The 69,423-nt window shown below is 51.8% G+C and overlaps 2 protein-coding genes across 4 annotated transcripts; both read right to left on the bottom strand.

Moving 5' to 3' along the window:
* Window positions 1–11,928: 11,928 nt before the first annotated feature.
* Window positions 11,929–29,150, bottom strand: SART1 (spliceosome associated factor 1, recruiter of U4/U6.U5 tri-snRNP). 2 transcript variants are annotated; one of them, XM_032153487.3, is made up of 20 exons: window positions 28,763–29,150; window positions 26,724–26,781; window positions 26,284–26,339; window positions 25,662–25,788; window positions 25,433–25,538; window positions 25,099–25,176; window positions 24,885–24,984; window positions 24,653–24,795; window positions 24,315–24,521; window positions 23,487–23,611; window positions 23,284–23,399; window positions 23,049–23,191; window positions 14,426–14,599; window positions 14,227–14,337; window positions 13,895–13,982; window positions 13,337–13,427; window positions 13,091–13,226; window positions 12,323–12,412; window positions 12,100–12,221; window positions 11,929–12,012 (listed from the first exon to the last, which is right to left on the bottom strand). In XM_032153487.3, the coding sequence occupies exons 1-20, from the start codon at window positions 29,073–29,075 to the stop codon at window positions 11,994–11,996; spliced, it is 2,403 nt and encodes an 800-aa protein (XP_032009378.1). In that variant the 5' UTR covers window positions 29,076–29,150; the 3' UTR covers window positions 11,929–11,993. The 2 variants fall into 2 exon arrangements, with proteins under 2 accessions (XP_032009378.1, XP_032009380.1); XM_032153489.3 differs by lacking the exons at window positions 26,724–26,781; window positions 28,763–29,150 and having other exon boundaries at window positions 25,662–25,829; window positions 26,284–26,311.
* A 1,459-nt stretch (window positions 29,151–30,609) lies between these two features.
* TSGA10IP (testis specific 10 interacting protein) lies at window positions 30,610–45,597 on the bottom strand. 2 transcript variants are annotated; one of them, XM_032151869.2, is made up of 8 exons: window positions 45,256–45,597; window positions 44,061–44,197; window positions 43,249–43,967; window positions 42,930–43,077; window positions 37,138–37,308; window positions 31,863–31,962; window positions 31,531–31,655; window positions 30,610–31,024 (listed from the first exon to the last, which is right to left on the bottom strand). In XM_032151869.2, exons 1-8 carry the CDS (start codon window positions 45,409–45,411, stop codon window positions 30,901–30,903), a joined length of 1,680 nt encoding a protein of 559 aa, XP_032007760.1. In that variant the 5' UTR covers window positions 45,412–45,597; the 3' UTR covers window positions 30,610–30,900. The 2 variants fall into 2 exon arrangements, with proteins under 2 accessions (XP_032007760.1, XP_058294932.1); XM_058438949.1 differs by lacking the exons at window positions 43,249–43,967; window positions 45,256–45,597 and having other exon boundaries at window positions 44,061–44,178.
* Between the last annotated feature and the right edge of the window lie 23,826 nt (window positions 45,598–69,423).

The raw sequence follows: 69,423 nt of genomic DNA, 5'->3' as shown, positions 1-69,423 counted from the left end.
TTTCACTATGTTGGCCAAGCTGGTTTCAAACTCTTGACCTCATGATCCGCCTGCTTTGGCCTCTCAAAGTGCTGGGATTACAGGCATGAGCCACTGCGCCCAGCCAATTTTTGTATTTTTAGTAGAGACAGGGTATCACCTGTTGGCTAGGCTGGTGGTCTTGAACTCCTGAATTCAGGTGATCCACCAGCCTTGGCCTCCCAAAGTGCTGGGATTACAGGCGCGAGCCACCGCGCCCGGCCTCCTTTCTTTTTAAGGCTGAATAAGTCATTGCACATATAGACCACATTTTGTTTATCCATTTATCCACTGATAGATGTTTGGGTGGCCTCCACCTTTTGGCTGTTGGGAATAATGCTGCTGTGAACATGGGTGTATAGATATCTCTGAGACCTCCAGTTCATGTGGGTATATATCCAGAAGTGGAATTGCTGGCTCATAGAGTAATTCTATTTTAGTTTTTTTTAGGAATCACCATTCTGTTTTCCATGACAGTTGCACCGCTTTACATTCCCACCAACAGCACACGAGGGTTCCAATTTCTCCCCATCCTTGCTAACACTTGCTGTTTTCTGTTTTTGTTTTGTTTTCATAGTAGCCATTCTGAAGTGTATGAAATATCTAGTATTTTAATTATAGCTTAGTTTTGAATATTTTCTAATTTCGATTATGGTTCCTGTTTTGGCCTATAAATTATTATATCTAAACTTTTTTTTTTTTTTGAGACAGAGTCTTGCTCTTGTTGCCCAGCTGGAGTGCAATGGTGTAATCTTGGCTCACTGCAAACTCTGCCTTACGGGTTCAAGCCATTCTTCTGCCTCAGCCTCCTGAGTAGCTGGGATTACAGGCGCCCACCACCATGCCTGGCTAATTTTTATATTTTAGTAGAGAGGGGGTTTCAGCATGTTGACCAGGCTGGTCTCGAACTCCTGACCTCAGGTGATCCACCCACCTCAGCCTCCCAAAGTGCTGGGATTACAGGTGTAAGCCACCGAGTCTGGCCTATATTTAAACATTTTGGCTGGGCATAGTGGCACATGCCTGTAATCCCAGCTACTTGAAAGGCTGAAGGGAAAGGATTGCTTAAGCCCTTGAGGAGTTTGAGGGCAGCCTGGGTGACATAATGAGACTCCATTTCAATAAAAAATTAAAAGTCAAGAATAATTAAATATTTAGTTGGTTATTTTTAATAATGTGAGCAGCTTCAAACCCACCACCACAAAATAAAAGCTAGGACTTTAACAATAACCCAAGTAACATACTCCACCTCCCATCCTACCCTGACCAGCCCATTCTCTGCTGTCCCACCCAAGGCAACCATTGTCCGAATTCCATGTGCACTTGTTTTCTTTTTACATGGTTTGCTTTATTTTTACTTTTCTTTATTTATTTATTAATTTATTTACTTTTCGAGATGGAGTCTCGCTCTTGTCACCCAGGCTGGAGTGCAATTGTGCGATCTCGGCTCACCGCAACCTCCGCATCCAGGGTTCAAGCGATTCTCCTGCCTCAGCCTCCTGAGTAGCTGGGATTACAGGCCTGCGCCACCACGCCCAGCTAATTTTTTTGTATTTTTAATAGAGACGGGATTTCACCACGTTGGCCAGGCTGGTCTTGACCTCCTGCCCTCAGGTGATCCACCTGCCTTGTCCTCCCACAGTGCTGGGATGACAGGTGTGAGTCGCCGTGCCCGGCCTGATGCTTCATCTTTAGTAGTTGCCCAGTTGTCCCCCAGGAAAGTGACTTGGGCCACAGAACCCTGGGTTTTGTCTTCATTCAAGGCCCAACCATCTCTACTGACCTGTGTCTGAGAAGCATGCAGAGAAGTGTTGGCGGTTTCCTCGGTGGGAACCGCTCTCAGAAAATCATTGATGAAATGAGAAGTCAGGACACCACGGACACCACCAGCGGTTCATGCTGCACGTGTGCTTGATCCACTGGTGACATTTGCAAGAGAATCCAAAAGTCCCTGTGGGAGGTGTGGAGGCATGCCGCATGCCTCACCTGGTGACACCGAGGAATGAAGAATTAGCAGTACAGGCTGGGTGCGGTGGCTCAACACCTGTAATCCCAGCACTTTGGGAGACCAAGGCAGGTGGATCACCTGAGGTCAGGAGTTTGAGACCAGCTGGCCAACTGGTGAAACCCCATCTCTACTAAAAATACAAAAAAATTAGCCGGGTGTGGTGGTGCACGCCTATAATCCCAGCTACTCAGGAGGCTGAGATAGGAGAATCGCTTGAACCCAGGAGGGGAGGCAGAGGTTGCAGTGAGCCGAGATGGTGCCACTGCACTCCAGCCTGGGCAAGAGCAAGACTCCAACCAAAAAAAAAAAAAAAAAAACTAGCAGTGCCCAGGGCTGTACACCAGGTGCCAGTACTGGCAGCAGTTCTTTCAGCTATTGCGATAGATTCTCATGACGCTAAAATACCCACTTTGTTATTTAACCCTTGCTAATCCACAGTGAATTGCCAAGTACCAGAATCCTTTGTTACTAACCAGACCAGGCTGTTCATTCTTGAACAGCATTGGGCATCACTTTGTTTTAATAATTCTTGTATGAGAAGAGCACTCTCTTTTCCTTCTGGTAGCGATGTGGCGCCAACTACTGGCTGATATAAGAAGGTACAGGCAGTTCCTGGCTGTGTATTCAGCCAACATTTAGAGAAGCCACCAGCAGAGGTCACCCTAAGCACGTAAAACCAGCAAGTCAGCACCTTGCCTTGGGCTACAGAACCCAAAAGCATCTAACCTAGTTACACAGTCTCATAAGGGAACTGAATTCTTGGACCAATCAAAGGGTCCACATGCCCCAACAGCAGTTAGGACGCTGGTAGACCACTGCGAACACAAGTTCCATGCTCCCAGAGATGGATTCACTCACCAAGGCATGATCAGAAGTGGCCTTCCTCCCCAGCAGCATTTACAAGCTGGAGTACAGTGCTTGGAGGGTGGTGAGGAACTGCCGTGGTTTGTTTTTTTGTTTTTTGGGGGGACCGAGTTTCACTTTGTTGCCCAGGCTGGAGTGCAGTGGCGCGATCTTGGCTCACCGCAACCTCCACCTACTGGATTCAAGCGATTCTCCTGCCTCAGCCTCCCGAGTAACTGGGATTACAGGCATGCGCCACCATGCCTGGCTAATTTTGTATTTTTAATAGAGATGGGGTTTCTCCATGTTGGTCAGGCTGGTCTTGAACTCCTGACCTCAGGTGATCCACCCGCGCCTCAGCCTCCCAAAGTGCTGGGATTACAGGCATGAGCCACTGCGCCCAGCCCACACATTCCTTTTTGCGGTGGGGAGCCACAGGGAGACCTGCCCGTCTGTCCTCCTGCTTCTTGCTTCTCCCTTTCATTTTGTCCAGGGCTGACAAACCAGCCGTTTCTGAGGACCCCTCCTGTCTGCCTCCTCCCCCAGGTGGAGTGTGCATTGGCACAGAAGGGCTGTTTTGCTTCTCTCACTCCCCTTGAACAGATGCCTGGGGAGGGAAAGGCCTGGGACCCAAGGCAGAGCAGGTGGCATGCTGTGTCTGTTGGGCAGGCGTGAGGTGGGGAGGACACTGGCAAGGCTCGTTAAGGCCGGGAGGTACGGGGCTCAGGGACTCGGAGAATCAGCATGCAGTGACAGCATTGGTGTGTCCGGGGCTCAGCAAGAGGGAAGTGGGACCCAGCCTGGCCTGAGTGGAGACCCTGAGTGGAGCCAACTCCATCTTCCCAGTGTGTTTGGGCTTTGGAGACATGCCCAAGGCAGGACAGCTTTGATTCTCACCATAGCCCTGGGGGCCAGGATGGCTGTCTCCTCCCTACACCATGGTGAAGACATTCAGACCAACAGAATATAGGAGTTTATCGCCAACAGACAGAAGGAACTTCTAGGAAACAAACTTCAGAAACAATGAGATTTGGCTATCAGTATTAAATTAATATCATAAAATATGTTAAGAGCGCTTACCATCTTTTTCTCTGATCTGGAGTAGCTTAAATAGCATTTGAATGATCTATTATCTAAAGGTAAAGCCTTTAGATAATAACCTTTTTTTTTTTTTTTTTTGATGGAGTCTCACTCTGTCACCCAGGCTGGAATGCAATGGCACGATCTCCGTTCACTGTAGCCTCTGCCTCCCAGGCCCCAAGCAATTCTCCTGCCTCAGCCTCCTGAGTAACTAGGATTACAGGTACCTGCCATATGCCCGGCTAATTTTTGTATTTTTAGTACAGACAGGGTTTCACCATGTTGGCCAGGCTGGTCTTGAACTCCTGACCTCAGGTGATCCGCCCACCTTGGCCTCCAAAAGTGCTGGGATTAAAGGTGTGAGCCACCGTGCCGGTCAATAAACTTTTGAAGCTTTAAAAACATCTAGGCTTAGTGCCTTTTTTTGATGTGTCAAAAAATAACCACAGCAAAGATTTACATTGTTTTTAGCTTTGGAAGCTCTTTATTAGAAGGCACCATAGTGGGAAGACAGCAAGTTACAGGCCTGGGAAATGAACCTCAGAGAAGAGAGAAAGGAGAAGGCAAAACCAGTGAGCTGGTTCCTTATGCCATATGTGAGTCACCATAGGAAGAGTTTATGAACTTTCACTCATTCTCATGCTGGCCTTTTTTTTTTTTCCTTTTTGAGATGGAGTCTCGCCCTGTTGCCCAGGCTGGAGTGCAGTGGTGCAATCTCGGTTTACTGCAAGCTCCACCTCCCGGGTTCACACCATTCTCCTGCCTCAGCCTCCCGAGTAGCTGGGACTACAGGCACCCGCCACCACACCTGGCTAATTTTTTGTAGTTTTAGTAGAGATGGGGTTTCACTGTGTTAGCCAGGATAGTCTCGATCTCCTGACCTCGTGATCCACCCGCCTCAGCCTCCCAAAGTGGTGGGATTACAGGCGTGAGCCACCGCACCCAGCCATGCTGGCCATTTTTTCGATTTATGTCATTATTTAAAACGATGCTTTTTTTTTTTTTTTTTTTTTGACAGAGCCTCACTCAGTCGCCCAGGCTGGAGTGCAATGGCACCATCTCAGCTCACTGCAACCTCCACCTCCCAGGTTAAAGTGATTCTTGCGCCTCAGCCTCCCGAGTAGCTGGGACTATTGCCACACACCACCATGCCCAGTTAATTTTTAAAACTTTTTTGTAGAGACAGGGCCTTGCTTTGTTACCCAGACTGCTCTAGAACTCCTGGCTTCAAGCAATCCTCCCACCTTGGCCTCCAAAAGTGTTGGAATTACAGGCATGAGTGACCGCACCCAGCCTTCTATACTGCTTCTAACAGAATAAAAGAATTTTTCCAGATTTTGTATTAAATGGAAGTAGACAGTATGTGTAATTTCATATCCGTGAGGTTCATCCATGTTACTCATTCGGTTATATGAATGTCTACCCTTTGTTGATTTTTTTTTTAGAGACAGAGTCTCACTCTGTCACCCAGGCTGGGGTGCAGTGGCCATTCACAAGTGTGAGGATAGCTGACTGTGGCCTCAAATTCCCAGGCTCAAGCCATCGTTTGCCTCAGCCTCCCGGGTAGCTGGGACTACAGCTACAGGCACGAGCCACCACACCCAGCTAAATTTAAAAAATATTTTTAGAGGTGGGTCTTGCTATGTTGCCAGGCTGGTCTTGAACTCCTGGCCTCAAGGGATCCTTAGCCTCCCAAGTAGCTGGGATTACAGGCACTAAGAACCACGCCCGGCTATTTATTCATTCTTCTGTTAACGGACATTTGGGTTGTTTCCAGTTTGGGGCTGTTATAAATAGTGCTGTTAAGAACATTCTTGTTCATGTCTTTGGCTGAACATATGTACACTTTTCTGTTGCTAAGCCAACATGTTCTTGCTCTCTCTTTTTAAACAAAGTTCTATAATGGAAATTTTCAAACATATACTCAAAAAAAAGTAGATAGAATGGAATAATGAACCCCATTGTACCTGTTACACAGCTTCAGTTGTCTTTTTTTGAGACGGAGTCTTGCTCTGTCGCCCAGGCTGGAGTGCAATGGTGCGATCTCGGCTCACTGCAACCTCCGCCTCCCAGGTTCATGCCATTCTCCTGCCTCAGCCTCCCGAGCAGTTGGGACCACAGGCGCCCGCCACCACGCCCAGCTACTTTTTTGTATTTTTAGTAAAGATGGGGTTTCACTGTGTTAGCCAGGATGGTCTCGATCTCCTGACCTCGTGATCCACCCGCCTCGGCCTCCCAAAGTGCTGGGATTACAGGCATGAGCCACCGCGCCCGGCCAGCTTCGGTTTTCTTTTCTTTGTATTTTTTGGGTTTTTTTTTGAGACAGGGTCTTGCTCTGTCGTCCAGCCTGGAGTGCAATGGCGTGATCCTAGAACACTGCAGTCTCCAACTCCTCCTGCCTCAACCTCCTGAGTAGCTGGGACTGCAGGTGCATGCCACCATGCCTGGCTGATTTTTAAATTTTTTGTAGAGATGGGGATCTTGCAGTGTTGCCCAGGCTGGTCTCCAACTCCTAGCCTCAAGCAATCCTCCTGCCTTGGCCTCCCAAAGTGCTGCAATTACATGCACGAGTCACCATGCCCAGCCAATATCATCATTATTATTATTACTAACAATAAGACTATTAAATGTTTAAGATTTCATTATGTTAATTTAAAAAAATTTTTAATAGATATCCTACTAGGGATGTGAGGTCAAAATATTCTGTCTTAAAATCTTTTGAAATAATTCTGGTTGGGTGTGGTGGCTCATGGCCAGAACTGCAATGGGTGCAGTTGCCTGAACTGAATCCTTTTGCTAAAACAGACTATTGGCTGGGTGTGGCTTGTACTGCAATCCCAGCACTTTGGGAAGCTGAGGGAGGAGAATTGCTTGAGCCCAGGAATTTGAGACCAGCCTGGGCAACATAGCAAGACCCTATCTTTGCAAAAAAATTAGCCAGACATGATAGCATGCAGCTGTGGACCCAGCTACTCAGGAAGCTGACGTGGGAGGATCACTTGAGCCAGGAGGTCAAGGCTGCAGCTAGCCATGTTCGTGCCACTGCACTCCAGCCTGGGCGACCTTGTCTTAAAAAAAGTAAAAAGGACATTACTAGGCTGGTGACCTGCTAGTGGTGGCCGCAGATGGAGAGGCTTCCCTCGGCAATGATTTAGTGGGGTGGGATGGGGGTGGGGCTGGGCCCAGAGGAGGTGACCCCCTTTGTACCATTGAGTGAAGCCAGTAAACCTGCCCCACCCCAGGCATACCCCCTTCTATGAGGTACACCCAGCCCCCTACTCACCCTGACCAGCCTGGGGAGAGTGCCCACTGCTCATCAAGGTGGAAGGCAGGGCTCATCAAGGTGGAAGGCAGGACTCATCAGCTTGTAGTCAATGCAGTGCCTGCAACAAAGCTGCTCCAATCCAGAACGCACCCGAGGGAGAAAGATGTCTGAAGTCCTCATAGCTGTCTCATCTGCAAAGTGACTTCCCGGCAGGTTACCTGCCCTCAGCCCTACTGCAAAGGAATCATCACTGTGGGGTCCAGAACCTCAGGTGGGTGTCAGGGCCATCCGTGGGCACTGCAGGAATACTCTTCCGTGGACAGAGTTCACATGTCACCCTCACTGTAGGAAAGTGTCATCTATGGGTGCAGATATCCGTGGAAGTGACATATCTGCTGCCTGCTTTGGCTCAGGGAAGCATGCAGGGCGACACTGCCTCCATGCAGCCTAGTGTCTGTCATCTTGCTGGCTGTGCTGTTTGGGCCAGGCCCTTTCGGGCCTGCCTGAAGGTCAGCCACCCTGTCCAGAGCTTCTCCTGAGCCCCACGAGGACTCACAGACTGTGCCTGGCCCCTTCAAGGGAGCTGGGAGCCAGCAGCTGCCGTCCTTTCTGGGTAGAGGTGGGAAGGAGCCGGGCTATGCTCGGGTCTGGGGTAGGCAGAGCCTCCGCTGGCCAGCCACTCCCTTAAGGCTGCTGTGTTTACGGAAAAGCAAACCAGGTGTTCTTCCTAAAACTGGGTCCCATAAGAAGACAGTTCTGGCCTCGTCCTTCCCATACACTCCCTGAGAGCCATTCCTGTCCCTTCCACGTTCCAGGGCACGACGGGTGGGCACCCCTGGGCCTGTCTCAGCTCCCTCAGGCTCTTCTCCCTACCTTCCACGTCCTGGTGTGGGGGTGGTGACAGCCATGGCTCTACAGATCACAGGATCTGGCCCATATGTGACCATTTAACAGAGTATGTGTCCCTAGTCCTGTATGTCCCTTAATTCCTCCCTCCAGCCCCCTAGCTCCCAACTGTAGTATTTAACTGGGCTGGGGCTGCGTAGGGTTGCTCTGTTCTGGGGATGGCCAGGGACTCATCCAGTGCTTGTAAATAAGACCACGACTCAAAGAAAAAAAAAATAGGCATTAGGACAGTTGGGGTCTAAAATGAGGTGGAAGTGACGCATCAACGGTACTTTTCTCGATGTCCTGGGTGGTGTTAGTTTATGTGGGAGAACACCCTTGTTTGCAGGAAACACACACTTAGTTGGGGCGGTACAGAATCCCCTTGTCCACGGATTGTCAAATGGTTCAAGAGGAAACACTTTGTATCGCTTGCAACTTTTCCTGTGGGTTCTAAACAGTATCACAGTTTCGGAAAATCTTTTTAGCAACCTCTGCATTGCCAGGGTCCTCAGCCCCACCCTGCTCTGCACTGTCCATGTGGCTGCTGGTGGGTCTCTCTATGAACTCCAGCCAATTAATCCTGCTCCTCCTCAGATCTTACTGCAGAATCCCCACTTTCCTGGGACCAGCCTGCCCCTCCTACCCATGGCACTGAAACACAGAGACCCGACACCAGCAGAGCCAGGTCCTCACCCTGGTTGTCACCTTCAGCCCACTGCCCAATGTACACCTGGGCTGAGCCCTTCTTGAGGATGCCAAGGGACAACGACAGGACCAGCTGGGGAAGGCAGGGCAGGGAACTAAAGCCCTGGGACAATCGTGGGTTTGGCACTGAGGGGTGCCAGGGACCATGCTGTAGGATGAATGGGGGCGAATCTGCCCACCAGGCCGTGCTCCTGAGGCCTGCGTCCACTGCCCAGAGGGGCACAGGGAGCCCGTGCTGGCAGGGCCTGCCTGGGCCCTCCAGAGCATCTCTGAATTGTGGAGGAAGAGGCAGGGCCCTGCCTGGGGCTGGGTGGGGCAGGTTTGGGGCCACAGGCTGAGGCTTGGAGGATCCTGGAGGACCTGGGCAGGGGGTGGGCACAGGAGGGGGCAAGGCCCCGAGACCAAGAGGAGGACCCTGTCCTGGCCTTGCTCTGAGCCAAGGCCACGCAGCACTGGACTGCTGGGCTGTGGGCTGTGGTTGGCATCACCACACCCGGAAGGCCCATCCCAAGGAGAGATGGGCCCTGGCGGGGCAGGAGCTGGGCCTCGTCCCATCCTTCACAACTGGCTGTGCCCTTGCGCAGTGGCTGTTTGCCCTTAGGACCCAAGCCCCACGGGCCTAGGCAGCCTGTCCGGCTTTGCTCTGGGTTCTTAGGCAGCGCTCGCCGACGCTCGGTACATTTTTGTTGAAGTTGTGGAAGGATCAGTCCTCAACTATGCAGTAGGGTGGCCCTAGAAGTCTGAGATCACGCCCCCCACCCACCCCACATTTTGTAGGTAAGACAGAGACTTGCCTGCCCCAGGTCAGGCAGCAGTGAAGGGAAACACAGAGGGCAAACATAAGCACCCTCTCCTCCCTGAGTGCCACCCGCCTGGCTGAGGCCCTGGCTGAGGGCTCACTGACCCTCAGGGCAGCCTTTGAGCCATCATTGCCCCTCAGGTACCTGAGGGCAGGGGAAGCACGGTTGGTGTTGTCTGGCTACCGAGCAGCAGAGGTGGGAAGCCTCCTTGGGTTGTCTGCTCCGGGGGCTCTGGCCTCCAGATATTTGGTCGTCCCCAGCCCCTCCCAGCTCTGGGCACATGGGCAGGACACAGCTGGGGAGCAGAGCAGACTAGGCCAGGGCAGAGAAGGGAAGTCTCTGGGCTGGGACGAAGAGCCAGAGATGCAGAGAGGAAGCAAGATGGCACGAACGAGGCGGCCCCTGGTTCACCACGTAGTCTGCCCAGTTACTAGGGCCAGAAAGTTAGTCGGCCTCAGAGCTGAAGCTGGTCTTTTCTACCCTGGCTCCACCTGGGCTCTAGCCCAGGCTGCAGTCATTTTCAGCTGTGACAGCAGCTTTGACAGCCTCCTAATGGGCCATTTCCTGCAGATGTCAAGATGTGACCTGGACACCAGGCCGGGGCCTGGCGTCCATGCCAGGGACACCTGACTGCCCGATCCCAACCCTGGAAGCACACTCCTAGTCTTCTTTTTGAAACAGGGTCTCACTCTGTTGCCCAGGCTGGAGTGCAGTGGCACCATCTCGGCTCACTGTAACCTCCACCTCCTGGGCTCCAGCAATTCTACTGAGTAGGTGGGATTACAGGCACTCACTATCATGCCATGTTAATTTTTGTTTGTATTTTTAGTCAAGACGGGGTTTTACCATGTTGGCCAGGCTGGTCTCGAACTCTTGGCCTCAAGAGATCCACCCACCTCAGCCTCCCAGAGTGCTGGGATTACAGGAGGCGTGTGCCACTGTTCCCAGCCTCCTCCTAGGCTTTTGAGAGAAAGACTGTGACTGCCCCAAGTCCTAGTCCCAGCCTAGACACCCCAGGACACCCTTCCTGAGGAAGCCAAGGAAGCAACCAAGGTGAAAATAGAATCAAGAGTCAGACGTCAAACTACAGAGAATACAGAGCTCAAGGAAGGGTACCCGAAGACTCAGCCCTGCAGCTCCGGACGCGCAGAAGTGATGGTGTCAGCACCAACCATGCATTTTCAGGTTAAGACAGCCCTGCAGCTTTAGCTGCACAAAAGCGATGGCATCAGGGCCAACCGTGCATTTTCAGGCTACTGGGTTTTGCACCTCGTCTACAGTTTTCTCACCCCAAGATTATTTTAAATTTTTTAACTTTTTTTTGAGACAGGGTCTGTCACCCAGGCTGCAGTGCAGTGGCTCAATCAGGGCCCACTGCAGCCTGTGTCTCCCGGGTTCAAGCAATCCTCCCACCTAAGCATCCCAAGTAGCTGGGACTACAGGCACTCACCACCACGCCTGGCTAATCTTCGTATTTTTGGTAGAGATGGGGTTTTGCCATGTTACTCAGGTTGGTCTCAAACTCCTGGGCTCAAACGATCCTCCTGCCTCAGCCTCCTAAAGTGCTGTGATTACAAGCGTGAGCCACTGCACCCAGCTGATTATTCTTTAAAGTTTACAGTTTTCCTCAATTTATTTTTTGGTTTCATTTTAAAAATCTTAAAATGTGGGAGCCATCTGGGAAGTATGTGGGTGTACGTGGGGCTGGGCACCAGTGTACTGGGCACCCAAGGTGGCCGTCTATGGATTTGAGGCTCACATGTCCCCCAGCAGCTCGGTCACGCTCTATCACAGAGTTCAGGCCAAGGAATTCCATCTTTCTGGGTCACTGCACATGGGGCAAGTCTCCCAGGAGGCACTGGGCTCAGCCCTCTCCAAACCGCGTGCACCAAATACTCCCAGCCCAACCCTGGGAGTTTCACTCCTCTAGACAGACCAGGGTGGCACAGGACAGCCAGGACAGAAGGTGGCACCTGTGCCCTACCCAAAGCCCAATCCCCAGCCCACCAGGATGGGCAGTCCTGGGCTCTCTGACCAGGAGAGATTACAGGACAGTGACCTGTCCAGCCCGAGGCCAGGAGAGAGCAGGGTGACGAGTTTCTAAAACCGCCTTCCACTTTCTGTTAGAGAACCGGCCCTGCAGAGGTGTAACCGACAGCCAGAGGAGAAGGAAGGAGCCTTAGAGGACCCGGGCTCGCTCTCTCTTCCGTCATTTAGTTGTGTGTGTCACTTGATGGCCGGGTCTCACCTAGCAGGAGCCAGACTCTGTGCCACACCCAACCAACGATCTAACCCTGGAATCCGTACCATGACCAGGGAGGAAAAAATAAGGAGGGAGCTTTATTTAATATGAAGGTTGAGGCAGGGCCGGGGAGAGAGGGCGCTGTCACTTGGTGATGGTGTTCCTGCAGAGAAGAACAGGGGAGTGAGGCTGCAGAGGCGGGCACAGGCCACGCCACCCCACCCTACCCTACCAGCCCCCAGCCACTCACGCATTCATGCTCTTGCCGCTGCCGCTGAGCACAATGTAGGGGGTCTTCTGAGCCTTCTGCTTCTCCTGGAGCAGGGCCACGGTACCCAGGGGCGTGTCGCTGGAGCTCATCTTCTTCAGGAGCTGCAGGGTCAGAGCCACTCAGCAAGGGCTGCAGCAGGCCCCACACACCAGCCACCCCTGCCAGGCAGGCGCAGGCCCCCCACATCCCCAAGGGCACCCACCGCCTCCTCGTCCAGCTTCTTCATCCGCCGCTCTGTCTTCATCTTGCCTGAGCCCTTGCCATGGAAGCGGTGGGACAGCTGCCGGAAAGCCTGGGGACGCAGGTTATGAGGGGAGCTGCAGGGCCCTGGGTGGGGCCGGAGCCACCTGTGCCCACAAGGTGTATAACAACAGGGCAGGTGTTGATTCACCCCAATGCCAGGCCTAGGGTGCAGTGGGAAGGGGATGGGAAAAGAGCACAGACCCTGGGACCCTGCAGGGCCCCAGCAGAGGCCGGGAGACCAGCTTGGCTAGTGGATGCGCTGCCATGGTGGCAGAGCATGGGGAACCTGGAGACCTGCCACGCAGGGGCTGGGCCTGGACGCTGGGGCTGGAGCTGGGACGAGACAAACCCCAGAGAGCATGGGGGCAGCTGAGTGGTGGGGCAGGAGGGTTGGGCAGCCTACGAGAGTGCTGGAAGGGCCTGGACGCCGGAATGGCCCTGCGGGCCAGGAAAGCCAGTGAAGAGCTCATGCGGGTGAGGACAGGAGGGCAGAGGTCCAGGGTACCTGTCTGACCCTCCTGCCAAGCCTGCGAAGGGACTGCTGTGCCCACTAGAGACAAACTGAGGCTCAGCCCTCCTCGGCCCTGAGGGCCCCCTCCCCATCTGTGGCACTTCACCAGGTCCCCAGCCAGAGGCTGGTGGAGCCAGGACCCTTGGGCATTGCATGGCCCTGGGCTTGGCCTCCCTGTGGCAGGCCAGGCCTCCGCCTGCAAAAGGCCCTGCTCACCTCCTTGGGTGTGAGTTTCCGGCCTGTCTCGTCCACGTATTCGATCTTAACGTCGGGTTTGTAGCCGTCCTTCTCCTTGAAGTCCTGTGTGAAGCCTCGGTACTCCTCCCTCCGGCTGTACTTGTCGTCGATGGCCCTGGCCCGAGACAGAGGGGGCCTTAGTGTGAGGAGTTGCCGCCTGCTGTGGTCCCGCAGCTCCGAGCTGGCACAGGCCCCTCAGCCCTGCACATGCCCCGCCACACTCACATCTTATCCTCGATGCAGTACACGGCTGAGGGCAGCGACTTGTTGGGGGCCTTCACCCGGGCCACCTTCTGCACTGTGGTCTCCAGCAGCCCTAGGGACGGAGGAGTTGTGAGACTCCCAACCCCTAGAGAGCCGCAGCTCCAGGGCTGCCTGAGAAGGCAGAGCAGGCACTGCGGGGGCATCTCTCTTTCCTTGCCTCTGGAAAGCCATCAGGCCGGTTCTACAGGCAAAGCAAAGATGCCCCTTGCCAAATGAGCCCCTTGCCAAGGGCCACTGGCCAGGGAAATGGCAGAGCTGGGGTCCTAACACCAGGGCTCTCCGTGCCACAGCTGGAACAGTTTCAACTCCTCTCTCCTTCCCGGAGCAGGTGTGAAGCCTCAAAGGCAGAACAGACGGACAGATGCCACGGTGGAGGGGAAGGAGTGGCTCTGGGCCTGGCAGCTGGCTCCAGCATTGAGACTGAGAAAAAGGGGCAGCAGAGGGGACCGGAGGGGGCCCTGCCTGCACCTGCCACAGCACCCAGGCCCACCCAAGTCATGGCTGCCCTGAGCTCCCTACCTTTGTTCTGACACAGGAGCAGGGCAGCTGCCAGCCCCCTATTCACGATCGGTTCCTCGTCCAGGATGGTGGTGGAGGAGGCAGAGAACTAGGGGACACATGGCGGGGGTGGTTAGCAGGCCATACCGGCTCCTCTCAGCCCCACCCACTGGTCACCACCCGCCAGGCACCAGGCCTCCACATTTAATTTCCTCATTTACTCCTCAGATCGCCCTGGGAGGTCTGCAGAGCCCACTCTGCATGAGGAGGCTGAGGCTCCAGACACTGAGCCCGGTGCTCACCTCCAGCTTGAGCACCCCCCGACGCCCACCCCCCAGCGGCGTGGCCCTCACATCCTGCTGCTGCTTCTCCTCGTCCAGGTTCACTGTGCTCCAGCCGATGTTCTCCTCCCCGTCAGATTCGGAGCCACCGTTGGCTGAGCGCTCCTCATCCCGTTCAAAGTCCTGGTGCACAAAAGACCAGGGTCGGCCCCAGCCCCCAGCCGGCCCACCCAGCCGAGAGAAGCAGAGGGCAGGGCCGCCCCAGACGCACCATGAGCTCCTCCTGTTCCTCGCGATTGCCAGCCAGCCCGTAGGTAGGGATCTCCCCCAAGGTGCGGCAGAACTCGGACGTGGCGTTGAACACAATGGCCCCCTTCCGCTCGGGATCTTCATCTTCCTCCCAGCCCCGCTGGCAAGACTCCAGCTTCTTCACAATCTCCACCACCTGGGGGAGGGAGCGGCTGTGGGCAAACCCAGCAGTTTCTGGGGTGATGCCATGGAGACCCAGGAACCCAAGGATCCTCCCTGGCAGCAGCAAGACAGGCCATGCCGACAGGCCACGCCCACAGCCCATGCAGGCCCAGCTGCTGTCTGCCTCCTGACTCCACTCTGCCTCCTGACTCCACTCTGCACCTCTTTCACTGGGGTCACTCTTCTGCTCCAAACCGGTCAATGGGTTTGGACGCCCTTTGAATGAACACCCAACATCCTACAGGGCCTTCCTGACCAGGCCTGTGCCAATCCCCCTCCAAAGCCCCTCGCACACTACCTCAGCATCAAACTCCTTCCTCCAGGGTCCCTCCTGCCACCCGCCCCTCCCCTGACAAACTCCAGTTTCAGGACTCTGTAGACAGCACTTCTAGAACCCACACAGTGGTGAGGTGGCCCACTCTTTTGACTTCCCATGGCCCAGCTTCTCGCTTCCTGCTTCACCAAGAAAGCAGGTTCCGTGACACGGGAAGAGAACTCACTCGTGCTGCCAGCACTGAATCCAGCGACCCCTACACGGGCACCAGCACCCTCTGCTTTCCCTCCTGTTGCAGATGTCCAGCCACACACAACGATTACCCACTATCTCCCCTCTTTAAAAAACTTCTCCCTCAACCCCGCAGCCCAGACAGCGAAGTCTTCACTCCTCAGTGAACGTTCAAGTCACTATGTCCACTTCTGCACCCCTCTTTCATTTTATATTATATTCATTTTTAAAAAAATTCTTCTGAGGCGGGTGGATTGCTTGAGTTCGGGAGATCGAGACCAGCTTGGGCAACATACCCAAATCCCATCTCTACAAAAAATATAAAAATTAGCCATTGTGGTCGCACACGCCCATAGTCCAGCTACTGGGGAGGCTGAGGTGGGAGGATTGCTTGAGCTCGGGAGATCAAGGCTGCCAAGATCACACCACTGCACTCAAAATAGTGGGCAACAGAGTGAAACCCTGTCTCAAAAAAAATAAATAAATAAATTCTTCCAGGGACCGGGTGGTTGCTCACATCTATAATCCTAGCACTTTGGGAGGCTGAGGCTGGAGGATCACTTGAGCCCAGGAGTTCGAGACCAGCCTGGGCAATAAGGTGAAGCACAGTCTCTACAAAAAATACAAAGATCAACCAGGCATGGTGGTGTATGCCTGTAGTCTCAGCTACTTGGGAGGCTGGGGTGGGAAGATCGCTTGAGCCTGGAGGTCGAGGCTATGGTGAGCTGTGATCTTGCCACTGCACTCAAGCCTGGGCAACAGAGCAATACTCTGTCTCAAAAAAAAAAAAAAAAAAAAAATCTTCCAGGACATCCAGGAACTTTTTTTTTCTTTTCTAATTTTTGTTTCTTTTTGAGACAGAGTCTCGCTTTGTCGCCCAGGCTGGAGTGCAGTGGCGTGATCTCCGCTCGCTGTAAGCTCCACCTCCCGGGTTCACGCCATTTTCCTGCCTCAGCCTCCCGAGTAGCTGGAACCACAGGCACCCGCCACCACGCCCGGCTAATTTTTTTGTGTTTTTTTTTTAGTACAGACGGGGTTTCACTGTACTAGCCAGGATGGTCTCCATCTCCTGACCTCGTGATCTGCCCACCTTGGCCTCCCAAAGTGCTGGGATTACAGACGTGTGCCACTGCGCCTGGCCGGGAACATTTATTTTTTAATGAACATTGTAAACATAAAAGGAGGTATATCTAATGCGTCATATGCTATTTATTTATTGAGACCATCTCACTCTGTCACCCATGCTGGAGTGCAATGGCATGATCTCGGCTCACTGCAACCTCCACCTCCCAGGTTCAAGTGATCCTCCTGCCTCAGCCCCCTAAGTAGCTGGGACTACAGGTGCACGCCTCCACAACTAGCTAATTTTTGTATTTTTAGTAGAGACAGGGTTTCACCATGTTTCCCAGGCCGGTCCCAAAACCAACTTCAAGTGATCCACTCACCTCGGCCTCCCAAAGTGCTGGGATTACAGGCGTGAACCACCACACCCAGTTGATATGTTTTTTTTTTTTGTTTTTTTTGAGACAGAGTCTCGCTGTTAGCCAGGCTGGAGTGAAGTGGCACGATCTTGGCTCACTGCAACCTCCGCCTCTTGGGTTCAAGTGATTCTCCTGCCTCAGCCTCCTGAGTAGCTGGGATTACAGGCATGCACCACCATGCTCAGCTAATTTTTTTTTTTTTTTTTTGTATTTTTAGTAGAGAGGGGGTTTCACCATGTTAGCCAGGATGGTCTCAATCTCCTCATCTTGTGATCCACCCGCCTCGGCCTCCCAAAGTGCTGGGATTACAGGCGTGAGCCACCGCACCCGGCCGCTGATAGTTTTTAAAACAGTTAACTAAACACTCACCCATGTCCCTCTGCCTGGGGCTGGGGCGGCATCACTAACACCCTGCCCAGACCTGAGTGTCCCCTCGCCATCCATGGTCATGACTCACCGGCTTGTCTTCATGGCTTTGGCACATAAGGACCTGCCCCTGAACAGTTATTTTGTTGTGTATTAATTATTCTATAACCTGAGTCACACTGTATGACTCTTCTATGATTTGTTTTGTAAAAAAATCTGTGCCTCGGAGAGTAACCCTGATGCACACAGCTGTAGCTCATCAGTTTCCACTATGGAATCACAGCCCGTGAGCTGGATGCTCCTTGATCTGGCTCTCTAGCCCACTGAGGATAGACTTTTTTTGTCAGAAGTACTGCGGCTGCAGGCCCACTGACAATGTCTCCTGGTGCACGTGGACACACTTGGGAGAGGTGTGGGGGTGGGCCCCAGGCACACACACATTCCCTCTCTTGTCTGATTAGACTCCTGCCCATGGCTGTGAGCAGCGTGGCCAAGGATTCTGGCCGCTCCATGTCCTTTACTCCTACTCGCTACTGTCAGGCTTGGACCTTTCTGCGGAATTGTTGGCGGGTGGCAGGTGCCTCACCATTTTGGCTCACCTTTCCGTGATCCCTCCTGAAGCTGGATTCACCGGGTATTTCCTGGTCAGTTTGGCTTTCTCTTCTGTGAACTGCCTGTCTTATCTACACCTTTTGCCTATTTTTCTGTTTTGTTGATTTGTGTTTGTATACTCTTGACACCAACCCATTCTTGGTTGTATATGTGGGCAAATATCTTCTTTTTGGTCTGCCTTTTTATATTCTTCATATGTTTTGTAAAAAAAAAAAAAAAAAAAAACAACTTTACATTCTCAATGTCTTTTTTTTTTTTTTTTTTTTTTTGAGACGGAGTCTCGCTCTGTAGCCCAGGCTGGAGTGCAGTGGCGCAATCTCAGCTCACTGCAAGCTCCGCCTCCTGGGTTCACACCATTCTCCTGCCTCAGCCTCCCGAGTAGCTGGGACTACAGGCGCCCGCCACCACGTCCGGCTAATTTTTTTTTGTATTTTTTTTTTTTAGTAGAGGCGGGGTTTCACTGTGTTAGCCAGGATGGTCTCATCTCCTGACCTTGTGATCCGCCTGCCTTGGCCTCCCAAAGTGCTGGGATTACAGGCGTGAGCCATCGCACCTGGCCATGTTCTCAATTTCTATGTAGTTACATGTTCACTTTTTTCTTCATGGTTTCTTGAAGAAACTCACCCATGGAACCTATGGGTTTCTTGATTTTTTTGACACAGGATCTTGTTCTATCACCCAGGCTGGAGTACAGTGGTCCAATCATAGCTGACTATAACCTCGAACTCCTAGATTCAAGCAATCCTCCTGCCTTAGCCTCCAGCGTAGCCGAGGCTTCAGACACATGCCACCATGCCCAGCTAATTAAAAAAACATTTTTAGAGATGGGGTTGGTGGGGTGGGGGGTCTTGCTATGTTGCCCAGGCTGGCCTCAAATTCCTGGCCTCAAGCAATTCTCCTGCCTTGGCTATGTTAACAACTTAAAAAATCTTTTCTACCAAAAAGTTATAAATGTAATTTCCTTAATTTGATTCCAAAATGTTAAGTTTTTACTTTGAAGTTCTTAATCTATCTGCAAGGTGTGAGGTACAAACCCAATTTCATTTTCTCCCCAGATAGATAACGGACTGGCCGGGCGTGGTGGCTCACGCTTGTAATCCCAGCACTTTGGGAGGCCGCGGCGGGCGAATCACGAGGTCAGGAGATCGAGACCACGGTGAAACCCCGTCTCTACTAAAAATACAAGAAAAATTAGCCGGGCGTGGTGGCGGGCGCCTGTAGTCCCAGCTACTCGGAGAGGCTGAGGCAGGAGAATGGCGTGAACCCGGGAGGCGGAGCTTGCAGTGAGCCGAGATTGCGCCACTGCACTCCAGCCTGGGCTACAGAGCGAGACTCCGTCTCAAAAAAAAAAAAAAAATAGATAACGGACTGTCCCACACCCACTCGCTGCACTGATGAGCGTCTCTTCCCACTGGGACACGATTCCGTCTCGGGGCCCCTCTGTCGGGTCTCTCTGTACTATTAGTATATCCTTATGCAATCCCACACTGCCACAATGCCCCTACTTTATCCAATTTCAGAATCAGTTTGCCAGCTTCCAAAACAATCCCTATTGGGATTTTTACTGGAATTGCATTTAACCCAGAAATGAACTACATGAGATGGACATCTTGATAATATATTGTCCTATCTAGGAATTGTGTACCCCCTAAATTCATATGGGGAAGCCCTAACCCCCAATGACTGTATGTGGACAGAGCACCTTTAGGGAGGTGGAGATTGCAGTGAGCCAAGATAGAGCCATTGCACCCCAGCCTGGGTGACAAAGTAAGACACTGTCACAAAACAAAACAACTCCTCAATTCCAAGGATCCTTTCTGTCCTCTCCATCCTTTCTTTCTAGCTCATTGACTGTATTAACTTCAACCCAGGCCAGGCGCAGTGGCTTATGCCTGTAATCCCAGCACTTTGGGAGGCCAAGGCAGGTGGATCACGAAGTCAGGAGATCGAGACCATCCTGGCTAACACAGTGAAACCCCGTCTCTACTAAAAAATACAAAAAATTAGCCAGGCGTGGTGGCGGGCGCCTGTAGTCCCAGCTACTTGGGAGGCTGAGGCAGGAGAATGGTGTGAACTCGGGAGGCAGAGCTTGCAGTGAACAGAGATCACGCCACTGCACTCCAGCCTGGGGAACAAAGCAAAACTCCACCTCAAAAAACAAACAAACAAACAAACAAACAAACACTAAAAATAACCACTTCAATCCAGTAATTCTTCAACCACATCACAACTCCAGGCCCTGTCCTCACACCCATCATTCTCTGTTATGTCCCTCATTACCCAGTTTAGACTCGGGGGAAATCAACAGAACCTCTCCTTTGTGAAACCCTTAACTGCCTTGTCCCTCCTCCCTAGAAAACCCAATCCTCAATCCCACAATCCACTGCTTCAGGGCATTAATCCCACCATCCCCTCCTCAGCTCATGAATCCCACCATCCCCCTCCTCAGCTCATGAATCCCACCATCCCCCTCCTCAGCAGTTCATTAATCCCACCATCCCCCTCCTCAGCTCATGAATCCCACCATCCACGCTGCCCGGCAGGCCTGCTCTTCTCCGTGGTGTATCTGCCCTCCACTCTCCAGAACAGCATCTCCTGTCTCTTCGCACCGCCACCCCTGCCACCTCTTCACTGGAAAACACCAGAACAATCGGGTATGGGCTGCCCTGACTTCCCCTAAACAAGGTCACCCACAGTTGCTGTGCCCTCCCCACCTTCCCTCCCGAAATAAATGATGACACGAGCTGGCTTCACTCAAGTCCACCCTCCACTTGTACTCTAGGCCCCACCACTGCCTGCCAAAATCTTTTTCTTCTTCCATCATAAATTTGTCTCTCCCACATACTCTAGAATCTCCATTAGTCAGAAAAGGCCCCTTTGCGGGTGGGAGACTTGATTGGATGCTGCTTACAACAAAAAATTAAAAAGACATTTTGGGGGATAACTGGAAAATCTAGGCATGCAAGCTGCTGTTTTATAGCATTTATGGGCTTGTTAGGGCAGTGTGGCTATGTGGGAGAAGGCCCTGATTTCGCCAGATGCCTGCTGAAGTCGTTAAGGATGCAATGTCATGATATCTGCAACTAGCAGTGGTCAGGAAAAAAAGAAGAGAAAGAAAAGAACTGTAACAATGTTCATAATTACTCACTCTAGAGGATAAAGGTGTTCACTGTGATAGGCTTTCCACTTTTTTGCCTGCACAGTGTGTGGGGTGTGGCTCATATGTTTAAAAAACCTTCTAGGTGGCCGGGTGTGGTGGTTCATGCCTATAATCCCAGCACTTTGGGAGGCTGAGGCGGGTGGATCACAAGGTGAGCAGTTTGAGACCAGCCTGACCAACATGGTGAAACCCTGTTTCTTCTAAAAAATGCAAAAATCGGCTGGGCGTGGTGGCACACACCTGTAGTTCCAGCTACTCAGGAGGCTGAGGCAGGAGAACTGCTTGAGCCCAGGAGGTGGAGGTTGCACTGAGCCAAGTTCGCGCCACTGCACTCCAGCCTGGTGACAGAGCGAGACTCCGTCTCAAACAACAAACAACAACAACAACAACAACAACAACAACAACTTTCTAGGCTAGACTGGGCCTGGTGGCTCATGCCTGTAACCCCAGCACTTTGGGAGGTGGAGGCGAGAGGATCGTTTGAGCTCAGGAATTTGAGATCAGCCTGGGCAACATACTGAGACCCACAGGCGCACGCCTGTGGTCTCAGCTACTTGAGAGCCTGAGGCAGGAGGATACCTTGAGCCCGGGAGTTCAAGGCTGCAGTGAACTATGATCGCACCACTGCAATCGACCTGGGCAACAGAGCGAAACCTGTTTCTTAAAACAACAACAAAAACGGCCTCCTAGGTGAGTCTAATGTGCAGGCAGGCTTAGATCCATGGGGCTAGAAACCCTTATGTTCATTTCAGTCATAAAACAGCCCTGTCAGCCTATCGCCCCATTTCTCTGTTCCTTTTCAGACCCAGGCCAGGCAAACTATGTCCCACCACCTGTTCTTAGAAATAAAATGTTACTGGGACCCAGCCATGCCCACTCACTTACAGACTGTCTTGGCTGTTTTCCCTATAACAGCAGAGCATCCAAGGTGCCTGACAGAGACCATATGCCCTTAAACCTCAAATACGTCCTCTCCAGCCCTTCAACAGTAAGCCTGGCCTCCGTTCCGGGTTCAGCCCTCACTTCCTCAAGTCCCGGGTCCTCCAGGTCCTGAATCCGCTGCAGCTGTCCCCACTTTGCCTCCCAGTAGTATCAGAAGCTTCCCTCCCTTCCTCCCTCTCCTGGACACCCTCTCTTGGCTTCTTCCTAGGTGAGAAGTGTGGGGTAGGGCTAAAAGTGTGGCCTCTGGAATGATGGAGGTGACAGAACCTTCCTCATAGGGTGTTGCTGGGAGAATGGAATGAATCAACAAACACAGAGCATGTGAGCAGTGCCCGGCCCACTGTGCCTGTGGGGCAGCGACGACCATGGGCTCAAGGCTCCCCGTGTTGGCCTCGACCTCTCCATCTCAGCTCACACCACCCCCTCACTCTCTGCTCTGCTCCAGCCTCCCTGGCCCTCAGGCACTCTAAGGTCGCTTCTCCTGAGACACCTGCTGGTTGGTCTACTGCCTAAACGCCAGCCTGAGGCTGCCACCCCTAACCCCCCGCAAGGCTGGCTCCTCTGTGTGACTCAAATCTCAGCTGAACTAGTACCTTGGAAAGGTCTTCCATGCAGTCTCTTGTCTAAGATCGCAACCCCCAGCACATTATCTTGGTTTACCGAGTGCCCAGCTCCCATCACCATCAGAAATTACCGTTCCTGCATTCACGAAATCACTGCTGCTCCCCACACTCTCCCCCACACACTCTAGACAGCCAGCTCCATGAGCGCAGGGCCCCATGGCTGTCCTGTTCACCAATGACCTTCTCGGACCGAGAACAATGCACTACTCACAGCAGACATTCAACAAACATGCACAGAAGAGAGAGGCGAGGAAAGGATCCCCTACTAAAGCAGGCATCTAAAAATTTTTGCAAAACATGACTTTAAACAGAAAAGAGGGCTGGGCGCGGTGGCACACACCTGTAATTTTAGCATTTTCGGAGGCAGAGGTAGGCAGATCATGAGGTCAGGAGTTGGAGACCAGCCTGGCCAACATGGTGAAACACCGTCTCTACTAAAAATACAAAAATTAGCAGGGTCTGGTGGCAGGCGCCTGTAATCCCAGCTACTCGGGAGGCTGAGGAATGAGAATCACTTGAACCTGGGAGGTGGAGGTTGCAGTGAGCCGAGGCCGCACCACTGCATTCCAGCCTGGGCGACAGCGCGAAACTCCGTCTCAAAAAAAAAAAACCAAAAACAAATGGAAAGGAGGCTTCAGACAGGAATGTGGCTATCGCCTATGACACAGGTGCTCGTGAGGACAGGTGACTGCCGACGCACTGGTAGCCCTAGGCCTGCCCGTGCCCAGCCTCACCTTCTCGCCACTGTCTCGTAGCTCCTGTAGCTGCTGTAACTGTCGCAGCCGGCGTCCCTTCTCCAGCTGCTTCTGCAGCTCCAGCTCTGCCTCGTCCTCCTCCAGCACCTGCGGGGACCCCGGGGGTGGAGCTCCACCTTCCTCTGGGGGAAACACAGGGGATGCCTGCTCAGACCATCTCTTCCAACCCAGGGCTCCTGTCCCTGCCCCTTCCCACCCCTGGCCAGGCCCTCACCCTCATCACTGATGTCCATGTTCTCCACTCGGGTGTCATCCGACGGCAGGGGCTGAAGCACAGGCTCCTTCTCCTCCTCCACCTCAGACACTCGGCGGCGACCCCGTCCCCGCAGTCTGAGGGAAAGAGGCCTCTCTGGTGAGCACCGGCCCCCAGGCCACCCCAGCCCAACCCTCTCGCCCCACCACTGTGTCCAAGCCCACCTGGAACCAAAGTCCCCATCCTGAGTCTGGTCCCCGAGAGGCAGCAAGTCATCCGCCCGCACTACTACCTCCTTCTCCTTCTTGCGGATTTTCTTCACCCTCCGCTTGGTCTTTTTAAAGGTCACCTGAGGGGAAGAAGGGCGAGACATGGGGCAGGGGCAACAGAAAGGCAGGCCGCCACAAGCCCTCGAGGGTGAATGCCTCTTTGGTGTTCCTCTGTGCTAGCCACTGTCCTGAGCGCTTCCCACATATGAGCAACACGTGGGGTGGTTACTATCTCCACTCCACTGGTGAGCTAGGGAAACCGGGGCACAGAGAGGTTAAGTATCTTCCCCAAGGTTGCCCAGCTCCTAGGTGGGAGAGCTGGGCAGTCTGGCTCCAGAATCCTGCTCTTACCCACTGAGCAAGACGCCTACCGCACCAGCTGTCTACCTCACGCTCACACAGTCACTCTGCGGACAGAATCCATGCACACCTTTCCAGTCACCCCTCACCCACGCTGTCACTCATCCTCACAGCAACCTTAGGAGGCGGCTCCTGTCACTGCCACTCCAGATGGGGCGCCCCAGGCTCACAGTTAAATGGCTTACCCAAGGCATGAGCTGGCAACATGGCAGAGCCGAAACAGACTGGGGCCCATCTGGCTCAGCAGCCCTGACCCGTCCACACCTGGTGCCTCCCCGGGTTGCCATTTACTGCTCGCCCATGAGGCCAAGCGCTTTGTGAACACAAATACTCGCCCTCTCTTCTCAGTGCCTGCAGGCAGCGCAGGAGCCCTGGCGGGGAGGGAAAATGGTGACCCCGAGTATAAGGCGCAAGAGGGCTCACCATCTCCTCAGGCGTGAGGTATTCGGAGGCCAGCCGGGGCCCCACCGTGCTCAGGGACTGAGCCTGCAGCCGCAGCTTGGCCCGGATCTCCTCCAGCTCCCGCTCCCGCAGGCCATCGGCCGTGCCGCCCTGCTCCAAGCGGAAGGAATGCGGCCGTTCCCCCTCAAGCTCTTCGTCATACTTGGACAAGATAGAGCGAGGTTTTTGCTGCAAGGCAAGAGGTACAGGTTGGGACCCAGACTGGCTCCTGAAAAGCCACTGAGCCACCACCTCCTCAGAGCCCCCATTCCCAACATTCTCTGCCCCAGCCCCCGCTGCCCAGCCTGCCCGGGCCGTGCCTGCGCCAGGTCGTCCACGCTCTCGTCCTCGGCATAGGGCAGGTAGTCAGGCTTCTTCTTCCGCAGCTCCACATTTTTCTCTGCCCGCTCCTTATCCACCAGGTTCACGTTCACCAGCACGTCCTCCTCCTCCTGCAGCACACCTGGGGGCAGCACAGAGCAGTGGCCATTCACACTTGTCCGCAACTCAGCAGAGGCTGTGCCCCCACCCAGGGCACCCAGCTCGCATCACCTTTGTCCTTGAGGGTGAGGATCATGGTCTCCCCTTCTCGGAAGGAATCAATGGCATGCTCCACGGTGAGGCCCTGCAGGTCCCGGGCACTGTACAGGTCCTAAGGGAAGAATCGGCAAGTCAGGAACCTCCCTCCACGCACCCAACCTCGGAATTCCAGTAGCAAGGTCACCAATGCCCCCTGCACCACCCGCCCTGGCTGCTGCAGCCTCACCTGCCGCCTCTGCCCGAACTCCTCTTCCACCAGAGTGCTGACACCAAACTCTTGGTCCATCTCCTCCAGTAACTTGGCCTATGGGACAGGGAGGGGTGACCTAGGACCTCAGGCCACTCAGCATCACCAGAAAACACTCAGGGCTCTACCAAGCGGAGTGCAAAAAGGGCAGGCCTTGCAGGAAAGCTGCTGAGAATCCAAAGTGGATGCTACCGACCACGGCCCTTCCCCTCTCCGAGCCCCGTCTCACCTCTCTGGGGTCGGCCCCTGCCTCAGTGCCCAGTCAGGCCACCAGAAGCACTAGGCAACCACCCCATGCTGCCCAGGTGCTCACCCTCTTCTCTGCCAGGTCCTTCTCCTTCTGCAGCTGCCGGCTCCTCTCGATCCAGGCTGCAGTGTCGTCCAGCCAGGGATCATCCTCTCCTAGGGTCTTTATCTTCCTGAAGAGGAGAGAAAGTGATGCTCAAGGAGCCCAGCTCCTGCTCCCCACCCCACTCAAGAGGCAGCCAAGGATGGTGGCCTCCCCAGCCCTTCCCTTGCCTGCCCTGGCCAGGACCCCTCACCCCAGCTTTTGGTTCAGCAGGCGCTTCTCCTTGGCAGCTGCCAGCTTCTCCCGCAGCTCCTCTCGCTGTCGCAAGGCCATAGGGTTGATGACATCAGCTGTCACGGGCTCCTCCTTGGTGCCCGCCTCTGGAAGGGGGGCCCAGACGTGAGGCTATGCCCGCCCATGGCTGGTGGGGAGAGGAGGGAGCCACTCACCCTGCCCCCTTCCAGCTCAGGGGGCCAGAAGGGCTCAGGACAGGAAGGAACAATCCTTCACCTCCCTGCTCCCACTTCGTCCCCACACTCCTGGCCAACCCATGCAGCACGACAGGACCCTCTGTGGCTTCCAAAGCCCCTCAAATCGTGCTTTAAAGAAAAACAACAAACCCACCCTGCACAGCCCAGTCTGCAGCAAGTGTGCACATCTTCCAGTCCATCTAACAACTCCTCACAGCCAGAGTGAGTATGCGACGGCCACGGCTCCAACTCAGAGAGCAGCAAGGAGGGACCTCGTGCCTTCCGGCAAATATGCACGTGTAAGACCACTAAATAGTGCTGAACCTGCCCTCTAACCCCACCTTCTTCAAAGACCCCTTCAGGTGGCCTCTTTCCCCCAAACCCTATCCTCAGCCCCATACTCACCCTTCTTGATGGCATTAACCTCCAAGGGTTTCAGCCCCAACTTTGCCCGGAGTTTACTGAGAACAAGACATACAAGTGTTAGGGGCTATCGAAGACACAGGGCGCCATGTGCATTTCCAGACAGACAGGAGGAGAAACAGGGTGGGAGTGAGTGGTCCCAAACACACAGTCTGCCCCAGGCAGCCTAGGACACTGGGAAGGGCCCTGGCCTCCAAAGCAGGAAACATGGGCGCCAGCCTGGTCTGCGTCTAACCAGTGAATGCCACCTTACTCTTAGGTTTTAGTTTTCTCTTCTATAACTCAACTGTTGGCTAAGATGATTTAAACAATCTTTCCAACTCCGATTAGCATAACTTTCATGTGAGAAAGCCTCCCCCGTGCTGGCCCCAGAGCCACCTCTCTTAGAAAAACAAAGTAGAAACAAGGCAGACAGTACTCACTTAGTCTCCTCGATGCTGAGTGAGGAGGCATCGCCTGAGCTAGTTTTGGAGCTGGCAGCTGGAACAAGAAGAAGCACGGCTCAGGAGCTGAACACAGGGCCAAGAATCCAGCATCGTTGGCTCCAGCTGCAGGATCAAAGATGAGGGCCCCGCACCAGCACCTGGGCCTGCTGAAACACCAGAAAACAGCAGCTTCCTCCATCCAAGCTCCCCAGGAGCTCCTCTGCCCGAGTCGTCTCAGAGCCCTGCCTCTTCTGCGCACCTTCCTTTCCTGACCCAAAACATCCAAACTGCTGCAGTCACCACTCTGCCCTCTACTTTTTTCTTTCATTTTTTTTTAAGAGACAAGGTCTGGGCCGGGTATGGTGGGTAATGCCTGTAATCCCAGCACTTTGGGAGGCCGAGGCAGATGGATCACGAGGTCAGAAGTTTGAGAACAGCCTGGCCAAGATGGTGAAACCCTGTCTCAACTAAATATATAAAAATTAGCCAGGTGCGGTGGTGCACACTTGTACTCCCAGATACTCGGGAGGCTGAGGTAGGAGAATTGCTTGAACCCAGGAGGCAGAGCTTGCAGCGAGCTGAGATCGTGCCACTGCACTCTAGCCTGGGCAACGGAGCAAGACTTTGTCTCAAAAAAACAAAACAAAACAAAAAAGCAACTCTTCCTTTCCTGCATTCCCATCCCGCATCCTACCTTCTCCTTTACCTTAAAGGCTTCTCTCTCCACCTGGGCCCTGGATCCCAACCTGTCCAGGCTCCCCAAGGTCACCAGCCTCCTTGTTTCTAAATCTAATGGGTTCTTTTCGGTTCTGGTTTTGCTTGACCTCCTGTGGTATGTGGGACTGCTGATCACTCCCTCCTTCTAACAATACTCTCTTTCCAAAGTTCCTATGACACAAAGGTTTTCCTGCCTTTTTGGTTACTGTCTCGTTTTTTTGGTAACATCTTTCTCTGCCTACTACTAACATAAGGGTATTTCTCAGGTTCTAGTCCTGACTCCTCCTTCTCATGTCACATTCTTTCAGGGGCTTCACTGGCCACCCAGACACTGACTCCCAATGGCCTTATCCAGTCCAAACTCTGGATTTCTCCATTACCATCAACCTTGACAACCCCAAAAGTGAATTATCTCCCCCCTACCCCCGCTCCAAATCTGCTTCTCTTCCCTACTCCTCAATTTCAGTAGAAATGACACCCATTACCTATCTAGCTGCTCAAGCCAAAATTCAAGGAGTCATTCTCCATTCCTTCTTCCCACTCTCATACAAGTGCTGAGTTCTGTTCATTCCTCCTCCAAAACACCTCTCCAACCTGTCCACTTCTCTCAATCCTACTGTTGCTGCCTTGGTGCAGGCCACCATCAGCCCTCGCCTGGCCTATAGCCCTCCTGGTTTCCTGGTCTCCAGTCCTGACTACCTATGACTAAGTTCTCAATCCAGTGATGTTTACAAAATACGGATCTGAGCAACTCACTCCTCAACTCACATCCATGGCTCCCTACTATCCTCAAGACAATCTTCAGTTCTTAACAGAGCCTACAGTACAGGGTCCTTTGTGTTCACATCCTTGCCTATCTTACTCCCTCATTTCTCTACCATGCGCCCTACACGATTCGTCCAATACCAGGTTTTTCTTGCCTCTGTATATGCTGACACTACTTCATTCACTCATTCAACATATTTATTGAGAATGTGACTGTACCAGACAACTGAGGAAAACAGAAGCCCTCTGTTCTCAAGGAGCTAAGTGGAGAAAGTCAACCTCTAATCCCAAACAACCGTAGAAAGACTTTTCTCTTTTTGAGACAGAGTCTCGCTTTGTTGCCCAGGCTGGAGTACACTGGCGGGACCGCAGCTCACTGCAGCCTCTAACTCCTGGGCTCAAGGGATCCCGTAGAAAGACCATTTAATAGAGTTGATAGACAGCTTAGGGGTTTCCTGGCCTGGAGAGCTTCGCTGACACTGCGCGCACACCCAGACCCACGCTTTCCGGGACCCCTGCCCGACCCGCCCCCTGCGCAGGGCCTGCCTCCTCACCGGCCTCGTAGCCGTCATCGCGCTTCTCTCGCTTCACGCGCCGCTCCGAGGGCTCTGCCTGGCTGCGCTCCCGCCCGTGCGTGCTGCTCCGGGCCTCAGCTTCGGCCCCGCGCCGCCCGCTCCCGCGCTCGCCCCCGCGTTCCCGGCTCCGCTTCCGTCGTTCGCCACCGCTACCGCCACTGCCGCCACTCCGGTGCTTGTGTTTTTTGTGTTCCCGGTGCCGCGGCGGCAGCTCCGTGGCGCCCCCGGTGCCGGCCGCCGCCGTCGTCCCGGCCGCCTCCTTCTCTCCGCGATGCTTCTTGGACGACCCCATAGTGGCACGTCCACTCCGAGCCCGGCTGCTGCCGAGCCCAGACAACGCAAAATGGGAATACTTCCGGGTCGCTCGGCAGCCGCTGTCGTGTTGCCGGAAACTAAGAGCGGCTGCTTCCGTCGCTCGCCTTGGAGCCTGCCCCAGAGGCTCATGGGAAGGCCGGGATCAGCTCTCGACTGCACCTTCGCGCGGTCTCGGGTCGGGTGGGCTCTTTGAACCAGTGGTGCCATTGCGCATGCGCTTCTCAAGGGAAGCGGAATTTACCCGGAGGTGGGATCCCAGAACTGGAAGGACTTAGAGTCCATTAAGCCAGTGTCTTCGTGGCTGGAAGTTCCTCCCCGGCCCCCCTGCGCTTGCACTTCACCGGCAACGGGGTGTTTACTACCTCACGCTCTTTCTGTAGACACCTCCCTCCTACAATGGGCGCTCGCTTAGTGGACTCCTAGGGTCGTGGCTCCAACGGGTGTTGTTTTCCCGAGATTTCCAGTTCCACAGCCCAGCTTCAGACCCGCTATAACCAGTATCGTCAGGGAACGCTTCCTTCCCACGTTCCCTGCTTTGTTTTGTTTTTTCCCTTGAGATAGGATCTCACTCTGTTGCTCAGGCTGGAGTGCAGTGGCGCAATCACAGCGCACTGCAGCCTAGACCTCCTGGGCTCAAGTGATCCTCCCACCTCAGCCTTCCCAGTAGCTGGGACTACGAGCGTACGCTACCACGCCCCTTTAACTTTTGTATTTTTTTGTAGATGGTTGGTGAGGGGCCGGGGGTGGGGTCACTATGTTGGCCAGGCTGGTCTCGAACTGCTGAGCTCAGGCTATCCACCCGCCTTGGCCTCCCAAAGTGCTGAGATTACAGGCATGCGCCACTGCGCCTGGCCCTGGATTGGATTTTTAAGACCCGTGCTCCGTGTAAAGACTGTTAAGGAGCTCCACATGGGCGTCAGTGTATCCGTGGAACCCCTGAAATTTAATGCAAAATGTGGCACATCTGTGTGTATGAGTTTTTTTCTTGAGGAGAGCAGCCCTAACTTAACTACTGGGACTTAAAACCCCAGAGCAGGCCGGGCGCGGTGGCTCACGCCTGTAATCCCAGCACTTTGGGAGGCCAGGGCAGGCGAATCACGAGGTCAAGAGATCAAGACCATCCTGGCCAACATGGTAAAACCCCGTCTCTACTAAAAATACAAAAATTAGCTGGGTGTGGTGGTGCACACCTGTAGTCCCAGCTACTCAGGAGGCTGAGGCAGGAGAATCGCTTGAACCTGGGAGGCAGAGGTTGCAGTGAGTCGAGATCACACCATTGCACTCCAGCCTGTTGACAGAGCGAGACTCCGTCTTTAAAAAAAAAAGCCCAGTGCACACAATCCCAATCTCTCCTGAACCCCCCCCCCCCCGCCACCCACCCAATGGTTGCTCAGTCTGTGGCTCCCTGTGTGGCACAACTCAGCATGTGTTAGGATATGTTGCATGCACCCATTTAAGGATCCACCCCCTCTCCCACTCACTGGGCGTCCTCAGAGGCAGGAGTCATTCCATCTTATTCATGCTTGAATTTATAGGACCCAACATATACATTGGAGATGGGGTGGAGAAGTCACAGCTCTTGCTCTTCGAGATGTCCCCACTCCTCTGGAGCAGAGAAGGGGCTGTGTGTGCTGGGTGGGGGGAACCAATAGAGCCAGAGCTCCTGGTGGGGAGGGGGTGCAGGGACAGAGCTAAGCCTGCTGCCCACCCACCTGCCACCTCCAACTTCCAACTCGTAGCTTCCACCACCCTCACCACCAGAAATCCCACACTGTGTTTGCCATAAAGCCTTTAATTTTTTCTCAGGGACTGCACTCCGGGTCCAGGCTGGGGTTGTAGTGCCTGTCAGGCTGACTGCTGGTGGGTTCTGTCCTTGGGGGCCTCTGAGGAGAGTGCTCCATTCTCACCCCCATTGACCTGTGGCTCCTTCAAGACACAGATAGAGGCCCCTGACTCTGCAGCTCCCACTCCCATGCCCAAGGAAACAACTGACAATGTGGCTTCAAACCCTGCTTCTGTGCTGGCTTGCTGTGTGATCCTAGGCAAAGTGACTCTCTCTTCTCGAGTCTCACTTTCCTTATTGTCAAGTGGGCTTCATAATCCCTGCTCTGTATCAGGTTATTCTAAGGCATGGGGTGACCAGCGTGGTGGTGCCAGCCCCTAATGAGGGGCTTGGTGTGTGGCTGCTCAGATGGTTGCAGAGTCCCAGACTGGCTCTGCTGCTTGTTTGCTTCTGTGTCCTTAAAAAAGGCCCTGCCCCTCAGGTCCTTAGTTTCCTCATTGAGAAGTAGGAATAACAACCCTGGCCTTGCCTTCCTCTGGGCTCTTTGCCTGTCCTGGGGGAGGCCCTCCAGAGCCCAGAGTGCTGGTGTGGGCGCCCCTTCCTGCAGCAGCATGGCAGAGCCAGTTCTTGACCTGACAGGGAGACTCACCTGGGTTTCCTGGGGGTGCCCTCTCTGTCCACCTTTCCTGCCTCAGATAGCAGCTGCTCCTCATCCAGCCCCAGTGCTGACAGCACCTGGGAGAAGCGCCGAGTGACAGTGAGACGGGCATTGGCCTGAGGAGAGAGAAGAGGGCTTCCTGCTCTGCACCAGGGCTGCTGAGGGCAAGGTTGAGCTCGGGTTACTGAGGGGGTCCCAGGGATTCCAGAGGGCAGCAGCCCTGGGATCCTATCTGCAGGGACCTACTCGCATCCTGCTTCCCTACCCACTCAGCCAGCTCTTCACAGGGGGCAGCTATGTGCTTGCCCAGGTGCCAGCCTCACCTGCATGGCCTGCTGGAACAGGAAGGGCCGGGCCTGCACCCTGTGCTGGATGCCTTGCAGCTCCGCCTGGTACTCAGCAAACCGCTGTCGCTCCTGGCGCCTGCAGGGGAGACAGGCCTTTGTGCAGCTAACCATGGACACAACTGTTGATCTCCACTCCTGAGCCCGCTCATCTTCACTAAGGACTTGATATTCGTGTCCTCACCCTCACCTTAACAAAGCTATTTCATTCCCATTCTTGCCTGGATTCCTTGTGAAGTCAGCCAAGGTGGAAATTATTCACCCAATTTACTGATGGATTGGGAGGGTTGAGGGACTTGTTCAAAGTTGTGCAGCTGGGAAGTGAGGGGCCGAGCCCTGTGCAGCCGGGGCTTGCCCGTCCTCCTGTGCCACCCCCATGGGAAAGGGGCCAGTGCTGGCTTTTCAGCTTCCAGACACCTGCTTACATAGCTTCCCCTCCCCATCCTCTTCCCCTTGAGGGGGAGCTGTGGTTGTTGGTTGTGTGACTTTGGGCGAGGCCTCTCTCTGGGCTTTTGGCTCTGGGCTCAGTTTATTTCACTGTGCTATAGTAGGGATCGGACAAGCTTGCCAGCATTCTCTGTGGTTCTTGTAAGCAGACAGCTTGGAAAATGGGACAGAGAAACTAAAAAAATATATGTTTCCAATTTAAAAAACACACCCCTGAGGGATCAGGGTTCCATTGGGGAAGCACAATTTTCATTTATAAAAACCCAATTTGGCCGGGCGTGCTGGCTTGCACCTGTAATCCCAGCAGTTTGGAAGGCCAAGGAGGGTAGATCGCTTAAGCCCAAGAGTTTGAGACCAGCCTTGGCAACATGGTGAAATCCTGTCTCCGCAAAAATTAGCCAGGCATGGTGGTGTGCACCTGTAGTCCTGGGTAGTTGGGAGGCCAAGCTGGGAGGATCGCTTGAGCCTGGGAGGTCTAGGCTACAGTGAGCTGAGATTGTGCTGCTGCACTCCAGCCTGGGCAACAGAGCGAGCCCCTGTCTCAAAAAACCCAAAACCCAGTTTGTGCACTTGTCAGAAATGTGTCTGTCTGACAAACTCGAGTGTCACTGCCACTCATGAAGAGAGCACTCTAGCAGCAAAAGGGGCCTTCGGGCCACACCCACATGGGACCAGGCATCCATCTGTGAAGCATATGAGAGAGGCCTTAAAGTGTGGAGGCAGCACCCGTGGACAGGAGGGGAGGGAAGACGCAGACAAGAGGACAGGAGGGGAGGGGAGACACAGACAAGACCCCAAGACCTGTACTGGGACCTCAGCGATTGTGTTGGGCCCGATGGAAAAATGCAGCCTTGCTGGGCCATGCCCCTTGGCCCTGTGCCAGGGAAGGAACCGTCCTTCATTGAGAAAAAGACATGGACTTAAAAACCTATTGCCAGGAACACAAGTTACTGCACAAAGGGCTTTCACCATTTAGGAAGGAATTTATGGCAGTTACAAGGGGAGGTGGGAAATGAGCTGGCAGTCCCTATCTTTTCTGTGATATTGTGTGCACTTTTCCTGCTGGATACTTTATGCTATTTCTGTTAGAAGTGACAGGAGCCGGCCAAGGCGGGCAGATCTCGAGGTCAGGAGATCGAGACCATCCTGGCCAACATGGTGAAACCCTGTCTCTACTAAAAATACAAAAGTTAGCTGGGCGTGGTGGCGGGCACCTGTAATCCCAGCTACCCGGGAGGCCGAGGCAGGAGAATCGTTTGAACCAGGGAGTTGGAGGTTATGGTGAGGCGAGATTGCACCGCTGTACTCCAGCCTGGCAACAGAGCGAGACTTTGTCTCAAAAAAACAATAACAGGAGCCCTGAGCAGAAAGGGAAGTGGTGCCTGTGGGTGTCAGCCCCGTGCATCATCTCAGAATGGAAGGAGACACATCCCTCCCTCCCACAGGACAACCTCTTTTGTGCCTGCCCTTCCTAGGCAGGACAGAGTCTCCTGTTCCGCTCAGACAGCAAAGTTCATAGGCTGTAATGGCTGAGAGACTGCATGGGAGATACCTATTTATGCCTTAGCCCTCTCAAATAGAAAGTAAAAGGAGTGAGGTTGAATCACTCTTTTTGCTGCACCTGCCACTTGGAGTTCTGAACTTTACACTTCCTGCCTTACTATGAAAACAAAACACTTGGCTGGGCGTGGTGGCTCACGCCTGTAATCCCCAAACTTTGGGTGGCCAAGGCAGCCAGATCACTTGAGGTCAGGAGCCTGAGACAGCTGGGGCAATATGGTGAAACCCTGTCTCTACCAAAAATACAAAAAAATTAACCAGGTGTGGTGGCGTGCACCTGTGGTCCCAGCTACTCAGGACGCTGAGGCAGGAGAATCGCTTGAGCCCGGGAGATGGAGGTTTCAGTGAACTGAGATCACACCACTGCACTCCAGCCTGGGCAACAGAGCAAGATTGGGAAGGAGAAAGGATCCCCCTAAACATTGGCCCAAGCAGTCCCCCAAAACACACTTGACCTCTCAGAGCCTCTGTTTCCAAATCTGTAAAATTGGGGTGATTAAGACTGAGCCTCAGCCGGGCGCGGTGGCTCACACCTATAATCCTAGAACTTTGGGAGGCTGAGGCGGGCGGACCAGCTGAGGTCGGGAGTTCGAGACCAGCCCGACCAACATGGAGAAATCCTGTCTCTACTAAAAATACAAAATTAGCTGGGCGTGGAGGCGCATGCCTGTAATCCCAGCTACTCGGGAGGCTGAGGCAGGAGAATCGCTTGAACCCGGGAGGCAGAGGTTGCGGTGAGCCGAGATCACGCCATTGCACTCCAGCTTGGGCAACAAGAGTGAAACTCCGTCTCAAAAAAAAAAAAAAGACTAAGCCTCAAAGAGTAGATGATAAGAACCCCACTGAGCCGTCAGTGGCCCTATGGCAGGGCAGGACCCTCACCCCACTTGCCATGGACCAAAGGAGACAGGGTGCAGAAAAAGATGCCCTGCGTCCGCTGTACCCAGGAGGTGCTCAAATCAATGGCAGTCGTTTTGGTCACATTTATTTGATTTGTTTGTGTTGTGTGTGTCACTGGTTTGGGCTCTTGGGGGAAGGTCCTGGTGCCTTTCGTCTAAAGGCAGAGGATATGAGCACTCAGACAGGGCGGCATCATGGCTGGAACCCAATTCTGCTGCCCACGCATGACCTTTGGCAAATTATTTAAGATCGCTGAGCCTCAGGTTCCTCACCGGTGGGGTTATGCAGGTGGAGATACTGAGGTAGGATGGTAAGGTGAGCGGGCCATACTGACTTTTCCCCTTGTGTGAAGCCCCCGGGGCTCCTTTCGCAGGAGCTCTGCATCCCTTGTGCCCTCGTGCATCAGCACCTTTTTTTTTTTTTTTTTTTTTTTGAGACGGAGTCTTTGTCACCTAGGCTGGAGTGCAATGGTGCAATCTCGGCTCACTGCAACCTCCACCTCCTGGGTTCAAGTGATTCTCCCGCCTCAGCCTCCCAAGTAGCTGGGACTACAGTCGCGCGCCACTACGCCCGGCTAATTTTTGTATTTTTTTTTTTTTTAGTACAGACGGGGTTTCACCATGTTGGCCAGGCTGGTCTCGAAATCCTGACCTCAGGTGATCCACTTGCCTCAGCTTCCCAAAGTGTTGGGATTATAGGCGTGAGCCACGGCGCACAGCTGAGTACCTAACTCTTTTGCAAGATAAGCAGTCCTAGGGGATACCAGATGGCTACAAGTTCCCTGATACCTAGTACAGCCCAGGAAAGAAAACAAAAGCCCCTTATTCATAATGTAGCTTCCCCAATCTCCAGCTAATCAGCACCAAAAGCCCGAGAAGCTATTAGCTACAAATTCCTGCCTTGGAGGGAGCTAAGGACTTCTCGAGGTTCCGCATACACAGCTAGGCTCAAGGTTTAGCTTATACCAACATTTTCCTCATTTTAATGGTAAAAGCACACCCCTAGGTGGAGATTTTATATGCTAACGTTACATGTGATGCACGTTAGAGCAGGCAGATGCTGAGCGCGTGTGCCAACCACAGGTCCGCTTTTGCATACCTGACCTCTCCAGTATTTTGTGACTAGGTATAAACAACTTCCATAAAAGGAATTCCTCTAAAGGCACAAGCTGCCGTCTCTCCCTCTGAGTAGCCCTCAGGGTGGGCTTTTTTTTTTTTTTTTTTTGAGACGGAGTTTTTGCTCTGTCACCCAGGCTGCAGTGTAGTGGCTCAATTTCGGCTCACTGCAACCTCCACCTCCCGGGTTCAAGCAATTCTCCTGCCTCAGCCTCCCGAATAGCTAGGATTACAGGTATGCGCCACCGCACCCAGCTAATTTTTGTATTTTTAGTAGAGATGAGGTTTCACCATGTTGGTCAGGGTGGCCTTTGCTTTGCAATAAACTTCTTTGCCTGCTCTTCTTTTGGACTGCTCTCAAATTCTTTTGTGCAGCCAAGGGAAGAACCTGACCTGGCCCACCGTCAGCAATACTGCCTGCTTCACGGACCTGTTAGGAGTCCAAAAAGGTTTGCCCACAAATTTGCTTTGCTTATTAGGAAAATGGTCACGGCCAGGCGCAGTGTCTCACGCCTGTAATCCCAGCACTTTGGGAGGCTGAGGCGGGTGGATCACGAGGTCAGGAGATTGAGACCATCCTGGCTAACACAGTGAAACCCCGTGTCTACTAAAAAAAAAAAAAAAAAAAAAAAATTAGCCGGGCGTGGTGGTGGGCGCCTGTAGTCCCAGCTACTTGAGAGGCTGAGGTGGGAGAATGGCGTGAAGCTGGGAGGCGGAGATTGCAGTGAACTGAGATCATGCCACTGCACTCCAGCCTGGGCAACAGAGCGAGACTCCGTCTCAAAAAAAAAAAAAAAAAAAGGAAAATGATCACAATATAGGAAGAGAACAAAACGCGACTCTTCAGCCAACTGTGAACAATGGTTGTCTCCCAGAGTGGGGTCACAGGGCTGTTCACCTTCTCCAGGCATTATTTCTGTAATCTTTGAAATTTTATAACAAGCATGTCTGGCATTGGAAATCAGGAAATGAAGATTTGAAAGTGTGATCATACATGTAGAATATTTTAACCTTGACCATTCAGCAGCTGCAGAGATTGTCATTATTAACTGCGTGGCCTTCGACAGACCCCTTCTCCCCATGCCTCAGCGTCCTCATCTGGAAACACGGTGAAGTGGCCTGGCCAGCCCCAGGGAAGGCGAGGGCTGGTGCTCCTTGGTCCTGTAGACTGAGACCTGGCACGGCCTCCCTGCCCTCTCCCAACCAGGCCTCCCTAAGCCCAGGCTCCCTACCTCAGCTCCTCCAGCTTGTGCTGGGCCGCCCCGGGGCCCCGGCTCCCTCTGGGCGCATAGGCTGCCAGGCAGCGGGCCACCTGCCGCTGTACATGCTGCGTCCGGGCCCGCCGCAGCTCGGCCCGCTGCCGCTCCTCCTGCCGCTGCCGCTCCCAGGCCTGCAGCAGGCTCCTTGGGTGAGAAACGGAAGGGGAATGAGAGGTTTACGGGCAGCAGGAGCCTCACGGAGGGCCAGGGGCTGGATAAGGGAATATGGAAGCCAGGGGGGAGGGGCTGCAGGGTCCAGAGCCAGTGTCCTGGGAGTAGGGTTTGTCATGGAAGTCCATGACAGAGACTGCCCTGGAGGCTCAGCCCTCTGGCCCAGCTCAAGGCCTTTCCCTACTCTTTCTAGAAATCTCCTGCTTCCAGGCCAGGCACGGTGGTTCATGCTTGTAATCCCAGCACTTTGGGAGGTGGAGGCAAGTGGATCACCTGAGGTCAGGAGTTTGAGACCAGCTTGGTCATCATGGTGAAACCCTGTTTCTACTAAAAATGCAAAAATTAGCCAGGCGTGGTGGCACATGCCTGTAATCCCAGCTACTCAGGAGGCTGAGGAGGGAGAATTGTTTGAACCAGGGAAGCAGAGGTGACCACGCCATTGTACTCCAGCCTGGGCAACAAGAGCAAAACTCCATCTCAAAAAAAAAAAAAAAAAAAAAGAAAAAAGAAATGAAGGGTGCTTTGGAAGAATTAATATTGTTAAAATGTCCATATTACCCAAAGCAATTGCCTATCAAAATTCCAATGACATTTTTCACAGAAATAGAAAAAACAATTTTAAATTAATATAGAACCACAAAATACTCCAAACAGCCAAAGCAACCTTGAGCCAAAAAAAAAAAAAGGCGGGGCATGGTGGCTCACACCTGTAACCCCAGCACTTTGGGGCTGATACAGGTGGATTGCTTGACCCCAGGAGTTTGAGACCAGCTTGAGCAACATGGTATATATACACAATGGTATATATTGTGTATAAAAGGTGGTATATATACACAATGGCATTCTTCAGCCTTAAACCCTATCTGTACTAAACATACAAAAAATTAGCCAGGCATGGTGGCCCAGACCTGTAGTCCTATCTACTCAGGAGGTTAAGGTGGGAGAATCACCTGAGCCTAGGAAGTCAAGACTGCAGTGAGCCGTGATTGAGCCACTGCACTCCAGCCTGGGCGACAGATTGAGACTCTGCCACACACATACAGACACACACACACACACACACACACGAAAGCTTAATGATACTTGTCTGGGCCATTTTTGGCTATGACCCAGAAAGCACAGGCAACAAAAGCAAAAATAGACAAATGAAGTTGCATCAAACCGAAAAGCTTCTGCACAGCAATGGCAACAATCAACAGAGATGACATACAGAATGGGAGAAAATATTTGCAAACCATACATCTGAAAAGGGGTTAATATCCAAAATATGTGAACTCAAATAACTCAGTAACAAGAAAGCAAATAACTCAATTTAAAAATGGGCAAAGGCCAGGCACAATGGCTCATGCCTGAAATTCCAGCACTTTGGGAGGCCAAGGCGGGCAGATCATTTGAGGTCTGGAGTTCGAGACTAGTCTGGCCAACATGGTGAAACCCTGTCTCTACTAAAAAATACAAAAAAATTAGGCAGACCTGGTGGTGTACGTCTGTAATCCCAGCTACTCAGGAGGCTGAGGTAAGAGAATCACTTGAACCTGGGAGGGGGAGGTTGCAGTGAGCCAAGATTATGCCACTGCACTCCATCCCGGGTGACGAAGTGAGGCTCCATCTCAAAAAAAAAAAAAAAAAGGGGCAAAGAGGCAGGGCATGGTGACTCACATCTGTAATCTCAACACTTTGGGAGGTGGAGGTAGCAGGATCACCTGAAGCCAGGGGTTGGAGACCAGCCTGGGCAACATAGCAAGATGCCTATCTCTACAAATAAAAAGTTAAAAAATAAATCAGCTAGATGTGGTGGCATGCACCTGTAATCCCAGCTACTCAGGAGGCTGAGGTGAGAGGGTCGCTTGTGCCCAGGAATTCAAAGCTACAGTGAGCTATGATCGTGGCATTGCACTCTAGCCTGGGCGACAGAGCGAGCCTCCATCTCAAAATAATAATAATAATAATAATAATAATAATAATAATAATAAGCAAATAACCCAAACAGATATTTCTCAAAAAAAGACATACAAATGTCTTTTTCATCACTAATCACTAATCATCTGGGAAATGCAAAATAAAATGATAATAAGATATCACCTCACACCTGTTAGAATGGCTATTATCAAAATGATGAAAGATAAGGGTTAGTGATGATGTGGAGAAAAGGGAACCTCTGTTTACTGTTGGTGGGATTATAAATTAGTACAGTCATTATAGAAAACAATATCAAGGTTCCCCAAACAATTACAAGTAGAACTACTATGTGATCCAGCAACCCACTTCTGGGTACATAGTCAAAGGAAATGAAATTAGTATGTTGAAGAGGTAGCTGCACTCCTATATTCATTGCAGGAATATTCACAGTAGCAAAGATATGAAATCAACCTAAGATTCCATCAACAGAAGAATGGATAAAGAAAAGGTGGTATATATACACAATGGCATTCTTCAGCCTTAAAGAGAAGAAAATCCCGTCATTTGCAACAATATGAGTAAACCTGGAGGACGCCATGTTAAGTGAAATAAGCCAGGCACAAGAAGACAAATACCATATAATCTCCCTTATGTGCCAAATCTTAAAAAAGTCAAACTCAGCATAACGGGACCCCATCTCTACCAAAATTTCAAAAATTAGCCAGCAGCCGGGTGCAGTGGCTCACGCCTGTAATCCCAGCACCTTGGGAGGCTGAGGCAGTGGATCACAAGGTCAGGATAGCAAGACCATCCTGGCTAACACAGTGAAACCCCGTCTATACTAAAAATACAAAAACTTAGCCGGGCGTGGTGGTGGGCGCCTGTAGTCCCAGCTACTTGGGAGGCTGAGGCAGGAGAATGGCATGAACCCGGGAGGCGGAGCTTGCAGTGAGCCGAGATCGCGCCACTGCACTCCAGCCTGGGTGACAGTGAGACGAGACTCCATCTCAGAAAAAAAAAAAAAAAAATTAGCCAGGCATGGTGGCTCATGACTGTAGTCCTAGAGCTCAGGAGGCTGAAGTGGGAGGATCACTTGAGCCCTGGAAATCAAGGATGCAGTGAGCCATGATTGTGCCACTGCACTGCAGCCTGGGCAACACAGCAAGACCCTGTCTCTAAATAAATAAATAAATAAATAAAGTCAAACTCATAGAAGCAGAGAGTAGAATGATGGTTACCAAGGTCTCACTGGGTTTGTGGGGAGAAGGAGGGAGATGTTGGTCAAAGGATAAGAAATTTCATTTAGACAGGAGAAATAAGTTCAAGAGATCTATTGTACGATCTGGTGTCTGTAGTTAAAAGCAATGTATTGTATACTTAAAAATCAATAAAAGAGTAGATTTTAAGTGTTCTCACTACAAAAAAAAATCAAATAAGACTGGGAGTGGTGGCTCACGCCTGTAATCCCAGCACTTTGGGAGGCTGAGGCAGGCGGATCATGAGGTCTGGAGTTCAAAACCAGCCTGGCCAATATGGTGAAACCCCATCTCTATTAAAAATACAAAAATTAGCCAGGTGTGGTGGCAGGCGCCTGTAATCCCAGCCATTTGGGATGCTGAGGCATGAGAATTGCTTGAACCCCAGAGACGGAGGTTGCAGTGAGCTGAGATCACACCACAGCACTCCAGCCTGGGGACAGAGCAAGACTCTGTCTCAAAAAAAAAAAAAAAAAAAAAAAAAAAAGTGAGGTAATGCATATGTTAATTAGTTTGATTTAGACCTTCAACAATATACACATATTTCAAAACCTCATGTTGTACACCATAAATACAATTTTTATTTATCAATTACATAAAATAAATTTAAAAAAAGAATTGTGGCTGGGCACAGTGGCTCATGCCTATAATCCCAGCACTTTGGGAGGCCAAGGCGGGCAGATCACGAGGTCAGGAGTTCAAGACCAGCCTGGCCAACATAGTAAAACCTGGTCTCTACTAAAAATACAAAAATGAGCCGGGTGTGGTGGTGGGCTCCTATAGTCCCAGCTACTTGGGAGGCTGAGGCAGGAGAATCACTTGAACCTGGGAGTTGGAGGTTGCAGTGAGCCAACACCGTGCCACTGCACTCCAGCCTGGGCAACACAGTGAGACTCTGCCTCAAAAAAAGGCCAGGTGCGGTGGCTCACGCCTGTCATCCCAGCACTTTGAGAGGCCGAGGTGGGTGGATCACGAGGTCAGGAGATCGAGACCATCGTGGCTAACACGGTGAAACCCCATCTCTACTAAAAATGCAAAAAATTAGCCTGGCGTGATGGTGGGCGCCTGTAGTCCCAGCTACTCGGGAGGCTGAGGCAGGAGAATAGCGTGAACCTGAGAGGCGGAGCTTGCAGTGAGCCAAGATTGCGCCACTGCACTCCAGCCTGGGCGACAGAGTGAGACTCCATCTCAAAAAAAAAAAGAATTGTGGGGTGCTATAAGAATGCTGAATGAACTCTTCCCTGCCCTCACATGCCTCCTGTCACCAGTCACCAAGGCCTATTGAACCAGCCTCTAAGTGTCTCTTAAATGGATCCGCTTCCTCCATCCACAGGGCCTCCTGGTTCCTCACCTCAGTGTTGCCAACAGTCTCCTCACAGCCTCCAGTCTCCCCTTCAGCTCCCACTGTCTCCTTTGCTTTAGAAACAGAGGCTCGCTCTGTTGTCCAGACTAGAATGCAGTGATGTGATCATGGCTCACTGCAGCCTCAATCTCCTGGGCTCAAGAGATCCTCCTGACTCAGCCTCTAGAGTAGCTGGGGCTACAGGCACTTTCCACCAAGCCAGACTAATCTTTTTTTTTCCTTTGTAGAGACAGGGGTCTCACTATGTTGACCAGGCTGGTTTTTTTGTTTGTTTGTTTGTTCGTTTGAGACAGAGTCTCACTCTGTCACCCAGGCTGGAGTGCAATAGCGCAATCTCAGCTCACTGCAACCTCCGCCTCCCAGGTTCAAGTGATTCTCATGTCTCAGCCTCCTGAGTAGCTGGGACTCCAGGCACGCACCACCATACTTGGATAATTTTTTATATTTTCAGTAGAGACAGGGTTTTGCCATGTTGCCCAGGCTGGTCTCGAACTCTTGAGCTCAGACAATCCACACGCCTTGGCCTCCCAAAGTGCTAGGATTATAGGCGTGAGCCACCAAGCCCGGCCCCTTAACTTCTTTTTTAGAGACAGTGTCTCACCTTGTTGCCCATGCTGAGTGCAGTAGCGGGATCATAGCTCACTGCAGTCTTGATCTCCTGAGCTCAAGAGATCCTCTTACCTCAGCCTCCTGAGTAGCTGGGACTACAAGCATGTGTCACCATGCCCAGCTAATTCCAAGTCTTTTAATAGTTATATCCTAAGGGCCCATGAGTAGATAATAAATGTTGCATTAATCACTTAGTTAATAGTTTAATGGATGGATAGAAGAAAAGATGGGAAATAAAAGTGGTTATATCAATAGATAATTGGCCAGGTATTCAGAGAGATGGATGAATGGTTGAGTGGATGTTATCAGTAGTTGGATAGATGGATGGATGGATGGATGACCCAAACGTTTGGTGAATGGATAAATAAAGAAATGAATGAGACTTCAAATGCCTAAGCAACTCTTGGAGAACTGGCACCATCTCCACTTCTCACCCTGGGCTCCCGCTCCCTTCTCTTCCCTCTTACCTGGTGGCTTCCTGTCTTTTGTGGAAAGTGCGATTAGGGAGGTTGGCAGACACGAATGTTTCATCATATCCCGAGGCAGAGGACTTTCCATTCTGCTTGGAGGCCTGGAAGGCAGCCCTCAAAGCCTTCCAGGGCAGCTTTTGGGGGCCTGCCCACAGTGGGACCAAGTCAGGGGCTGCCCTCTCTCTCTCAGCCCGCCGGGCAATCCCCCCAGCACCCAGAGCACAGCCCAGCCTGCCTGAGCCCCTGCCTCCCTGACTGCTCCCTGTTCCCCGCGGTGTAGCTTCGGGGGAACCCGGGCTCTGAGCCGCACACTCACCACAGTCCAGGTCTCTCTGTAGCTGTCTGTGTAGCTTCTCCAGGTCCCATGGCCCCTGTAGCTCCTTGGCCCTTGTCTTCCTCCATTGTGGCCTTCGGAGGTTGTTGAAGCTGGGGCTGCTCCCCTGGCTCTGGGCCCGCACTTCCCCCTCATCCGAGGCCTCCTCTCCAGAAATCTGCCCCTTTTTCTGACAACCAGCCCTCCTTCTGCAGGGAGTCCTGTGCTCTCCCTCCTCAGCCTCCTCTGTGGCCTCTGAGAATTGCTCCTCCTCTGAGATCGACCCCCTCCTGGGGCGCTGGGGCAGCACCCCAGAACTCAGACCCCTCTCGGCCTCCTCAGCACCCGGGCCTTGCAGGTGGACCTGCTTGTCGGACGCTGATCCTGATCCTGGCCTCCTCCCAGGCAGCTGGAGACCACTGGGGAGCTCTGGTCCTAGCTCCCCTTTGCCAGTAGGGATGGAGACACCGCCCCAGGCTCCCAGCTGCTGTCTCACCTTCAGGTTTTGTGCCTCTGTCTTCCAGCAGTAGCCGTGGGCCTCTGGGAGGTTGGCCATGGATTTGCGCCTGGACTGGCGCTGGGAGAACGAGGAGGGCATGGGCAGGGCTTGGTGGCCAGGGGTTGGAGAGCTTGGCTGAAGCACAGCCCCGACATCTGTGGCAATGCTCTCCCAGGCCCACTGGAAGGGGAAGGAGGGCTTCTGAGGAGGAAGCAGGAAGAGACTGAAGAAGGAGAGGGTGGTGGTCAGGGTCGGCACTGGCCCCCAGAGGGCCCTGACCCCCAACAGCCTCCTGACCCATCCCACTGCTCCTTACTCTTCAGCCTCTTCAGAGCCCTGTCCTTTCTTGCTCTGACCCCTGGGCTTGCGGTCCTTCTTTGCTGTCTGCCTTGAGCTCTGAGACCTCCGCTGCAGGTCTTGATTTGGCACACCATCACCACTCCCCAGGTGGCCCTGGGCAGAGACAGTAGGGGAGGAGCAGCCAGCTCGAGCAGCCTCCTGGACTGTGTTGCTCCTCACCCGGGTGCTCCTTTCTGTGCACCTGGCTGGGCCTGGCTGGGCCTCTCTGGGCCCTCGTTACCATAAAACCCAACCAAACACGGCTGGGTGTGGTGCTCACGCCTATAATCCCAGCACTTTGGGAGGCCAAGCAGGGTGGATCACCTGAGGCCAGGAGTTCGAGACCAGCCTGGCCAACATGGCGAAACCCCATCTCTACTAAAAATACAAAAAAAAATTAGCCGGGTGTGGTGGCCTGCGCCTGTAATCCCAGCTGCTTGGGAGGCTGAGGCAGGAGAGTTGCTTGAACCTAGGAGGTGGAGGCTGCAGTGAGCCGAGATTGTGTCGTTGCACTCCAGCCTGGGCAACAAGAGTGAAACTCCGTCTCAAACAAACAAACAAAAAAAAACCTGACCGAACACCACCTCCATTCTGCATATTAAAATAGCAACAGCCGCCACCTGCTGAGCACCTATTGTGTACTCAGGACTTTCACGAATAAACACACATAACCTTCCCAAGGACCCTAGAAGGCCGGTACTCACTATCACCCCCATCATGTGGAGGAGAAAGCTGAGGCTCAGAGAGGCTGAGTAACTGAGGTCACAAAGCTGGGAAGTGGTGGAGCCCAGATTTGTCGCCATTGCACTAGACCACCTCTGGGCCCTGGACTGCACTCCCAAATGTCCCATTGGGCCCTGGACCTGCTACAGCCAAGGTAGAAACCAAGATGGTCTTCATCAAGGTGGTCTTCATCTTTCCTGAAATGCTGCTCCTCCCGCAGTATTCCCTGAATGGCCCCATCATCCCCGGGAGTCACTCCCGGGCATCATCCCTCGGCTTCTCCCAAGGCCTTTAGGCCTCCCTGTGTTCCCTGTCCCGCTCCTGCCTCCCTGAGTTTCACCTGGACCTCAGCTCAGGTCTCGTGGCTTCTCAAGGGCCTCCCCAGCCCAGGCCTCCCTGACCCACCTGGCTCTAGGCAGCTGGAAGTGTCCTCACTGGGCCTCCCTCACCTGCTTGTCCTGAGAGATGGTCGACAGCAGTTTGAGCAGCCCCATGCTGGTTCCCGGAGCCTGAAGCCGCATGTCCTGCCCTGGTCGAGCCGACAGGGTCCTAACCAACTGTTGGTAGGTATTTAGCATATCGGTGTCCTGCCCCATCCCGCCCATCCCCCATCCCCACCGTGGAACTGCCTAACAGGCCATCTCTATGGCAACCGGTCCTCAGCCAGTCTCAACGGGTCAGGCAAAAAGCATACTAGGAAGGGGTCAGTGGGGTATGTGAGGCCAATCTCCTTCTGGGAGAGAGTTCAGCAGGGTGCCCAGGAGTCGTTTAGTGCAGAGACCCAGGCCCAAGTCCTGCCTCTGCTCCTGCCTCATCCACAGGCTCCCCATGTGACCTGGTATAAGTCCCCTGTCCCCACTCCGCCTGTGTTTCCCCATCCATCTGTACAGGGGAGTCAGCCTGTCTCCTGTGCTGTCCCCCAGGCCTGGCCGAGTCTCCGAAGGAGCCAAATTGAACTTTCACAAGATTTTATTTAAATCCTTGCACTCCCAGGCTGGGAGCGGCGGTTCACACTTGTAATCCCAGCACTTTGCGGGGCTGAGGCAGGTGGATCACTCGAGGCCAGGAGTTCCAGACCAGCCTGGCCAATATGGCGAAACCCCTTCTCTACCAAAAATGCAAAAAAGATTAGCCAGGCATGGTGGCACATGCCTGTAATCCCAGCTACTCAGGAGGCTGAGGCACGAGAATTGCTTGAACCCGGGAGGCAGAGGCTGCATCAAGCCCAGATTGCACCACTGCACTCCAGCCAGGGCGACAGAGTGAGACTGTGTCTCAATAAAAAATAAACAAATAAACAAATTTTTGCACTCCTAGCCCCAGCCAGGAAGTTGAATGCTGTGTCCAGGGGAGAGGCAGCAGGCCATTCAGAGCCTGGGCCCAGGCCCACCTGGCCATCTTCATAGGCCATAAGGTTCTGGAGGGAGTTACAACATTGAAAGCTTGCCCCAGGCCGGGCAGTGGCTGTAATCCCCGCATTTTGGGAGGCCAAGGTGGGCAGATTGCCTGAGGTCAGGAGTTCGAGACCAGCCTGGCCAACATGGTGAAACTCCATCTCCCACCGGGATTGAAACTCCATCTCTACTAAAAATACAAAAATTAGCCGGGCGTGGTGGTGGGCAACTGTAATCCCAGCTACTCGGGAGGCTGAGGCACGAGAATCTCTTGAACCCGGGAGGTGGAGGTTGCAGTGAGCTAAGGCCGCGCCATTGTACTCTAGCCTGGGCGAAAGAGTGAGACTCCATCTCAAAAAATATATATTTTTAATATTAAAAAAAAAAAGATCTTACCCCAAACTTCTAAGCAGTGCTCAAAAGCCTTGGAATCTTAAGTCCCCATGGGACACCTGGTGCTGACCACTGAGGCCTGCAGTACAGGGATGTGGTGCTGAGCTGAGGCCCTGGAGACGGACCAGCCTGGCTGGAGGCCTGGTATGGCCTCTCACTAGCTCTGTGACCAACTCCCCACTCTGCAAAACTGGAATCACAGGCCCAGCTTATAGGTTTGATGCAAGGACTACATGAAACCCCAAACAATGAAATTGGTAAATATTATTATTACTAACACTAGCTGGCCATTCTTTTAAGGCAGCAGAGCATCATGGCTAAGAGCACAGAGGAAGCGCGTGGGTGCAAATCCCAGCTCCTTCACTTGTCTGGTACCCCCTCGGTGCCTGTTTTCTCATAGGCAATGGGGAGGGGCTGGTTATAATTGGATCTACTCCCAGGGTAGTGGTAAGGATTAAATCACTATGTGGATACAAACAGAACATCCTCATGGCTCATGGGAACTGCTATGTTAGTGTTGCTGTCTGTTATTCTCATTATCTTTTTTTTTTTTTTTTTTTTGCGATGGAGTCTTGCTGTATTGCCCAGGCTGGAGTGCAGTGACATGATCTCGGCTCACTGCAACCTCTGCCTCCTGCGTTCAAGCGATTCTCCCACCTCAGCCTCCCGGGTAACTAGGATTACAGGCATGTGCCACCATGCCCAGCTAATTTTTTGTATTTTTAGTAGACAGAGGGTTTCACCATGTTGGCCAGGCTGGTCTTGAATTCCTGACCTCAAGTGATCCACCTGCCTTGGCCTCCCAAAGTGCTGGGATTACAGGCATGAGCCACTGCACCGGGCCGTGTTGCTGTTATTAATTAATCAATGATGTGGCCCCAGGGAAGCAGGTTATCCTGGAAGATGCCATAGAGGCAGGATTTTTCTCAGACCATGGCCCTGTGGCCCCTCTTCTGCTCTCAGACTCCTTCCCAGTAGCACCTCACAATGAGTACATCCAATGTAAATATCCTAAATAGTACTGCTCCAGGTAAAGCTCTTTTGCCACCCAAAATATACAGAGTCTTTTCTTTCTAGGGGGCTGCCATCCTTCTCCCACACCTGGGGCCCAGTGGAAGGCACATGTAGGCGGCTCCATTTTCAGAAACGGAGCCCCTTCCAGACCTCAACCCAGGTGATTTCCTGGACAGTCCAGAACTCTGGGCCACTTTCTTCCTTGGCAGAGGGCAGGTCTGGGTTTCTCAGGTTGATATTCTCATGAGGTGCATACAGACCTCTTTCCTTTACCACACTCCTTCCCTAAGTGAGTTCGTCCAGTCTGGTGGCCTTAAAAGCCACTTGCTTGCTTTCTGAGACAGTCTCACTCTGTCACCCTGGCTGGAATGCAGTGGTGCCATTATAGCTCACTGCAGCCTCAACCTCCTGGGCTCAAGTGATCCTCCCACCTCAGCCACCCGAGTAGCTGGGACTACAGGTACGTGCCACTACGCCCAGCTAATTTTTGTATTTTTTTGTAGAGATGGGGTTTTGCCATGTTGTCCAGGCTGGTCTTGAACTCCTGGCCCGCCTCAGCCTCCCAAAGCATTAGGATTACAGGCATGAGCCACTGCGCCAGGCCAGCACCTGCTGTTTTCCACCTGTCCCCAGGTTTATGTATCTCAGCCTGACCTCTCCCAGACTTAAATATCCAGTGGCCCATCTGACATCCTCACTTGGATAAATAAGCATTTCAACTTGACATGCTGAAGGTCAGACTCCTGGCCTGCCTCATCGCAGTCAGGGGCATGTCTGAGATTCCTGTTGCTCAACGCCATGGCATCATCCTTGACTCTTTCGATTGACTCACATTCTGCCCTTAATGCCTTAGCAAACCCTACCAGCTCCACCTTTGAAATACATGCAGAATCCAGCACTTCTCCAAACCATCACCCTCTCTCCTCTGGATCATTTCAGTAACGCTTAATCTCCGGCTTTTGCTTATTTATTTATTTATTTTTTATTGACATGGGATCTCACTATATTTCCCAGGCTGGTCTCAAACTCCTGGCCTCAAGCCATCCACCTGCCTCAGCCTCCCAAAGTGCTGGGATTACAGGCGTGAGCCACCACACCCAACCTCCCAGTTTTTGCCTTTGTCCTGATACCATTCTCTACTCAGCAACCAGTGTGATCCTGTGAAGAATAGGACCCAGCTGGACGCAGTGGCTCACACCTGTAATCCCAGCACTTTAGGAGGCTGAGGCAGGCAGATGGCTTGAGGCCAGGAGTTTGAGGCCAGCCTGAGCAACATGGCAAAACCCCTTCTCTACAAAAAACAATACGAAAATTAGCCAGGTGTGGTGGAGTGTGCCTGTGATCTCAGCTACTTGGAAGTTAACGTAGGAGGACCACTTGAGCCCAGGAGGCAGAATGAGCCCTGATTGCACCACCGCACTCCAGCCTGGGTGACAGAGCAAGACCTTAACTCAACAAAAAAACAAAACAAAAAACAGAGTCCATCACGCCTGTGATGGGTCCTGGGTCTCGCTGAGCAAAAGCCAAAGTCCTTACTGGCCCACTAGGTCCTGCACATTTCACAGGTGTTTACCCGCAAGTGCCACCATGACCCCTTCTCGCTCTGATCCAACCACACTGTCCCTTCAGTACACCAGCCAGTCTCCCCTAAGGCCCTTTGCACAGACTGTTTCTTCTTCCTGAAATGCTCTCTCCCCAGAATCCACATGGCTCACTCCTTCAGGACTTCCAGGTTTCTGCTAAAATGACACCTGCCAAAGAAGCCCTCCCCGCCCAGATCCCCTAAGTCCCTAAGAGGCACCACCATTTACTCTGCTTCTCTTATCACCACTCACACACATTCGTTCATTTGCTGATTGCCTGCTCAGCGATGTGGCTCCGGCCATCCCCCCTGCTCTCTCCTGCATCAGCAATGTCTCATCTCGTCTCATCTCTCTGGCATCATTTCCATCAGCACTACTGTTCCTTCTTTCTTGACTCACTTCCCCTTCTTTGACACTGCCCCATTTCTCTGTTCCCTTTGCAGCAAAACCTCCTGAAAGAGTTTTCACTGGGCAAGGTCAATTTCCCCCTTGCCTTTCTTTCTTGAACCCACTCCAGCCAGGCTGTCACCCCCACCACCCTGTGAGCCTGCACCTGCCAAAATCACCGGTGCCTTCCCTCCCACTAACATAAGGTCAGTAGCCAGCTCTTCCCCAGCTCCTCTGCCAGTTCCTCCTCCTCTTCCAGGAGAGGGACAGCTGCCCCTTCTGTCTTCTTTGTCCACAGCTACTCTCTTGCCCAGGCTGGAGTGCAGTGGTGAGATCTTGGCTCACCACAACCTCCGCCTCCCAGGTTCAAGCGATTCTCCTGCCTCAACCTCCGAAGTAGCTGGGACTACAGGCGCGCACCACCATGCCTGGCTAATTTTCGTATTTTTAGTAGACATGGGGTTTCACTATGTTGGCCAGGCTGGTCTCGAACTCCTAACCTCGTGATCCGCCCGTCTCTGCCTCCAAACGAGAGGTGACAGCGTGCTGGCAGTCCTCACAGCCCTCGCTCGTTCTCAGCACCTCCTCTGCCTGGGCTCTCACTTTGGCGGCACTTGAGGAGCCCTTCAGCCCACCGCTGCACTGTGGGAGCCCCTTTCTGGGCTGGCCAAGGCCAGAGCCGGCTCCCTCAGCTTGCAGGGAGGTGTGGAGAGAGAGGGGCGAGCGGGAACCGGTGCTGCGCGCAGCGCTTGCGGGCCAGCTGGAGTTCCGGGTGGGCGTGGGCTTGGCGGGCCCTGCACTTGGAGTAGCCAGCCGGCCCTGCCGGCCCCGGACAATGAGGGACTTAGCACCCAGGCCAGCGGCTGCGGAGGGTGTACTGGGTCCCCCAGCAGTGCCAGCCCACCGGCACTGCACTCGATTTCTCGCCGGACCTTAGCTGCCTTCCTGCAGGGCAGGCCTCGGGACTGCAGCCCGCCATGCCTGAGCCTTTCCCCGCCTCCGTGGGCTGCTGTTCAGCCCAAGCCTCCTCGACGAGCGCCGCCCCCTGCTCCACGGCGCCCAGTCCCATTGACCACCCAAGAGCTGAGGAGTGCAAGCGCACGGCCCGGGACTGGCAGGCAGCTCCACGTGCAGCCCCGGTGCAGGATCCACTGGGTGAAGCCAGCTGTGCTCCTGAGTCTGGTGGAGATGTGGAGAACCTTTATGTCTAGCTCAGGGATTGTAAATACACCAATCAGCACCCTGTGTCTAGCTCAGGGTCTGTGAATGCACCAATCGACACTCTGTATCTAGCTGCTCTGGTGGGGCTTTGGAGAACCTTTATGTCTAGCTCAAGGATTGTAAATACACCAATCGGCACTCTGTATCTAGCTCAAGGTTGTAAACACACCAATCAGCACCCTGTGTCTAGCTCTAGGTTTGTGAATGCACCAATCGACACTTGTATCTAGCTGCTCTGGTGGGGCCTTGGAGAACCTTTGTGTGGACACTCTGTATCTAACTGATCTGATGGGGATGTGGAGAACATTTATGTCTAGCTCAGGGATTGTAAACGCACCAATCAGTGCCCTGTCAAAACAGACCACTGGGCTCTACCAATCAGCAGGAGGTGGGTGGGGCCAGATAAGAGAATAAAAGCAGGCTACCCAAGCTAGCAGTGGAAACTCGCTCCGGTCCCCTTCCGCAGTGTGGAAGCTTTGTTCTTTCACTCTTTGCGATAGATCTTGCTATTGCTCACTCTTTGGGTCCACACTGCTTTTATGAGCTGTAACACTCACCGCAAAGGTCTGCAGCTTCACTCCTGAAGCCAGCGAGACCACGAGCCCACCGGGAGGAACGAACAACTCCAGATGCACCACCTTAAGAGCTGTAACACTCACTGCGAAGGTCTGCAGCTTCACTCCTGAGCCAGCGAGACCATGAACTCACCAGAAGGAAGAAATGCCGAACACATCCAAACATCAGAAGGAACGAACAACTCCAGACACTTCACCTTAAGAGCTGTAACACTCACCGCGAGGGTCGGCGGCTTCATTTTTGAAGTTGGTGAGACCAAGAACCCACCAATTCCGGACACACAAAGTGCTGGGATTACAGGCATGAGCCACACCACGCCCAGCCGCAGCTACTCTTTTACTGGACTCACCAAGCTCATGGTTTTGTGTTTTTGGGTTTTGGGTTTTTTTGTTTTTTTTTTTTTGAGACAAGGTCTCACTCTGTCACCTAGACTGGAGTGCAGTGGCATGATCATGGCTCACTGCAGCCTCTACCTCCTGGGCTCAAGTGACCCTCCCACCTCAGCCTCCCGAGTAACTGGAACTAAAGGTGTGCACCACCATGCCCAGCTATTTTTTTTGTATTTTTTGTGGAGACGACGTTTAGTCATGTTGCACAGGCTGGTCTCGAACCCCTGGGCTCAAGAAATCTTCCTGCTTCAGACTTCCAAAGTGCTGGGATTATAGGCATGACAGGCTCATTAGCCTATCAGCCAATGAACCCCACTTTTATCTGTAGTCCAGACATCTCCCTCAAGCTTAGAAGGTGAGTCCTGCCTCCCAAACTCAAATGACCCAGTCCACTGCTCCACCTAGGTGTCTAACGGGCATCTCACATTTAACAAATCTGAAACTGACTCCTTGACCCTCCCCACAGCACTCTCCATCTTGGCCTAGTGACTATGCTATCCTTCCAGTTTCTCGAGCCAAAAACCTAGGCTTTTCTCTCTCTGAAATGCTATGTCCTATCCAACAGTTGTTCCTGATTTCAAAGTACATTTAGAACCTGAACGCTTACCACCAGCCATTTGGAGCATTCCCAATATCAGTCGTCTCCTATATAGACTTTCTGCTTCTTCATGGTCAATTCCCAACCCAGCAGCCTGGGCCATTTTTTAAAGACTTATGCTTAAAACCTGCAATGGGAGCCTGGAGTATGGGCTCATGCCTGTAATCCCAGCACTTTGAGAGTCTGAGGCAGGAGGATGGCTTGAGCACAGGAGTTTGAGACCAGCCTAAGCAACATGGATAAACCCTGTCTCTACTTAAAATACAAAAAATTAGCCAGGCATGGAGGTGCATGACTGTAGTCCCAGCTACTCGGGAGGCTGAGATGGGAGAATTGCTTGAACCCAGGAGGTGGAGGCTGCAGTGAGCCGAGATCACACCACTGCACTCCAGCCTGGGCAACAGAATGAGACTGTCTCAAAAAAATAAAATAAAACAAAATAATAAATACATATACAGATATAAAACATATCTTTATTGGTTCTTCAGATAATAGAAGTAATATATGCACACTGTCAAAAATTTAAATATGACCAGGTGCAGTGGCTCACACCTGTAATCCCAGCATTTTGGGAGGCTGAGGCGGGTGGATCACCTGAGGTCAGGAGTTCGAGACCAGCCTGGTCAACGTGATGAAATCCCGTCTCAACTAAAAATACAAAAAAATTACCAGGGTGTGGTGGCGGGAGCCTGTAATCCCAGCTACTTCGGGAGGCTGAGGCAGGAGAATCGCTTGAATCAGGGAGGCAGAAGTTGCAGTGAGCCGAGATCGCACCACTGCACTCCAGCCTGGGCAACAAGAGCAAAACTCTGTCTAAAAAAAAAATTAAATCTGTGCAGTAGAACTGGCTGTTAACTATTGGGTGTGTATTTGGCCCGTGTTTTTCTCCTGTGAGCACAAACAAATGTGGAACTGACACCCTGAGCAACGGGGGGTGCAGTATTCGGACAGAGACCGCTGCATCCTTTTCCACCCACCCACTCCCGCTTGGGCCAAGCCATTCCCAGGCCTGGATAAAACGTGAGCAGGCACTATGACTTCTCAAGTCACCTCGGGTAGTGAAAAGTCCTCTGATCACTAAGAACAGCCTCAGAAATTGAAATGTCTAGTCTGGGCCGAGCGCGGTGGCTCACGCCTGTAATCCCAGCACTTTGGGAGGCTGAGGTGGGTGGATCACTTGACGTCATGAGTGTCCTGTCCTCCCTGCAAGGGGTCCTGGCACCTGATTAGCAACGCAGAGCTCTGGGGCTATTGCTTTGTCCTTGGCCTCCAATGCAAAACCAAGACCTGAGCCAGTGTACCATTTGAATATCTTGTGATTTTAGAGATAGACGTGTGTGTGTGTGTATACAAACCTACATATACATATTTTTCAACAAAAATGAGATCATCCTGGTTTTGCATACTATAATGTTATGTTCTTTCCATGTCAGGACATACAGAGCCACCCAGTCTTTACCGTCATCACTGTTTGGCTGTCTGACCCACCAAATGTACATCACCTGTGTCCTTTTGTCAAACACAGGGACTGCTTCCACTTGCCTCCTTACTCCAGACATTGCAGCTGTGGACATCCCTGGAAATGTGTCTTGAGATTTCTGCAAGATAATGTTCTATAAGCAAACTAGCTAGCTCTGAGCCATTTAGATTTTGATAGTGCCTAATTATTCCTCCTAAATGCTCAATCAATATGGATTTCCATCAACAGTATTTATACCCTCACCAGCAATTATACTTTTCACTTTGCTAATCTGATAGATGAAAAGCTATTACTGCATTTTTTTTTGTTTGTTTGTTTGTTTTTTGTTTTGTTTTGTTTTGTTTTTTGAGAGGGAGTGTCGCTCTGTCGCCCAGGCTGGAGTGCAGTGGCGCAATCTCGGCTCACTGCAAGCTCTGCCTCCCAGGTTCACGCCATTCTCCTGCCTCAGCCTCTCCGAGTAGCTGGGACTACAGGCGCCTGCCACCATGCCCGGCTAATTTTTTTTTTTGTATTTTTAGTAGAGACGGGGTTTCACCGTGGTCTCGATCTCCTGACCTCGTGATCCGCCCGCCTCGGCCGCCCAAAGTGCTGGGATTACAGGCGTGAGCCACCACGCCCGGCTAATTTTTTTTTTTTATATTTTTAGTAGAGACAGGGTTTCACCGTGGTCTCGATCTCCTGACCTCGTGATCCGCCCGCCTCGGCCTCCCAAAGTGCTGGGATTACAAGCGTGAGCCACCGCGCCCGGCCTTATTGCATTGTTGCAATAACTTGCATTCTCTTCTCTTTCATGAAAGGGCCAGATATGCAAGGCAGCTCCCGAATGCTGAAGGAGCCGAGAAACCGAAGAACAAGGCAGACAAATCCAGTTTGCTGGTACAGGGTGATTTATTTGGGGGACTTTACAGACAAGCTTGGTCTTGGGCGGCCACAAGACAAACAGATCTCCATGCCTGTCACCCCAGACCCAAGGCTTATGTACCATGGGAAAGGGTATGAGTGTTCTGTGCAAGGCAATTAAAGGCAGCCCTCCAGAACAGGCAAGTATCTGCATACACCATAGCCTATAATTGGTGTGATAACATCAAGGTGGACACAGTCTTACGCTAAGGGCAGTAAATAGAGTAGGAATCAGGAGGTATTCACAGGACTGCAGCTATTCAGAAGTCAGCATGGCGGATTCGCGTCTAAGATGGGGTCACTTTTGTCTCCACACCTTCATTATTTGTGAGGTTCAAGTATTTTCCTATCTCCATAGACCATTTGTGCTTCCTCTGTGAATTCCTGTCCATGTCCTTTGCACATTTCTCTTCTTCATTTAGTCCTGGGGAGCAGAGAGCTGAGTTTATTGTATTCCCTGTTTCACAGCATACAGGAAGCATCAATGGGTGCAAGGCCACTCTTGTTTTGCCTTTGTATTTTCTTCTTCATCTTTGATCCCCACTCCATCCTATTTAAATGTGAATGGGCTGGGCGTGGTGACTCATGCCTGTAATCCCAGCACTTTGGGTGGCCGAGGCAGGGGGATCACCTGAGGTCAGGAGTTTGAAACCAGCCTGGCAAACATGGTGAAACCCCATGTCTACTAAAAATACAAAAATTAGCCAGGCGTAGTGGCGCGTGCCTGTAATCCCAGCTACTCAGGAGGCTGAGGCAGGAGAATTGCTTGAACCTGGGAGGCAGAGGTTGCAGTCAGCTGAGAACGTGCCACGGCATTCCAGCCTGGGCAACAGAGCAAGACTCCAAAAAAAAAAAAGAAAGAGAGAGAGAGAAAGAAAGAAAGAAAGAGAAAGAAGAGAAAGAAAGACGGACAGGAAGGAAGGGAGGAAGAAAGATGTTAATGGATCATTGTAAAGCTTTTATCATTTTTGTGTGTATGTATTTTTTGTTTATGTAAGTGGTATTGTGGTCCGGGTGCAGTGGCTCACGCCTGTAATCCCAGAACTTTGGGAGGTCAAGGCAGGTGTATCGCTGGAGTTCAGGAGTTGGAGACCAGCCTGAGAAACATGCTGAAACTCCAGCTCCACAAAAAAATACAAAGAAATTAGCTGGGCATGGTGATGTGTCCCTGTAGTCCCAGCTACTCGGGAGGCTGAGGCGGGAGGATCACCTGCCCCCAGGAGGTTGAGGCTGCAATGAACTATGATCACACCACTGTACTCCAGCCTGGGTGACAGAGTGAAACCCTGTCTCAAGAAAAACATAAAATATAAAACTAAGTACAAAAATAAATAAATGGTATTGTAGGTATTTAATTTGCATAAACAGTATTGATCTCACTTTTGTTCCTTACTCGTTTCTTTCAAAACTGTGTTTTAGGGTTTTTAAAATTTATTTTATTTTCTAGAGATAGGGCCTCACTCTGTCGCCCAGGCTGGGGTGCAGTGGTGTGATTATAGCTCACTGCAGCCTCGAACTCCTGGGCTCAGGTGATCCTCCTACCACAACCACAACGTCCTGAGTAGCTTGGACTACAGGCATGTGCCACTATGCCTAGCTACTTTAAAAAAAATTATTTTTGGAGAGACAGAGGTCTCACTATGCTGCCTAGGCTAATCTTGAACTCCTGGCCTCAAGGTCTCCTCCCACTTAAGCCTACTCAAAATGCTGGAATTAGGCTGGGCAAGGTGGCTCATGCATGTAATCCCAGCACTTTGGGAGGCCGAGGCAGGTGGATTACTTGAGGTCAGGAGTTCAAGACAAGCCTGGCCATTACGGTGAAATCCCGTCTCTACTAAAAATACAAAAATTAGCCGGGCGTGGTGGCACACACCTGTAGTCCCAGCTAGTCAGGAGGCTGAGGCAGGAGAATCGCTTGAACCCAGGCAGAGGTTGCAGCAAGCTGAGATCACACTACTGCACTCCAGCCTGGGTGACAGAAGAAGACTCCATCTCAAAAATAAATAAATAAATAAAAGCTGGAATTAGGCTGGGCGCGGTGGCTCATGCCTGTAATCCCAGCACCTTGGGAGGCCGAAGCGGGAGGATCATGAGGTCAGGAGATTGAGACCATCTTGGCTAACACGGTGAAACCCCATCTCTACTAAAAATACAAAAAATTAGCCGGGCATGGTGGCGGGTGCCTGTATTCCCAGCTATTCGGGAGGCTGAGGCAGAATGGCGTGAACCCGGGAGGTGGAGCTTGCAGTGAGCCGAGATCACGCCACTGCACTTCAGCCTGGGTGACAGAGTGAGACTCCGTCTTAAAAAAAAAAAAAGGTGGAATTATAGGCATGAATCACCATGCCCCATCTGTTTTGTTTTTAGAGACAAGGTCTCATATTGCCCAGGCTGGCCTCAAACTCCTGGAGTCAAGAGATCCTCCCGCCTCAGCGTCCCGAGTATCTGGGATTATGGGCACATGCCACCCTCCCCTGCTAACACTGTGGTTTTTGTTTTTGTTTTTTGTTTTTTGATTTTTTTTTTTTTGAGACAGAGTCTCGCTCTGTTGCCCAGGCTGGAGTGCAGTGGTGCAATCTTGGCTCGCTGCAACCTCCACCTCCCGGGCTCAAGCAATTCTCCTGCCTCAGCCTCCCAAGTAGCTGGGATTACAGGCTTGCGTCACCACACCCAGCTAATTTTTTTTTTTTTTTTTTTTTTTTTTTTTTTTTTTTTTTTTTTTTTTTTTTTTTTTTTTTTTTTTTTAGTAGAGACCAGGTTTCACCATTGTTGGCCAGGCTGGTCTTGAACTGCTGACCTCAGGTGATCCGCCCGTCTCGGCCTCCCAAAGTGCTGGGATTACAGGCGTGAGCCACTGTGCCTGGCCCGCACTGTGTTTTAAAAGCCTTATAGATCCTGACTGTTGCATAGTGTTCTGTAGTTTCCCTTTGTACGCTTTACTTAATTTATCCTTCTGACAATGGATGCCAAACTGGCTCCCAAGTCCTGTTCTCACAAAGAACACCCTGGTCAACACCCCTGCACACACCTCTTTGTACACCTGCATGAGAATCTCTCTGGCCTACTTATCCAAGACTGAGAGTGTAAGGTCTTGGCATAAACATACACCTAATTTCAGATTGCTTGAGAGAAGGGCTGTGTCAGTTTATGTGCCTACAGAGGACCAAGGATTTCTGTCTGCCCACATTCTCACCAAACGTTGACATTATTCACCTTACGAATTTTGACTAACCCCGTGGTTATAAAATGAGGTCTGGTAATTTTTTTTTTTTCAAGACGGATTCTCGCTCTGTCACCCAGACTGGAGTGCAGTGGTGCGATCTCGGCTCACTGCAACCTCCGCCTCCCAGGTTCAAAACAGTTATCCTGCCTCAGCCTCCCGAGTAGCTGGGATTACAGGTATGTGCCACCACGACTGGCTAATTTTTGTAGAGACGGGGTTTCACCATGTTGGCCAGGCTGGCCTCAAACTCCTGACCTCAAGTGATTTACCCACCTCGGCCTCCCAAAGTGCTGGGATTACAGATGTGAGCCACCTTGCCTGGCCAGAAATCCTTAATTTTTTTTAAGGCTGGTAAAAAAAAATCTTTAATTTTGATGGAGTTAGACTCATAAATGTTTTTGAATAGATATTTTGGGAGTCTTAAGAAGTCCTTTTCCTATCCCTAGGTGGGGTATTTTCCTATATTCTATTCTATTAGTTTACGCTTAACATCTGTGTCCATAATGAAATGCTCTGTGTACAGACTTTTCTGATACTGTCCTTATCTGGCTTGTGGGGGGTCATACAAGAAATTGGGTGGCCTTCTCTCTCTCTGTCTTCTGCAACAACTGGTATGAGATAAGGACCATCTGTTCCTCCAAAGGCTGGTAGAACTGCTCTATAAAAACATTCCTGTTGGGTTCTTTCACACTGGAGTCTTAGATTACAAGTTTCTTTCTCTTTTAGTTTTTTTTTTTTTTTTTTTTTTTTTGAGATGGAGTCTTGCTCTGTCACCCAGGCTGGAGTGCAGTAGTGTGATCTCAGCTCACTGCAACCTCCACCTCCCAGGTTCAAGTGATTCTCGTGCCTCAGCCTCCCAAGTAGCTGGGATTACAGGTATGTGCCACCAAATCCGGGTAATTTTTGTATTTTTAGTAGAGATGGAGTTTCACCATGTTGGTTAGGCTGGTCTCGAGCTCCCAACCTCAGGTGATCTGCCTGCCTTAGCCTCCTAAAGTACTGAGATTATAGGCGTGAGCCACTGTGCCCAGCCTATTGTAGTGTTGTTGTGTTTTTTTTTTTTTTCCCAAGAGACAGGGTCTCGCTATGTTTCCCAGGCTGATTTTATATTCCTCGCCTCAAATGATCCTTCTGCCTTAGCCTCCCAAAGTGCTGAGGTTAAGACGGGCGCAGTGGCTCACACCTGTAATCCCAGCACTTTGGAAGGCTGAGCCAGGCAGATCACCTGAGGTCAGGAGTTCGAGACCAGCCTGGCCAACATGGTGAAACTCCGTCTCTACTAAAAATACAAAAAAATTAGCTGGGCATAGTGGCTGGCGCCTTTAATCCCAGCTACTCAGAAGGCTGAGGCAGGAGAATCGCTTGAAAATGGGAGGCCGAGGTTGCAGTGAGCCGAGATTGCACCACCACACTCCAGCCTGGGCAACAAGAGTGAGACTCCGTCTCAAAAACAAAACACAACAAAGTGCTGAGGTTACAGGCATGAGCTACTCAATTTTCTTTCCTGGTTATGGGTCTACTGAAGTTTTGATATTTTTGTGCCAATTTTGACATTTCACATTCTCCCAGAAAGGTATTTACTTTGCTTAAGTTTCTATATTTACCAACATACAATTATTTGTAATGTTTTTTGGTATTTTGATATTTTATGTTATTTGGAAATGGGGTTTTGCTATGTTGCTCAGACTGGACTCAAATTCCTGGGCTAGAACGATCCTATTGAGTAGCTGGGACTACAGGTGTGAGCCACTGTGCCCAGGCTGGTATTTTGATATTTTAAACCTCCATGGGGGGCTGGGCACGGTGGCTCACACCTGTAATCCTAGCACTTTGGGAAGCCGAGTTGGGCAGATCGCTTGAGGTCAGGAGTTTGAGATCAGCCTGGCCAACATGGCCATCTCTACTAAAAAAATACAAAAAAATTAGCCGAGTATGGTGGCACACACCTGTAGTCCCAGCTATTCGGAAGGCTGAGGCTCAAGAATCGCTTGAACCCGGAAGGCGGAGGTTGCAGCAAGCCGAGATCGCGTCATTGTACAGCAGCCTGGGCGACAGAGTGAGACTCCGCCTCAAAAAAATGAATAAATAAACCTCTACGGGGGGGCTCAAGAGTCAGATCACATGGGGCCTGGGAGCCAGGGAAAGGATTCTGGGTTTGTCCTAAGGATGAACAGCATGGAAGAATATTTCACTGAGGCTCCAGAATGGAATAGATATGAAATGCCAAAGTGAAGTGCTTGCTCCTGGCCAAACTGCAAAATTTGAAAGAAAGCAGAAACCCATGTTGCCACTCTCGAAGCCTCTCATCCACCGCAAGAGTATAAAGGGATCGAGGGTGGATTTGAAAGGGGCAGTTTGCAGTGATTTGATTTGCAAAGAGCTGCTATGGCAGTGAGTCTGCAGAGGGTGGAGCTGGGGAGCTGCCTTCTAACCCCAAATCTGGTGAGAAGTGCTTCAAGGAAGCCCCTGAGAGAGTTCTAGGTGGGCTCCCTGTACTCATGGCACCCCCGTGGGTCATTGGTAGGAAAGACCTCCAGACAGGAGGTGAACTGCAGTGGGCACTGGACAGCAGGAATGGAAAAAGGGGTCTGGCCGCACGGGCTTGTTTTCTCTGGCACAGGGTATGCAACAGAGTGGGGTAGTGCATGCCACTTGAAAGAAAACCAGAGCCAGTCAACAGAGAGGGGCTGCCCCTTTCCCAGGAGTTTCAGTCAAGGGGGTAGTACATAAGGGAGCCCATAAAACCCCTCAGAGGGCAGGAGCCAGCTTTAGACAGCTGCCACCCAAGGAGTGAGATGCCATCTTACACCAGTGTCAATCCAGGGTGCACTCTCTGCACCCGCTGCCCTCCCTCCCTGTTCTCCAAAGGCAGCGTCTTCTCAAGCCTGGGAGTGGGGCCAGGGAGAGGCGCAGACCCGACATCCCCCACTCCTTATCAGTGGGGGCTGCAATGACCAGAAGTGGAAAACGCTTTTTTGTTGTTGTTGTTTTTGAGACAAGCTCTCGCTCTATTGCCCAGGTTTGAGTGCAGTGATGCCATCTTGGGTTCCTGCAGCCTCAAACTCAAGCGATCCCTGCAGCCTTAGCCTCACAAGCAGCTGGGACTACAGGTGCGTACCACCACGCCCAGCCCAAGAATACTTCATTCTAAATCAAGTTCTGAGATTTGGCTACTACACAAAACTGGGCACTTTAATAGAGACTTGTTTAGTAACTTTAGGTGATCACAGGACGATGAGGGAATGGCATAAAATATAATGGCTGCACTCCCTCTGGCTGTGAGTAGAAATTAGACTGGAGGGCTTGGGGTGGAAACAGTGGCCTGTCATCCAGGAAGAGGGAGGGGAGGGGAAGGGAGGGCAGGGGAGGGGAGGGCAGGGGAGAGGTCTGAGTCTGGGCCCGCCACCATTCAGAGGTCAAGAGAGGTCAGGGAGATGTGGCCATGGGGACAAGACCAGAGCCCACGGTGGGGAAGAAGATTGCCAAGAGAGTGAGGGCCCCCATCCAAGTGAAGAACGTGTTTCAAAGAGGAGGAAAGCGACCAACTATGACAAGAGCCACTGAGAGGTCAAGGCGAGCCCAAGTGAGAACAACTGAATCGCCTGGACCCATTCTCCAAGGACTCATTGTGGGAGGCTCATTACAGGCTTTGGCTGTGCGAATGTGGCTGAGATTGGCCTTCACCACACCACACTGTGGGCCCCATCTGAGAAAACTGTTCTTTTGCAGCTAAAGTCTAGGAAAAAATTTCTTTCCACTGAAGAAGTTTTCTCTGGAAAAAAAAAAAAAAGCTTTTTGCTTTGGCTGCCAGAAAGCTCAGAACTAAATTTGATATTGAATTAATAAAGCACTTTTACAGGCCTTTATGGGTTGCATATTTATATATTTATGCTATTGTTTCTGATCTTTATTTTTTCTTTTAATTATATTTTATTATTTTATTTTAAAATTTTTTAAATAATTTTTTTAGATACAGGATCTCACTATGTTGCCTAGGCTGGTATCAAACTCTTGGCCTCAAGTGATCCTCCTGCCTTGGCCTCCCAAAGTGCTGGGTGCTGGGATTACAGTGTGAGCCATTCCAAGTGGCCTAAATTTTTTTGTTTGTTTGTTTTGTTTTGTTTTGTTTTTTAGACGGAGTCTCACTCTGTCACCAGGCTGGAGTGCAGTGGCGCAATCTTGGCTCACTGCAACCTCCATCTCCTGAGTTCAAGAGATTCTCCTGCCTCAGCCTCCCGAGTACCTGGGACTACAGGTGTGCACCACCACACCCAGCTAATTTTTGTATTTTTAGTAGAGACAGGGTTTCACCATGTTGGTCAGGATGGTCTCGATCTCTTGACCTCATGATCCGCCCGCCTCAGCCTCCCAAAATGCTGGGATTACAGGCATGAGCCACCACACCCGGCCTAAAATTTTTTGTTTTTAGAGATAAGATCTTGCTATATTGCCCAGTCCGGACTCACATTCCTGGGCTCAAGTGATTCTCCCTCCTCGGGCCTCCAGAGTAGCTGGGAGTGCACCACTGGTAGCTCGGGTGTATACCACTGCACCCATCCACATTCTTGAATCTCCATTTCTGTTTTTTAAATTTTACCTTCCTCGTTCTTGTTGGAAGCCACCTCAGGTGCATTGGGAATGTGGTTTGCAAATTAATCAATGGTATTTCATTTATTCAGCAAGTATACAATGATGTCTTGTAGTAGTCAGGTCTCTCTGGCATACAATTGGCCTAAATACATTAATAAAGATAAAAAGAAAAGTCTTCACCCATTCTCTGTTGCTTATAACGGAACACCTGGAACTGGGTAATTTATTTAAAAAAAGGAGTCTTACTCTATCGCCCAGGCTGGAGTGCAGTGGTGCGATCTCGGCTCACTGCAACCTCCACTGCCTAGGTTCTAGCAATTCTGCTGCCTCAGCCTCCTGAGTAGCTGGGATTACAGGCACCCACCACCACATGCAGCTAATTTTTGTATTTTTTGTAGAGACGGGGTTTTGCCATGTTGGCCAGGCTGGTCTTGAACTCCTGACCCCAGGTAATCTGCCTGCCTCAGCATTCCAAAGTGCTGGGATTACAGGCGTGAGCCATTGCGCCCGGCCACACATGCTGTCTTGAGTCTCACGGCCACCCCTGACCAATGGCCGTAGGGGAGGGTATCTTGACCAGTGGTCCTGGAGGTGCCACCTGGTTGGAGTGGGGTGGGCGTCAGTTCTCTAGGGATATGGATATGATTTGGGGTGGCCTGAAGGAAGAAGGGCAGGGCAGACCCATGCACAAAAACATGCCCACCATGTACCTACCACGTGCCAGGCCCTGTGAGACATCCTGGAGACACAGACGTGAATCCAACAGGCCCTGTGCCCCCAAGAGGGGCACTTTCCAGAAGTGGAGGCGAAACCTGCACACACAGTTACGATCCCAGCCAGAGCACGGGAAGAAACTTGGAGAGGGGACAGGTGAAGGACTTGGGGAGTTCAAAGGATGAGGAGGGACTCTGGGTTCTGGCCTTGAGGAAGTAAGGTGAACTGAAATTGCCCTTTTTCTACAAACAGCTAAGAAACTGGACAAAGCACAGGAAACAAGTGTTTTCAGGTATTAGACAAAGGGCAGCTCAGGGCTGTGATCCCTGAGAAACGGAAGATAAAAGGGAGGGGCCCTGACATTGCATAGGTGATTTTCCTACCGCCGCACTGGGAGGGCAACCATTGTTCTCACCCAGTTAAGAAGATGAGACCAGAGTTTGGGAAGGCTCATCTTCAGGGCTTCTGATCTAATTGAAGACAGGCCCAGATATGGGTATTTTAAAGCTCCCCAGGGTCGGCCGGGCATGGTGGCTCAGGCCTGTAATCCTAGCACTTTGGGAGGCCAAGGCAGGTGGATCACTTAAGGTCAGGAGGAGTTTGAGACCAGCCTGGTCAACATGGTGAAACCTTGCCTCTACTAAAAATACAAAAAAAAAAAAAAAAAAAAGCTGGGCGTGGTGGCGAGTGCCTGTAATTCCAGCTACTGGGGAGACTGAGGCAGAAAGAAGAATCACTTGAACCCGGGAGGCAGAGGTTTCAGTGAGCCGAGATCGTGCCACTTCACTCCAGTCTGGGAGACAGAATGAGACCCTGTCTCAAAAAGAAAAAGAAAAAAAGAAAAAAAGCTCCCCAGGGTTCTAAGATGTAGCCAGGGTTGAGAACCACTAGGCTAATCTGCAACTCCAGACAAAGGCGGAAGGGGGGCAGGGAACCCACAAAACAGAAACGAAACTCTAAGAAAACGGGTAAGGGGAAAGTGAAACCGACCCTGGGCACCAGGCTGGAATGGAAGAGCATCTGTGGCTAAAAACAGGGCAGCCGCCCTCCGCCTCCAGAGGAACCAGGGCCCTGCCCACCCACTTGCTTGCTGCTGCTTCAACACCCTGGCCTCCTCGGGGTCCCCTCTCCCCACTACCCCTGGAGAGGCGTGTATGTACCTATTTGTTTACCATCAGTCTGCTGCCCCTTCCCCCAACTGGACTGAGCTCAGGAGCAGAGGCTCTGTGTGTTTTCTCTGAGTTCACCTTCCCCAAGCCCAGTGCAGGGCCCAGCACAGAGTAGGTGCTCAGCAAATGTTTATTGAGTGACTGAATGAAGACAATGTATGATCCCATGAATCCTGCAGGGTACCCTGCCCTGTGTGATGCTGTCCTCTGAGGTTGGGCCCATTCTGACAATATCTTTTCTGTTTTTTGAACACAGGGTGCATAGAATCAAGCAGACATGCGCCTTAGTTTGGGGAACTCCATGCAGCCATACGGCCCTGAAAAGCTTCCCTTTTCTTTTCTTTTCTTTTTTTTTTTTTGTTTGCTTGAGATGGAGTTTCGTTCCTGTTGCCCAGGTTGGAGTCCAATGGCACGATCTTGGCTCACCGCAACCTCTGCCTCCCAGGTTCAAGCAATTCTGCCTCAGCCTCCCGAGTAGCTGGGATTACAGGCATGCGCCACCATGTCCGGCTAATTTTTTATTTTTAGTAGAGACGGGGTGTCTCCATGATGGTCAGGCTGGTCTGGAACTCCTGACCTCAGGTGATCCGCCCACCTCGGCTGCCCAAAGTGCTGGGATTACAGGCGTGAGCCACCACGCCCAGCCTAAAGCTTCGTTTTTTAATGGACTCTCCCCTTCCCTGCATTCCAGTCCTACTCCTGCTGCCCTGAGCCACGACGCCCCCTTGTCTGTTTAGTACATGCCCTTCCAATCTGCTTTCCAGGATCTTATTTCCATAAATGTCCGTAACAGCAGGCACCATTTATTGGGTGCTTACTGTATGCCAGGCACTGTGCTGAGCAACTTACGTATCATATCTCATGAAACCATCACATGCCCCTGAAGGAGGTGCTATTATGATCCCCATTTTACAGATTAGAAAACAGAGATAGGCTGGGCGAGGTGGCTCACGCCTGTAATCCCAGCACTTTGGGAGGCCGAGGCGGGAGGATCACCTGAAGTTGGGAGTTTGAAACCAGCCTGACCAACATGAAGAAACCCTGTCTCTACTAAAAACAATACAAAATTAGCCGGGTGTGGTGGCGCATGCCTGTAATCCCAGCTACTCGGGAGGCTGAAGCAGGAGAATCTCTTGAACCCGAGAGGCGGAGGTTGTGGTGAGCCGAGATAGCACCACTGCACTCCAGCCTGGGTGACAAGAGAGAAACTCCGTCCCAAAAAAGGAAAGGAAACAGAGGTAGAGGCCAGGTGGGGTGGCTCATGCCTGTAATCCCAGCACTTTAGGAAGCTGAGGAGGGTGGATCACTTGAGGTCAGGAGTTTGAGACCAGCCTGGGCAACAAAGTGAGATCCCATCTCTCAAAAAAAAAAAAAAAAAAATATATATATATATATATACACACACACACACACATATATAGGCACACACATATACATATAAATATATATATATTTGTGTATATAGAGACATATACATATATATTTGTATCTATATGGTCTCATCCATGTCCTGGAGCCGAGCATCCCTGCAACCTGGAAGGAATGGCCTCAGGTGTGGCGGGATAGGTTGTTAACTTCACCTCTCCATACCCTGTTCCACGCACACGCCTGTGTATAATTCCAGACCCACTCTCATCAAAGGCCCTGTACCAAAAAGGGGAGGGACCAGACCCCTGGTGGAGGGGTGCCATTCCCTTGCCTTTCTTTTATTTATTTATTAAAGAAAACAGGCCAGGCGCGGTGGCTCACGCCTATAATCCCAGCACTTTGGGAGGCCGAGGCTGGCAGATCACTTGAGGTCAGGAATTCAAGACCAGTCTGGCCAACATGGCTAAACCCTGTCTCTACTAAAACCAGAAAAATTAGCCGGGCATGGCAGCATGCACCTGTAGTCCCAGCTACTCAGGAGGTTGAGGCAGGAAAATCGCTTGAACCTGGGAGGTGGAGGTTGCAGTGAGCCAAGACTGCTCCACTGCACTCCAGCCTGGGCAACAGAGAGAGAGAGAGAGAGAGAGAGACTGTCAAAAAAAAAAAAACAAAAAAAAAACAAAAAAAAACAGAGGTAGAGACAGCTTAAAGTCACTTGTCCAAGGTAACAGAGTAAGTGTCAGAAATGCTGTATAAAGGATTCTCGTGTATGTCGGTGTTTTTTGTTTCTTGTTCTCTATTTGACTATTTTTCACTCAGCACTCTGCATTTAAGCTCTATCCCTGTTGCTTTCTGCCCAGGCAGTTCCCCATTGATGGACACTGATTTTTCTGCCACTTCAAACCATGCCTAGGACACATCTCTCTGCTTGTGAGAGGTTTAACCCAGGAGTGGACCTGCAAGGGGACACACAACTGCCAAAATGCCCTTTCAAACATCCCCACTTACACGCCTACCAAATGCCAGAATTCCATTCACTGACATCCTCACTAGCAACAGGTTTTATCTGGTTTTCAGTTTTATCTGATGGGCATCATGTGGGATCCTGTTTTTCTTTGCAGCTCTCTGATTACTGGCAAAAATCTTAGTCCTTATTCCACTTTTTAAAACGACATTTGAACACACAATAGGAAAAATGGGATTTCAGAATAGAAATAGTTCACTCTGATGATGGGAGGTGGCAGTCACACAGCCCTGTCACTCTCCGGCTACAAGAAGCCCCCCGAGAAAGTCCAGACCCACTCTCATCAAAGGCCCTGCACCAAAGAGGGGAGGGACCAGGCCCCTGGTAGATTGTCCAGATCATGGGTGCCAGTCCCCTGCCTCAGGACCCGTAGTGTAGCTGAGTGGGAATTTGGTCGTGTCTATGTCCTGGAGCCAAGTGTCCCTGCACCAGAGAAAGGGATGGCCCTCGGGTGTGTATTGGAGGTTAAGCTGTTAACTCCACCTCTCCACATCCTGGACGACACACACGCCTAGACCAAACCCCTGCCTACCTCTGGGCCACTACGTCACTTCTAGAGCCTCAGTCTCCTCATCCATAAGGTGAGGGTATAAGGACATCTCTCCTAGAGGAGGGCTCAGGGTGCAGGGAAACTGACAGTGGCCTCAGACCTGACAAGCACAGAGCAACGCACTGCTGCAATGCCTTCTGCCTCCCATCAACCACAGGGGAGGCATCCGCAGACCTATTTCATGGCTGTGGAGGGCAAAGCCCAGAGAGGGAAAGGGGAAACCAACAGATCCCACAGCACGTCAGCTCCCTGACCAGGCCAGGGATGAGGCTGGGAGAGGTCGAGCAGGTTCACTCAGTCATTCAACTCTCCTTCCCCTTCTGCCTCCTTCCCCGGCCTCTGGGGCCCCAGGTCCAGCAGCACCCAGGGCAGGGGTGTGGTAGGTGCCCCATGCTTCTTCCTTCTCCCTTTGCACCAAGCTTCTCAGACCCAAGGGGCTGCCAGTGCCACAAGGACACCTCTCAGCTAAGGCAGGCTGAGTCCAGAGCTGGTGGCTCCTGAGTCAGGCCCTGGGTGGTGGCTGACGCAGTGGGAGCAGAGGAGACCACGGGGAAACTGACAGATTAAATCCAATCCTCCCAGCCTTTGCCCTTGCTGTTCCCTCTGCCTGGAGCCCTCTCCCCACGGAGGGCTGTGAGCCCGCCCACTCCATGCTCACTGTCACCAGAGTCTTCCTCGAACTCAGTTAAGAATGCTGGCCCCCCAAAGCCGGGCGTTGTGGCTCACGCCTGTAATTCCAGCACTTTAGGAGGCCGAGGCAGGCAAATCACAAAGTCAGGAGTTTGAGAACAGCCTGGCCAACATGGTGAAACCTTGTCTCTGCTAAAAATACAAAAAATTAGCCAGGCGTGGTGGCGGGCACCTGTAATCCCAGCTACTCGGGAGGCTGAGGCAGGAGAATCGCTTGAACCCAGGAGGCAGAGATTGCAGTGAGCTGAGATCATGCCACTGCACTCCAGCCTGGGAGACAGAGCGAGACTACATCTCTTAAAAAAAAAAAAAGAATGCAGGCCTCCCTTCTCACCCTGGATTGCCTGTTTTGCTTTATTTATTTTCCCCACAGCATGGATCACCATCTGACATGCGATTCATCTTTTTTTTTTTTTTTTTGAGACAAAGTTTCGCTTTTGTTGCCCAGGTTGGAGCCCAACAGCACAATCTTGGCTCACTGCAACCTCTGCCTCCTGGGTTCAAGCAATTCTCCTGCCTCAGCCTCCCATGTAGCTGGGGTTACAGGCATCTGCCACCACACCTGGCTAATTTTTTGTATTTTTAGTACAGACGAGGTTTCACCATGTTGGCCAGACTGGTCTCAAACTCTTGACTTCAGGTGATCCACCCGCCTCGCCCTCCCAAAGTGCTGGGATTACAGGCGTGAGCCACCATGCCTGGCATGATTCATCTTTATTGTCTGTCTCACCGCTTCAGAAATAAACTCCAAGAACATTTTGTTCACTTAATCGCCACTACCTACAACCGTGTCTGGCATGCAATAGGGTCTCAATAGATAGATAAAGATTAAGTAAAACTTTTATGAAGATATCAAAGAAGTGCACCAATCTTAAGTGTACGGCTTAATCGTTTTATACGTAACCCAGGTCAAGTTGAAGAACACTTCCAGAAGGCTCCCTGTACCCGACCCCCAGCCAATCCCCACCCCTTATGGATGTACTGACTTCCATCACTGTTGATTAGCTTTTCCTGTTCCTGAGCTTGGCTTAAATGAATTGCATCAGTGTGTACTCTTTTTCATTTTTACTAATTAATTTTTGAGGCGGGGTCTCACTCTGTCGCCTAGGCTGGAGTGCAGTGGAGCAATCTCAGCTCACTGCAGCCTCTACCTCCTGGGTTAAAGCTATCCTCCCACCTCAGCCTCCTAAGTAGCTGGGATTATAGGCGGGCCCCACTATGCCCAGCTAATGTATTTTTCTGTAGAGACAGGGTCTCACTATGTTACCTAAGCTGGTCTTGAACTCCTGAGCTCAAGTGATCTGCCCACCTTGGCTTCCCAAAGTGCTGGGACTACAAGTGTGAGCCACTGCCC

Source organism: Hylobates moloch, unplaced genomic scaffold (genome assembly GCF_009828535.3).
Source record: "Hylobates moloch isolate HMO894 unplaced genomic scaffold, HMol_V3 SCAFFOLD_5, whole genome shotgun sequence".
Taxonomy (NCBI): domain Eukaryota; kingdom Metazoa; phylum Chordata; class Mammalia; order Primates; family Hylobatidae; genus Hylobates; species Hylobates moloch.
The sequence above is the reverse complement of the archived record's forward strand: the minus strand, read 5'-3'. Positions and strand labels throughout refer to the sequence as shown.

Bases quoted from the DNA above. Each gene is read 5' to 3' on its own strand.
- SART1 (XM_032153487.3), bottom strand. From the start codon at position 29,075: ATGGGGTCGTCCAAGAAGCATCGCGGAGAGAAGGAGGCGGCCGGGACG. The intron at 24,985-25,098 runs GTGAGGCTGCAG...TTCTTCCCTTAG, and splicing joins AGTTCGGGCAGAGGCGGCAG to GACCTGTACAGTGCCCGGGA. The intron at 13,983-14,226 runs GTGAGGGCCACG...TGTGTCCCCTAG, and splicing joins AGGAGAAGCAGCAGCAGGAT to TTCTCTGCCTCCTCCACCAC.
- TSGA10IP (XM_032151869.2), bottom strand. From the start codon at position 45,411: ATGGGCGGGATGGGGCAGGACACCGATATGCTAAATACCTACCAACAG. The intron at 43,968-44,060 runs GTAAGGAGCAGT...CTCCTTCTTCAG, and splicing joins GGCTCTGAAGAGGCTGAAGA to TCTCTTCCTGCTTCCTCCTC. The intron at 31,963-37,137 runs GTAGGGAGCCTG...TCTCCCCTGCAG, and splicing joins CACAAGCTGGAGGAGCTGAG to GCGCCAGGAGCGACAGCGGT.